Here is a 72,089-nt window from a genome sequence, read left to right as displayed (position 1 = left end):
TGTTTCTTGTTTCTTCTTTTCTTCTTCCCCACCCTTTCTTTCTTTCTTCTAGCCTTCCTCCTCTCTCTCTCTCTTCCCCTTTCCTTGCCCCTCTCCCCTCCCTCACTCATTCTCCCACTTTCTATCTTCTCTTTCTCCTTCAAGCTGGCCTTGAACTCACTTCATGTCCAGAATCACCTCCAAGTGTCAATCTTCTTCCCTCAGCCTCTAGAGTGCTGGGATGACAGGCAGATACCATCCTGCCTCCCCACAGCTTCTTTCTGTGACATGCTATTGGAAAAGACATTTCACTGAGCATAAGTGTCTCTCTGTAAAATGAAGGGAAAAGTCCACTATCAATGTGTTTGGTAACAAAATAGTAACAAAGATGGAATGTATGTCCCATGAAATATAAACTATATTGAACTCAGTTTTACCCCTGCCTGCATGAGTCATGAACGCTCAAATTTGTCTAAGGTAGATCAAGATTACTCTCTGCAATAAAATATCTTACTACTTCTATTAACATAAGGCATTGTAACTATAATGGAGCTGTGTGATATTTCTGCAGCAATATACAGTATATACTGATCAATGCCAACCATTCTTTCTTCATATGTGACTGGGGAGATACACCTTCCCGATATCTACCAGTCACTACTGATTCAGGTCAACATTTTAAATTTTCTAATGTAAAAAACAACATGCAAGTACTTGCTTTTATAATTAGTTATGTTGTTTAGCCTGATTCCCTCTAGTTATATCTATCTTTGTGGGAAAAAAAAATAGGATTTCAGTCTTCTTTGTGACAAAGTAACACTCCACTGCATTTTCATCACAGGTATGTCTTTTCATGTGTTGATGAACACTCTGGTGACTGCATAAGGCCCTTGTGACTAACTTTGTAATAAATGTGGGGTTTTGAGTTGTCTCTTGGCAAAGTGATTTCATTTCCTTTGGATATATATCCATAAGTGGAGTATTTGGGTAATGGCACATACCACTTGGTTTATGAAGAACCTTATCATGTTCTCTGTGGTGGACTTAATAATTTATATTCTCATTCTGTTGCATCAGTACTCAGGAGAAGAAAGCAAGAAGGGAGTCGATCCTGGCTGCAAAACCTCAAGCCAAATCCAGCTCCCATTGACTCAATTCCCCATCAGGATTCCACCTCATAAAGGTTCTGCTTCTAAGCAGCACCCAGGAGGGGTAAGTGTTCAAATGCAGGAGCCTCAGGAAGACATTTTACATTCAAAGCACAACAAACTCTCATCAGAATTAAAAGTTCTCTTGTGGCTATGGCAGAAGTAACTGAAGTTGGGAGATGTTAGAGGATGTAATATCCACATGACCCCACCTCTGCATTTAAAGGAGGAAGATATTTGCAGAAACACCGATGATTCACTATGTTCCCAAAAGGTGGCTCAGGTTGATTGTCTGCCAATGTACCTTTTGACTTCCTCATGACTAAATAGTAGAAGTATCAAAAAGGAAAACTAGTAAAATACTATCTTTGGGGCATGATATGGATATGGTCATTGCTCTCATAAATTCACTGTAGGTATGCTTATGGTCAAAAAATCAATTTGAAAGTGTCATGGATCATTCCAATAGGCAGCTCTAATTGGACCCAGTGGATTATTAATAAAATGAGAGATAATCTGAAGGAAGTAAAGAGCATAATGGAGGTGCCTAGAGAAGTAGACTGGGGAGTTGGGAGTTCTCAGGAGAGTTGGAGTGAGTGGGTGTACTTGCATCAAGGTGCATTGTTTGTATATCTGAAGTTATCCAATAATAAATAGAAGATATTCTATCTTTTTTAAAATGGAGAAAGATATCTGAGCACTAGCTAGCATTCCTGTCTCTACTTCCTGAATATGGATGCCATGTGACCAGCTGCTCATGCTTCTCCTGTCATGGTTTCCCCACTGTGATGGATTATACCCTCAAACTATAAGCCAAAATGAGCCCTCACTTCTTCCCTTAAAAAAACAGAAGAATAGTTTACTTTGCCTCTATAGATAAGTAGTTATAAGCATGGCTATATAGCACTAAAAATAAATAAAAAACATGGTGGTTATATTAGTATTGTGTTGAAGAACAAATGTTCAAATATTAAGAAAAGGAGAAGTGTGGGGGCCCACAGAGACTCCATAGTGTGGCCTTACTCCATCTTGACTCAAAGCCAGAGAGTCCAAGCTTGTTTTGCCCACAGGGCTGCGTAGTAGTAGGATGTTTTAGCCAAAGGCAAAGTTAGCAGGAGTCTTATACTTCAAGGCCTAATTACAAGATGTTTTGCCATAAGGCATGGCTACTAGATGTTTTGAGAATTAAGGAAGTGTTTACATCTGTCTGGACTCTGTACCTTGAACCATAGTGTCCTTGAGAAGGGGAGATCTTTACCTCTTCCCTTGCTAGTGTATAAAAAGCCCATGAGGAATAAACTTGGGGTGACAGTGGTATTGACCCAGAGCCCTTCTGATGCTATTCTGTGTCTCTGTCTTTTTCTTTTACATTGTATGTCTCTAATTTTGCATATGTTATTTCTTTTTTTATTTTTATTTTTTAAATTACACTCATGATACTCATTAATTACACTCATGATATTAATCACATTTGTGGTATTCATAGATTACATTCACAATATACATTCAATTATATGTGTATGTGTGTGTATATATATACACACACATACATATATTTTTAAAAAAAAATTTTAAATGCCGAATTTTATTTATTGAGGGAGGGAAGAGGTCTTAAATACAGGCTTACAGCACAATGGGAGAACCCCGGAGGGCAGACTGATTTTGCTACTGATGTTTTACAATCTTGCATCTAAGCTGTTAACACCCATTATTCATGATACACAGACAAGGAACTTTCTTTAAGCATTCAGGAGGGTGGAACCTGGCAGGGAATTAGCATAGGGAGGATATCAAGGTCAAGGTCCACAAGCAAGGCAACAGTTATCCAAAATGGGGGCCAGGACCCTGCAGGTCCCCCTTTTATTAAAAAATGAGCTTCTGACTTGGGTAGCGTGGAACATCAGCAGGTCACCTTACCCGTCATGGAGACACCTGCCCAGGCCACACAGGTGCTCTGTCTTAGGCTGGTGAGTGCCCCCCAGGCATTACCTGTCTCTGAATACTCATTATCATAAAGGCTCAATTGTGTGTGAGCTGTAGAGTTAACTGCTGCCAAAGATCTCAAAGTGGCACTGGGCTTGCAATCTGTGTGTTCGACACAGAAAAGACCAACAGAGGTCCTATCTTACCCATAGCCAGTAGGCTAAAGGCAACTGGGCCATTCCCTTCCTTAATGAGCCATACTGTACAATGGAGTCCTTGTAAGATAGTATCCCAAAAGCAACTGGAACTTGAGTTTATACATTTATAATTTTCAAAGCCAATTAAGATGTATATAATTGCTGAATTAAATTTATCATGCCCAATAGAATGGAAGATTAACTAACTGTGGTAGCTACTTTTGTTGCCAGGGTCTCCAACGTGGTAGCTGTAGTAAGCATTTATAAAATGGTAATCCCAGAAACAGTAGCAGCAGTGGTCACCATTGCTGTAACAGCAAAAGCGGCAGCATCAATGTCAAATTCTCTTCTGGAGTGTGTGGACATCCACTGGCATGGATACAACTCCAGTAACATGAACCATCAAGGCCCATTTTTCTTGATCCCAGCACGACTTTAGCTGGCAGCTCTTCTGGAGAATCCAATCTCATGGCTACAGATCCTAGGCTTACATTAATGCTTGCCAAAGCTGGCCATATTGGGCTCTCAATCTCCATTGGCATCAGCGGGGTAGATTTTTTCATGAAGACCCATGAGGTCTCTGTCATGTTGGGCTTCAGCAGAGGCCACATGGTACATTCCATGCTCAGGAATCCAAAGAGGAATCTCATTGTCCTGAGGAAAGACATAAACAGAACCCAGGGCACACCAACACTAGATCAGGTCTCCTCCATGTGCTAGTAGAAAGATCCTTCCATCGCTCCAGAGGGTGATTTGCAACAGAAGCCCTCCAGTGCTTATCTGCATCAGATGCTCCAGTAGAACCACCTATAAACTCCAGCAGAATCCACCGATAAAAAATTTTAAATATATAAAACAAGGGAAAGAATAGATTGTGGAGAGGAATGATGAGTCCCTAGTTCTCCCTTTTTTTACTTTAGTAAAATGTTTGTTTGTTTGTTTGTTTAATATTTCAAATTTCTCTTTTATTTTTATTTATTTTTTATTGTTTAAAATTAATTAATTTATTTTTGTATTATCAGCTCGATACAGTATGTATTCTTTCATTATTATTATTATTATTTTTATTTTATTTTACAATACAATTCAGTTCTACATATCAGTCACAGATTCCCTTGTTCTCCCCCTCCCGCGCCCTCCCTTCCCTCCATCCACCCCCCATTCCCACCTCCTCCAGGGCAAAACCTCCCCTGAGGACTGAGATCAACCTGGTAGACTCAGTCCAGGCAGGTGCAGTCCCCTCCTCCCAGGCCAAGCCAAGCGACCCTGCATAAGCCCCAGGTTTCAAACAGCTAACTCATGCAATGAGCACAGGACCCGGTACCACTGCCTGGATGCCTCCCAAGCAGATCAAGCAATCAACTGTCTCACACATTCAGAGGTCCTGATCCAGTTTGGGGCCCCTCAGCCATTGGTTCATAGTTCATATGTTTCCATTTGTTAGAATATTTGTCCCTGTGCTTTATCCAACCTTGGTCTCAACAATTATCGCTCATATAAACCCTCTTCTTTCTCGCTAATTGGACTCCAGGAGCTCCATCCGGGGGCCTAGCTGTGGATCTCTGTATCCAGTTCCCTCAGTCATTGGATGGGTTTCTAGTACGACAATTAGGGTGTTTGGCCATCCCATCACCAGAGTAGGTCACTTCGGGCTGTCTCTCGACTATTGTCAGCAGTCTATTGTGGGGGTATCTTTGTGATTTTGTGAACTCTCTAGCACTTTGTCTTCTTATTCTCATGTGGTCTTCATTTACCATGGTCTCCTATTCTTGTTCTCCTCTCTGTTCTTGATTCAGCTGGATCTCCACTCCCCAGCTCTCTTTCCTTGATCGCTTCATTACACTCAGGTCAGTGTTCATGTAGATCTCACCATTTTCTGTCATTGGGTGATCCTGTGTCTTTCTTGGGGTTCTGTTTTCCAGGTAGCCTCCCTGGTGATGTGAGTAGCAGTCCAGTCATCCTTGTTCCACATCTAGTATCCTCCTATGAGTGAATACATGCCATGTTTGTCTTTCTGAGTCTGGGTTACCTCACTCAGGATGGTTTGTTCTAGATCCATCCATTTGCCTGCAAACCTCATGATGTCATTGTTTTTCTCTGCTGGGTAGTATTCCATTGTGTATATGTACCACATTTTATTTATCCATTCTTCAGTTGAAGGGCATCTAGGTTGTTTCCAGGTTCTGACTATTACAAACAATGCTGATATGAACATAGCTGAGCAAGAACTCTTGTGGTATGATTGAACATTCCTTGGGTATATGCCCAAGAGTGGTATAGCTGGATCTTGGGGGAGATTGATTCCCAATTTTATAAGAAAGCACCATATTGATTTCCAAAGTGCTTGTACAAGTTTGCATTCCCACCAGCAGTGGAGAAGAGTTTCCCTAGCTTCACATCCTCTCCAGCATAAGGTGTCTTCAGTGTTTTTGGTCTTAGCTGTTCTGACAGGCATAAGGTGTTATCTCAGAGTTGTTTTGATTTGCATTTCCCTGATAATTAGGAATGTTGAGCAATTCCTTAAATGTCTTTCAGCCATTTGAGTTTCCTCTGTTGAGAATTCTCTGTTTAGTTCTAAAGCCCATTTCTTAATTGAACTGGGCATTTTGATGTCTAATTTCTTGAGTTCCTTATATATTCTGGATATCAGTCCTCTGTCAGATGTGGGTTGGTGAAGACCTTTTCCCATTCTGTAGGCTGTCACTTTGCCTTGTTGACCGTATCCTTTGCTCTACAAAAGCTTCTCAGTTTCCAGAGGTCCCATTGATTGATAGTTTCTCTCAGTGTCTGTGCTACTGGTGTTATATTTAGGAAGTGAGCTCCTATGCCAATGCGTTCAAGGCTGCTTCCTACTTTCTCTTCTAGCAGGTTTTATGTTGAGGTCCTTGATCCACTTGGACTTATGCATGGTGATAGATATGGATCTATTTGCAGCCTTCTACATGTTGATATCCAGTTATGCCAGCACCATTTGTTGAAGATGCTTTCTTTTTTCCATTGTACACTTTTGGCTTCTTTGTCAAAAATTATATGTTCATAGGTATGCAGATTAATGTCAGGGTCCTCAATTCGATTCCATTGGTCCACATGTCAGTTTTTATGCCAATACCAAGCTGTTTTTATTACTGTAGCTCTATAGTAGAGCTTGAAGTCAGGGATCATGATGCCTCCAGAGGTTGTTTTATTGTACAGGATTTTTTTTGGCTATCCTGGGTTTTTTGTTTTTTCATATGAAGTTGAATATTATTCTTTTCAGGTCTGTGAAGAATTGTGTTGGTATTTTGATGGGATTGCATTAATCTGTAGATTGCATTTGATAAAATTGCCATTTTTACTATGTTAGTCCTGCCTATCCTTGAGCATGGGAGATCTTTCCATTTTCTGACATCTTTTTCAATTTTTTTTTTCAAGGACTTAAAGTTCTTGTCATATAGGTACTTCACTTGCTTGGTTAGTGTTACCCCAAGGTGTTTTATGTCATTTGTGGCTATTGTAAAGGGTGATGTATCTCTGATTTCCTTCTCAGCTCTTTGTCATTGTATATAGGAGGGCTACTAATTTTTTTGAGTTGATCTTGTATCTTGCTATGTTTCTGAAGGTGTTTATAAGCTGTATCTGTTCCTTGGTTGAATCTTTGGGGTCACTCAAGTATACTATCGTGTCATCTGCAAATTGGGAAAGTTTGACTTCTTCCTTTCCAATTTGTATCGCCTTAATCTTTTTATGTTGTCTTATTGCTCTGGCTAGAACTTCAAGTACTATATTGAATAAGTATGGGGAGAGTGGACAGCCTTGCCTCGTTCCTGATTTTAGTGGAATTGCTTTGAATTTCTCTTCCATTTAATTTGATGTTGGCTGTTGGCTTGCTGTAAATTGATCTTTATTATGTTTAGGTATGTTCCCTGTATTCCTGATTGCTCCAAGACCTTTATCATGAAGGGGTGTTGGATTTTGTCAAATGCCTTTTCTGCATCTAGTGAGATAATCATGTGGTTTTTTTCTTTGAGTTTGTTTATATGGTGTATTACATTGACGAACTTTCATATGTTGGACCACCCTTGCATCCCTGGGATGAAGCCTAATTGATCATGGTTGATAATTGTTTTGATGTGTTCTTGGAGTCTGTTTGCCAGTATTTTATTGAATATTTTGCATCAATGTTCATTATTTTCTTTCAGTGCTTTATTGTTCTCTTCTAGGACTTTATTGTCTTCTTCTACTTTATTTGTCCTTTCCTCTAGTTTTATTTATAGCGTTCTTCCCATTTTTTTTTTGTCTTTTCCTCCATATAAGCCTCTAACTTCTTCATGATGTTATTCATAAGGCTGTTTTCTTCTGCTTCTTCCAATTTTTGATGTTTGGGTCTAGATGTTGGTGGGGGGCTAGGTTCTGGTAATGGTGTATTGCTCTTCATTTTGTTGTATGTACTTGTGCCTTGATGTCTGCCCATCTCCTTTGGGGTTTGTTCTTGGTCTTATCAGTGCACTTGGTCCAGACAGAGCTGACAGATTCAGCAAGTCTCTCTCTTTTCCAGATGGGAACTCTCTTGTCCAAATGGGAACTCTGGGGTAGGATGGGAGCTCTTATCCAGACTGGAAGTCCGGGGCAGGATGGATGCCCTTGTCTATAAAGGAAGTCCAGGGCAGGATGGGAGCTGGGGGCCGGACTCTAAGTCTCAGGAAGTGGCTGGGGTCTTGGGTAGATGGATGTGGGGGCAGGGTGTGGAGATTGCAGGGTCTGCCGGGGGTCTTGGAGAAGGGGAGCCTTCCTGGTAGGGCTAGAAGGGAACCTGCTGGGTGGCCAGAACCTGGGGCCAAGTTGGGCAGGTCTTTCCTGGAGTGGCTGGTGCCCAGGGATGGGGTCTAGGCTGAGCCCAGACACTCACCTCTGGTCCAGAAGGGAAGTCTGGGGCAGGATGGGAGCTGGGGGCCAGTCTCTAAGACTCAGGAAGTGGCTGGGGTCTCAGGCAGATGGCCGTGGGGGGCAGGGTGTGGACATTGCAGGGCCTGCTGTGGGTCTTGGAGAAGGGGAGCCTTCCTGGTAGGGCTAGAAGGGAACCTGCTCGGTGGCCAGACCTTGGAGCCAAGTTGGGCAGGTCTTTCCCGGAGTGGCTGGTGCCCAAGGATGTGATCTAGCCTGAGCCCAGACACTCACCTCTGGTCTACAGTGTGTATCTTAATAGTGAGATGTTTCATTGAGGCTTGCTCAATAATTGAGTAAAACCAAAATTTATTATAAGCCACAGTAGTCCTAGGGACCTCCATGCTATATATATATATCCTCCATTATTCTGTGGGTTGTAGTCTGACTGTTCTTTATTTATATCTATAATCCACTTATGAGTGAGTACATACCTGTTTGTCTTTCTGGTTTGGGTTACCTCACTCAGGATGATTTTTTCCCAGTTCTATCCATTTGCCTGCAAATTTCATGCTTTCTTTTTTTTCTCTGCTGAGTAGTACTCCATTGTGTATATGTACCACATTTTTTTCATCCATTCTTCAGTTGATGGGCATCTAGGTTTTTTCCAGGTTCTGGATATTACAAATAGTGCTGCTATGAACATAGTTGAGCATGTATCTTTATGGTATTAATCAGCATTCCTTGGGTATATGCCCAAGAGTGGTATGGCTGGGTCTTGAGGCAGTTCAATTCCTAATTTTCTGAGCAACCATCATACTGATTTCCACAGTGGTTGTACAAGCTTACATTCCCACCAACAGTGGAGGAGTGTTCCCTTTGTTCCACATCCTCTCCAACATTGACTGTTATTGGTGGTTTTGATCGTAGCCATTCTGACAGGTGTAACGTGGTATCTCAGAGTTGTTTTGATTCGCATTTCTCTGATGATTAAGGATGTTGAGCATTTCTTTAAATGTCTTTCAGCCATTTGTGATTCTTGTTTTGTGAATTCTCTGTTTAGCTCTTTAGCCCATTTTTAAATTGGATTGTTTAATATTTTGATGTCTAGTTTCTTGAGTTCTTTATATACTGTGGAGATCAATCCTCTGTCAGATGTGGGGTTGGTGAAGATCTTTTCCCATTCTGTTGGCTGTTTTTTGTCTTATTGACCATGTCTTTCACCCTGCAAAAGCTTCTCAATTTCAAGAGGTCCCATTTATTAATTGTTGTGCTCAGGATCTGTGCTGTTGGTGTTCTATTTAGGAAATGGTCTCTGGTGCCAATGCATTCAAGAGTACTTCCTACTTTATTTCCTATTAAGTGTAGTGTAACTGGATTTATGTTGAGGTCCTTGATCCACTTAGACTTAATTCTCACTGCTCCCTTCAAGGACTGTTCAATAGTTGGGTGGGACCAGGCAGAGAAGACATTGAAAACCCTGTTCCTCTTTAGATAGACAAAGTTTCCCATCTGGGAACCTACGATTCTTCCCTAAGCAACTTCCTAGACAAGAAACCCTTCCTGGGGTTCTGTAGTCCTCACAGTGAGGGTTTGAATTACCTTCACCGATTGCCTGTTGGAATGTTGCCTTCCTTTACAACCATTGAGAGATACACACTGAAACCTTAAGTTTTGAATAACTATTTCTTAAGTGCTGACCATGTACAAAAGTAGTGTGAATGAGGAATAGTATATTGAGAACCATCTGTACTGACTGAGACTCAACTCTGGTAAAGAGATCCATAGACTGAGTAGATAAACACATTGTTATTAGAAGTTGAGAATGAGGTGTGAAGGCCATGTGGTAGGACCATAGTAGAGCAAATAGAATGTATGTGAATGTAGGAGGCAGGCCTTCAGGGTTTCAAACAGAGTAAGGGAGATTTATCTACAGGACAATGATTTGAAGTGAAATTTTGAGGATGGAAAGGAGTTAGTCATTAGAGAGAAGCAAGGGGAGTAATACTTCAGGGAAGGGTGATTATTATGTGAATTGACCTAAATAAGGAATGTAGAGTTATTCCCAGACACTGAAACAAGGAAGGACGGCAACAGCTAAGATGAAACTGGTGGGTCCAACAAGAATACCAAAAATGTTCATACTACCCAAGATTGATCCTTTAGAACTTAGTGGAAGTAAAATGAAAATTATATGCAAATATTTTCCGCAAATAGCTTTATTAATATTGATTAACTCAGATAACTCTGGTGTTAAAGTATGATGTTTGAAAGTTTCAGCATTTACAAAATTTTGCAATCATCTTTGTCTTATTTTCTCTTCTTCTTGCTTTGATAAAATATCCTGACAAAAGCAACTTGAAGGAGAAAAGGTTTATTTGGTTCACAATCTCTTGTTATAACCATTGCAATATTATCAAAGCAGAATCTTCAAGCAATTGGTAACATCACATCCCAGTCAAGAGGGGTGGAAATTCGGGGGTGGGGGAAGAGGGGAGCTTGTGGGGAGGGAGGGGAAACTGTAATTGGGCTGAGAAAAGTTAATTAATTAATTATTTTTTTTAAAGAGCAAAGATCAATCAATGAGTTAATCTCCTCATGCTTGTGCTCACCTTGCTTTCTTTACTAAGATGATCCAAGCTGTCCTTTCCAGGGAATGGCACCACCCACAGTAGGGACACCTTCCCCCTACTCAAGATAACACCCACAGACACACATACAGGCCACACTGCTTAGGTGGTTCCTCATTGAGACTGTTCCCAGGTGATTATGCCTTGTGTTGTGTTACAATTCAAACCAACCATTACTATGCTGTAGTGTGCTTTTATTGTAGAGAAGTGTCCACAGAATACAATCTGTTTATAGTTTATAGTTCAGTAGCATCCAGAGAAACCACAGTACTGCACATCTGTCTCTACTTTGTGTTCCAGAACAGTCTATTCTAGAACTAACTGACTTAAATACTTTGCTTGAAAGCCTCAAGGTTATTAAGTAGTTATTCCTCCTCATCTGCCTTCTGTCTCTAGATTTGCCTATTCTGGCTATTCTTTTGAATGTAAGCCTGTACTTATTATGTGACCTTTCAGATTCTTGACTTAATGTGATTTACCCAAACATTAATAATAGCTTTATTCATAATCGCAGTCACTAGCAGGTGAAAATAATCTAAATGTTTGTCTATAAATGGAAAGAAGTACATTTCTGTTTTGTTTAATTTATATAATTAGACAGTAGAATGTTACTCAGCTATAAAAAGGAATGACCATCATAGAAATAAATCAATCTTTAAAACATTATAACATAGAACATTTTATGTGGAAGTTTGGCTTTGGCTTGTGTGTGTGTGTGTGTGTGTGTGTGTGTGTGTGTGTTGTGTGTGTGTGTGTGTGTGTGTGTGTGTGATATGTAACAGTGGGTATCTGCACGTATGGAGGTCAGAAGACAACCTTAGGTATTGGCCATTACCTTCCATCTTCTTTGATACAGGCTTCTCTTGTTCCCCATGTATATGGCAGGCTAGCTGCCTATGGACCTCTGCAGGTTCCAGCTGCCACCTCACTGTAGAAGCATTGGGATTTCAGCTGTGCACTACTGAATCTGTCCTTGGATTTGCAAGCATTCTGGTGACTCTAAATCAGGTCCTCATGCTTGAGTGGCAAGTGCTTTACCCACTGAGCCACCCCCAACCCCTGAAGAATTTTTAAATAAAGGTGTGAAAAAATGCACACCTTTTTTTTGAAAATTCTAATTGTCTGTTTAATGAAGGATTGGTTGAATGAAGAAAAGGAAGAGAAGATGAGATAAGAAATTGTCCTTGAGAAAAGTGGAGCATGGTGTTTGCTGAGATAGGAGACTGGCATCAGAGAGAGAGAGAGCCTGACACATTAGGAAGACGTGTGGAAGTAAAACCATCAGACTTTGCACCTCACTGAATTTAGAGACTGGAATGGAGAAAGAAATCAATGCTGACCACAGGTGAAGAACCCAGCTGTCACACTAGAAGCACTAGACTGTAGAAGACAAAGATTTCAGGAGGAAAGTCAGTTGCAAGGAAGTGGTTATATGCAATATGTGTCAGCAGGGGTATAGAAGAAGCAGGCCTTGTAAAGGAGTGATATATTTTTAGAAATGATATTCTCTGTAGAAATAGGTACAGCATATAAAGTTCCTTTGGAAAACATTTAAGTACTATTTTGAACATCCAAGTACACACACACACACACACACACACACACACACACAAATTCTATATATATGAAATATTTGTGTATATGTATGTATGAGATATTCTCAAATATTTTGGTTGCTAATATAAATGCAGTATAAATGGGTTCAGGGAATCATGGAATTGGGCTGGCTTTGAGAGGCATGCATCATAGCTCTTTCAGGTTAGAGTCCATGGCTCTAGGGACACAATGTGCCTTCCAGTTCCTGAGGATCAATGCACTCCCTCAGGCAGTGAAGTATTCAGGTCACTTTGTGTTTCTCTGTATGTTCCCTTAGAAGCCAAGGAAACATGGAAGCTTGACAGGACAATTGGTCTTGGACATTAATCTTGTGCATCCTGTATAGCTTGCAAACGTCATTGTATCCTGGCAACTACAATTGAATTGATCCTGGAAATTGCCATTATATTCTGTTTCTAATAAAGGTATAAAATATCTGATTGATTTCAATAGAATTGCCATAGCTTAAGTGTTGCTGTGGACCCTCCAACTAGCCTAGTTCCATTCCTTGAGGCCATATCATGTGACGTTGGCCTGGTAAGTAAGTGCAGGCACTTACAAATGGGCACACATGCTCTGAAAGAAAAGTGTATTTTATTGTAATAGTACCCCAAAATTGGAAAGTCTACAAATGCTCATTGATATCAGTGTGAATAAACCAACCAATCAACTGTGCCACTGTCATATGATGAAACAGTGTACAGTGATGGGAACAAGGATCAACCACAGGTGGCATGGCTGGTCCCCAAGTACACAGCATGAGGGACATTCATGAGTTCCTGTATTTTCTGCCTATCCTCACCGTAGTGGCTCAGTGGGATCTTGATTAAAGTTTGCTTACAGGAACTCTTTCTTCTCTGGCGGGTTTTCCTAGCTTTTCATGTGTGTGCCCACCTGCTTGACTGAAGAGAAAGGTTTGAGCTCCTTGAAGAAGCGGAGACAGAATCGAACGCAGCTAGAACCTGACACATAAAGAATTCACGGGTTGTGTTGAAAAATGAAAAAAAAATGAATAGTAGCATATTGGAAGATGAAAGGATGGGGATCATTGTACAAGACCACTACCTAGAAAAAAAAGCAGCTGAGGAAAGAGGGTCAGGGATAAGAAACCAAGTTTTATGGAACTTTTCAGAGCTTCCATCCCAGCTCTGAACTGTCTCCTAGGGCTTACTTGAGGAAAATGAATACATGACACCCTAATTTTAGAATTCTGTTCATAGTAATGTGAAAGAATGGATTTATATTTCTGCAGGCCACCCAGTCTGGTACAATTTGTTTAGCAATTCCCATAACAAATACCACATATCTTCTGCCCCGCCAACCAAGTTTCATAGAAAAGGGATAATGAAGAAGTCCCATTTTGTGATAAAATGGCTATTTTCATTTCTTTAACTGTCAAAACTTTAGGAAGAGTTAGGCATAAAATGTGGTGGATCTGAGAAACGTGGCTGGGGGAGAGGAGAAAGCCTGGCTCTGACAGAAGGGAAAATAAGGCCATGTAGGGATGGGCTGGAGGGGAATGATAACTTGAGGGAAATGAAGAAAATAGTGTGTACTTTGCTTTTTCTTTTCTGGCAGCAAATTATAGGTCTTCTCCATGCCCCCCCCCCCCCGTGTGTGTGTGTGTGTGTGTGTGTGTGTGTGTGTTTGGTAATCGAGTGTACAGGTGCATGTGGTGAGTGCTGGTATATATAACTATGTGTCAATGTATATAGATGTCAGAGGTCAACCTCAGATGTTGCTCTTTCGGCTCTCATCGTTTGGTTTTGTTGTTGTTGTTATTTGGGTTTTGTTGTTGTTTTGTTTTGTGAGACAATGTCTGTCACAAGGATGGGAGCACATCCATTCAGTTAAAAGGAAGGGAAGTATGCTCTGAGGATCTTCCTGTCTCCACCTCTGCAGCACTGGGATCATAAGTGCATGCCACCAAACCCAGTTTTTCTTTCTGGATTCTGAAGACTGAACTGGGTCCTCCTGCTTGCCTAGCAAGTCCCATACTAATTCTAACAGGGCAGACACAGAGAGCTGACTTCCAATGACTGTATCACTTTCCCAATATATTTTACCTTCTTCCTCCATAACACGAAACGTTTTCCCAGCTCCTTATGCTTCCCACTTCAGGCAGAAATCTCTATCCAAGCAGTGGTCAGAGGCCTCAGTGGAACAGGTGACAGTTCCAGAGAACTGAGAGCTCTGAGCCATTCTCAGTGACATTCTTCCCAAAACACGTCTACCTCAGCTTAACGGGAGGCTCTGAAAGGGACCATGTCAGAGACAGAAAACAGTTCTTACCTTCTGCTCAGTGGTCTATAAGCACTCAGTTTCCTGTAGCCTTATGGTTTTGTGTGTGCTCACGTGTTTGTGTGCTCATGTGTGTGGGTCCACTTGCATCTGTTCGGCCATATGTGTGGAGGTTCCTGTTTTTTTTTTGGAGGTTACAAGCCTGAACAGTCATGGCTGACTTTTGATGTAGAATCTAGGAATTGAATTGAGATCCTCTCACTGCCCACAAAAAACAAGAACTTTCTAGACTGAGCCATTGCTGCAGCCCTCCCAGATTAGCTGTGCCAAACCCTGAACTGCTCTCAGTGCTTGGAGACTGACAGGCAGTGGCTCAGTCAGGAAGCTACCACATACCTCTGTCCCTCCCTGTGTCCTTCCTCCGGAACCTATTATGCTTCCGGCAGGCATTTTTCCTCTGCCTAGGAAAGGCAGGCCCCCAGTGTATCTTCCTCCTCACCAGAGGGTCCTGCTGGTGTTGCTGTTTGTTTGTTTTCAGTAATAAAACAAGCCGAGTCAGAGATGATCTTTCCAGTTAGGTGCGGGCTTTGCGGGTCTGTGTAGACACTGTCCCCACATGGGCTTAGTCTCCCTTCTGTCAGAACCAGGCTTTGTCCCTTCCCTCTGGCATGCTTTCCAGATCCACCACATTTTACGCCTAACTCTTCCTAAAAATTTTGACAGTTAAAGAAATGAAAATAGCCATTTTATCACAAAATGTAACTTTCTCTTTATCCCTTTTCTATGAGACTTGGTTAGAGGGTAGATGGTATGTGGTATTTGTTATGGAATTGCTAAACAAATTATGCCAGATTGAGTGCCTGCACAAATAAAAATCCATTCTTTCACATTACTAAGAACAGAGTTCTAAAGTTAGGGTGTTAAGTCAGAGCCCCTCCCAAATTTTGAGGAGGAATTTCTCTGTTACTTTCTACAGTTACAGACAATGCTTAACATTCCTTGCCTTGTGGCTACAGCATTCAAATGTGTGCTGTATTTTCATATAATTATCTCAATTTCTGTCCCCATGTTTTCTTTAGTACAAGACTGTTGTGAGCTATCTGTACACTGTGGGAAGGTGTATTGCTGTGATTGATGTAATAAAGAGTTTAAAGGCTAATAGCTAGCCAAGGAGAGGTTAGGCCAGACTTCCGGAGACAGAGAGGACTTTGGGAAGAAAAAAGGCAAAGTCACCAGCCACAGAAAGGAGACAGGAGGTTAATGTGGTTGAATCACTAGCAATCCACAGAATCAGCTTAATGATCAAAAGAATTTATTTCGAGGTAAATTCACAACCACCGGAGATTTATTGTAGGGTCCAGGAAAGCTGAAAAGCCAAGCTATGTCTCATGCTGACTAGCTTGGTCCACAATCTTAGCATCCAAAACAGGAGGGAGCCAAGAGAGAGCTGTGTACATGCATCCCAGATCTTAAAGATCCCCAGCGGCCATGCCCCAGGGGCAGGTACCTCAAGGTCATAGGCAGGTGTAACAGTTACAGCTGCCTCACTAGGGGTGGTGCTTCAGGGCATGGCTCAAACAGCCACCCACTAGAGGAGATGAGAAACGGAAGAGAGGCAACACCTTGTGGCACAACATAGATTAAAACATATGGGTTAATTTAAGTTATGAGAGCTAGTTGAGACAAGCCTAAGCTAAAGGCCAAGCTTTCGTAGTTAATAATAAGTCTCCAGATCATTATTTTGGAGTTGGCAGGTGGGACAAAAAAGACTCTCTACAGAAGACACCTAGAGTTAAATTTAAGGAAGGCTCTCCTAGGTGATATAGGATGATCGTGTCTCAAGGTTTCAAACTGGTTGTACACAAGAACCTTTTCTTGGGTGTGTTACTACTCAGCATGGTCAGTAAATTAGATGTGAGCATTTTTTTTTTTTTTTTTTTTTTTTTTTAGAATTTACCCATTCTGCTTACTGTAGAGTAAGATCAAACGGGATATACGACAGAGATTAACTCCATTGCTTCCAGAAGAATTTTGTAATTGCCATCACCTAGTAACAGCTGGGGTACAATATTTCCTTATTTAGAAGCTAAAGCCCAAATGTACCCATAGCAAAAATCTATTCTAAAACATATTGGTTTTCTCCGAGATAAGCTTTTTATGGAAATATATATAATTATGAGGTTTATTTTATTAAATAAGCTCTTTAGAAAAATATGGAATACTAATTATGAGATCCATCTGCTTTTGTTGCTCCATATATCTCCAGGCATTTTTATCTGCTCATCAGCCTGCATATTGAAGATTTGATCCCAAGATTCGTCTAGATATATACACAATCACACTTACTTGTTTTGTTAAATCCTAAGAATAATCTATGACAGCCCTACTTTTAGGACTTGGATGAATGAGGTTAAAGTAACACACACACACACACACACACACACACACACACACACACACCAAGGAGGGAGAAGGAGGGGGCAAAATATTATCAAATGGGGCACTCGAAACACTTAGCAGAATCTGGCTGAGGAAGTCCCTTTAAGGCAGGCAGCTGGGGTTCCCTGTGGAGAAACTCAGGCAGAGTGGAATGTCCTCGGGTTATACTTCCAAGTGGAAAAAACAAACAGAACAGCTAGGGATGGCATCATCACATCTGACATCCAGCAGAAACCAATCAGGGAAGTCAGAGCAGTTGCCTGGAGTTCCAACTGAGCTTTTTCTCCATGGCTGAACTTCCCCACTCCTCTTGCTCTGCAGGTACATTTATATCAGAGGATGAACAGTAGCGCAGTCTTTAGATCCTGGAAGCGGATGTCTAGGGGTGATTTACCTCCTGGCTGTGCTCAAGGACGCAATGTTTTCACTCTAACAATTTAGCCTCTTGTCCTCAAGGACATGGTATTTTGAGTCTTGGGCTGTTTTACCCTCCTTGTCACAGAGTTAGGAGGCCCACCCCATGCCCAGACAAGGGGCCTTAGAGGACACTTGGAAATAAACATTCTTAGGTCTGTAGGGGACAGGGGGAGGGGAGAACAGCCTTGCTTCCAGATCCAGCTTCTCAGTGAGCTTAAACATGTGACAATTTACCAATACAGTGTACCTTACACTAATTATCTGACCCAGAATCTATTTATAAAAAAGGGGAGGAAGCTACTGCTCTCAACTCCACTGTAACCTTGATCTTTGGTTCTGCCTTCGGCAGGGAAGTATTTATGTGCTTTATTTAACTGTGCTTCTTCAGAAGGTGTTACCACTCTTAGAAATAGATCTCACCTTACTGTGAAAATCTTGACAAGAGAACAACACTGTTTTATTGTTTCAGCCACACTGACAAGGGTTCTCCAGCTTATCTGAAACTGCCGATTTGATTTCCTCTCAAAGCAAGCGACTGCAGAGCACAGCCCCCATGAAGTTAATTAATTATGGAAATGGTGCTGTGTGGGGCTTGAAAATGGGGATTTAGAGAAATTGCTTAGAGCAACCTTCGTGTGTTTGGGCAGGGTACATATTTGCACACTGAGTGTGCACTCTTGCATATCCTATCAAATGAGCAATCTGCCTTCTGAAGAAAGGCAACCATATAAGATCTGACATCCTTCAGGTCCTATGATGGTCCCTGCCTACCATTCACATATATTTGAGGGTCCCTCACTTGCCATAGTAGATGCTTATTTCTCACCTTCGGTTGATGCTGTCATTCTGCTCTCAGCAAAGGCAGTTTAAAGCAGGACAGGGAAGTATGGCACCAGGCAAACTTTATTAATGAATGAACTCAATAAGGCCCACTCATGACACTGAACAAGGCGGACACCACTCCTGATTCCTCCCTCCCTGCCCTGTTGTTCTGTCCAAGGCAGATGGGAAGCAAACTGCAAGCCATGCTTTTCCACCCATCACCAGCCACTCCAACCAGCCCAAGAGAGAGTACTCACCCCCCTCCATCAATTCTTAGAGGGTCACATATCTTCAGAGAAGACCACTCCCATTGGTTAAAACCACTCCAACTGGTCATTGCACTGCATGGCAGAATTCCCACAACAGAAGTTACTAGCCATTATTTTCTTTTGGAAATACGTCTTAGTGAAATCTCTGCCATTAGCACGATAAGCCAAACTGTAATAGTAAGGATTTCTATATAAATCCCTCAAAATGAGTACTTAGGATTTGACTAGAAATAATCCAAAATGGTCATTATATCTCACATTAAAGCATATTACTTGCTGTGTGGGATAGTTAGTGTTAATTGTAAACACAATCACCTGGGCTGTGGAAGCCAGCGCATGTCTATGGGGGATTATCTTGACTGTATGAATTGAGGAAGTAAGAACTGCCCACCGTGAGTGTCGGCATTTCCTGACTGTGATCTGGATTTTATGAATGGACAAAGGGAACTGAGTACCAGTGTGCAGAGTTATCACTCTCTCTGTCTAGTCAGTGTCATGATGCAGCCAGCTGCTTCAAGTTCTGCCACCTGGCCCTCTTCCTCAAGAATTATGGAACGCTGAACAGGGAACCTAGGGAGAAAACAAAACAAAACAAAACAAAAAACTTTCTCTCTGAAGTCCCTTTGTCAGAATATGTTATCACTGCCACAGAAAAAGGAACCAAGAGAAGAAACTGAGGCAAAATGAAAAGAAAATGAACTATTCTTTGGTTAGAAATACATTTTTTTTTAAATTTCTTCTTTAGATCTCTGTTTACTCCTTTTCCTTTTCTTTCTTCTTTTTCTCCTCCTCCTCTTCTTCTTTTCCTTCTCCTCCTCCTCTTTCTCCTCCTCCTCCTTTTTTTCTTCTTAGATGTAGACCAATAGTTAGGTCTAGCAGATTTCTCATCTGGTCTAGGAATGGATCAGTTGACATTGAAGACAATCTCCATGGAAATGGCCCCAGGGAATGTTACACAATGTCTTCTGTCCTCCATATTGAAGCAGAAGCAGAGATCATGTTGTTAATTTCTTTGTTATTTCTAGAAACTAATAGAACATGTAACAAATTGCAGGTATTCAAACATTTAATAACATTGAATCAAGTACAAAATATGTCAGTTTGAGTAAAAGAGAACTGAAATTGGGTCTTACTAGATATTTCTTGTGTTTATTTGCTAAACATGAAAGAAATTTTTTTCCTGGTGATGTTAAAAATATAATTCTGGGGTGGTTAATCAGCATGAAACCCCAATATATCTCATAAAACTTGGGCTACAGCATTACAGAACTTGGAAGATGCCACATTTTACATTGGTTATTACTTCAGAAGGAAAATTACCTAGTGGAATATAGAAGAAAAATAAATATGTGGAAACTATATATACCCAAGGATGACTTTGAACCTCTTATCCTTTCCTCCATGTCCTGAGTGTAGGAATTATACGGATGTGTCATGACATCTAATTTATGCTGCTGTGCTGGGGCTCAAACCTGAGACTTCCAGCATACCAGGCAAGCACTCTATGAACTAAACTCTATCCCTAGCCTGATACTGTTTTGGTAATATTTTCTCAAGTGGTAATTTTATGCTGGTCCAGTGAGTAAAGATGCCTGCCACAAAGCCTGACAACCCAGGTTTTAACTTAGTGACCCACACGGTAGAAGAGGATTCCTGAGAGTTTTCTCCTGAACTCTACCTATACACCATGGCACATGTGTGATTATATACATACTTGCATACATAACACATACACACAAATGGAGCACAATAAATATTTAAAGGTAATTTTATGCCTTTGGTGTAATTTAACTTTTCAACATGGTATTGATGTTATTTAATGTTATTAAGATTGTTTAAATGCCCAGTAACAGCCCTAAATTATTCATTTCCTTTATTCATCTCCTACTAACCCACGCAGTTAAAATAATAAAGTTCTGTTCTTAACTTTTTACTTAAATTTTCGACTACATATTCAGTTCCTCAGGGCATTCCCATTTCTGTTTCTTTTGCAAATATTGCAGTGGTAGGCATAATATTCACAGTCAGTGTCCATGCCTGTCTATTGCTGTAGCATGACTCAGCAACTCTCCATATTCTTTATTTTTATAGCTTTAAGTCAGTTTGTTCTTTAATAATTTCATATATGTAAAAAAGAGTGTTCTAACTATTGTGACACAAACCCTCTCTAAACTCTCTTCTGTCCTTATTTATCCTTCCTCCTACGGTTCCCTTTCACAAATTGTCTTCCTTCCCCCCTTCCTTCCTTCCTTCCCTCCCTCCCCCTTCCTTCCTCCCTTCCTTCCCCCTCCCCCTTCCTTCCCTCCCTCCCCCTTCTTTCCTTCCTTCCTTCCTTCCTTCCTTCCTTCCTTCCTTCCTTCCTTCCTTTCTTAGGTTGGTTTTAAGACTCACTGTATTTAACCAGGATCATCTGTGTGACTGGCCATGGGTTTGGAACTATCTAGTAGAGGCTGGTGGGCAAGAACCATTGTGGAAGATGAGTTAGAAAGCATGTAAGAGCTATGAGTTAGGGAGAAGGGCTGTGAAATACTGCATTCTGGGCATGGTACAGCCAATGCAGTCATGACCTTTCAGGCATCTGTGGCTACTTGCTGGGTGCAACAGAAGGCTAGAGGCAATAATAGTCAATTGGGGATCAGCAAGTGTCCCATGGGGCCTTACTCCTCCCTGCTGAAGTACTGATTATTGATGGATTCTAGAGGAGTAGTTTGTCTCCATCATCTTTGTTCTTAAAACCACCATTCTAAAAGATCATCAAGATTCAACCTTTATATGGTGTACTAAAAATTAAGTGCAGATATTATCTGTATCCCTATAAATTCTTAGAGTCACACAATCTTTACCCAAAGTCCCTGTTCAGAGTACATATCCATCAGGAATCATTTAGCCTTTTAGGTTTATGCAGACATTACTCAGCTTCCTAAGTTCTTCCTCCTCTTGTGTACTGAACTAGAGAGTTTTATCCTTATATCTTAAAATACTTTTCAAGTTTTGGTCCCACAACAGATTTATCAAAGCAATTTTCCCTATAAAGAATGTTTCATATAAATTATTTCAAAGATAGCAATCTTTCTAAGCATTGCAAATAGACAATGGGCAGTCTTTAAATATTTCTTTCTGATTAGTATGTGTATATGTGTGGCACACACATGTTTATGTGCATGCCACCATATGAGTATCGTGGTCAGAGAGCAATTTTGTGGAGTTAATTCTCTCCTTCCCTCTATACTTGAAGACTCAAACAGAAATCTACACACCTGTGGACACCTGATTATTTTCTTTATTAAGAAATATTTTTATTCATTTAACTACCAACCACAGATCCCTCTCTCTTCCCTCCTCCCACCCACCTCCCATCCTTCTTCCCCCCAACCACCCCTATTCCCTCCTCCAAAAAGGTAAGTGTTGTTTTTTCTCTGGGGGGGGGGAGGGCAACCACCCAGCTCTCTAATAAATCACACAGAGGCTTATTCTTAATTATAAACATCCAGCCTTAGCTTGGCTTGGTTTCTTGCAAGCTTTTCCTAACTTTAAGTTATCTCATCTACTTTTTGCCTCTGGACTTCTCTCATTCTCTTACTTCTGTAAATCTTACTCTTACTCTGTGGCTTGCTGTGTAGCTGGGTGGCTGAACCCTGGATCCTCATCCTTCTCTGTCTACTACTTTCTTCACTCCTCCATCTGTTTTCTTCTCCATCCTCCAGATTTACCCTTCTATATAGTTTTTCTGCCTGCCAGTCCTGCCTATCTCTCTCTCCTGCCTTGCTATTGGCCTTTCAGTTCTTTATTATACAAGTCAGGTTTTTTAGATAGGCACAGTAACACAGGTTCACAGAGTTAAACAAATGCAATGTAAACAAAAGTAACACACCTTAAAATAATATTCCCCAGTATGTGAAGCTTCCCATGGGGAGTCAGCAAAGCCTGGTACATTCAATTGAGGCAGGTCCAAGCCCCTCCCCCTGTGCAAGGATGGACACCTGATTTTTGATAAGGAATCAGAAATATGAAATGGAAAAAGAAAAGCATCTTCAACAAATGGTGCTGTTCTAACTAGATGTCTACATGTCTGTTTTGTTACCAGGATAGAACAGAGATCACTAGATTTGTATCACAAGCATGCTATCTGCTGAGCCAATGCTGTAGTCTAGGTTCTTTAGAACTGAGGGGTGAGGGGGAATATATACATACATACATATACATATATATATATATGTATATGTATATATAAATGAATGTGTGTCTACATCTGCACACTTGCACACACTTAGAATTTTTTCATTCTTTTTTCATATATTACATCCCAACTGATGTTTCCCATCCCTCTATTCTCCCTGCCAATGCCAAATAGTTTTTATTTCAATAGCTCTATAGTACAGCTTGGAATCAGGGAGGGTGATAGCTCAAGTTCTTTTATTGTTCAGAATTGTTTTAGCCATCTTGGGTTTTTTGTTTTTCCATATGGAGTTGAGTATTGTTCTTTCAAGAACTGTGTAAACTTGTGTTGGAATTTTGATGTGTATTGCATTGAATCTGTGAATTGCATTTTGAAGGATGGTCATTTTACTATGTTAATCCTACTGATCCATGAGCATGGGAGATCTTTCTATCTTCTGATCCTTTCTTCAAGGACTTGAAGTCCTTGTCATACAGGTCTTTCATTTGCTTGGTTAGAGTTACCCCAAAATATTTTCTGTTATTTGTGGCTATTGTGAAGGGTCTTGTTTCCATGAGCCCATTTGTTATTTGTATATAGGAGAGTTGTTGGTTTTGTTTGTTTGTTTTAAACTATTTTTGTATTTATTCAATTTTCTTTTATCAGCTCTAGGAGTTTCCTGACAGAATTTATGGGGTTGCTCATGTATGCTATCATATCATCTCCAAATGAAGATATTTTGACTTCCTCCTTTCTGATTTGTATCCCCTTGAAATCCTCCAGTTATCTTATTGCTCTATATAGAACTTCAAGTGCTATGTTGAGTAGATAGGGAGAGTACACAGCCTTGTCTTCTTCTTGATTTTGGTGGAACTGCTTTGAGTTTTTCTCTATTTGATTTGATGTTGGCTATATAGGCTTCCTGTAAATTGCCTTTATTATGTTTAGGTATGTCCCCTGTATCCATAATCTCCTCATGAATTTTATCATGAATGAGTGTTTTTTTTGTCTAAGAATTTTTCAGCATCTAATAAGATGATGATGGGGCTTTTATTTTGCTTTTTGTTTATGTGGTGTATACATTGAATTCCAGGAAGTCTTTAATTTCTTTCTTATTTCTGCCTTGACCCAGTAGTCATACAGTAGAGAGTTGTTCAGTTTCCATGAGTTTGTAAGCTTTCTGTTGTTTCTGTTGTTGTAATTCAGCCTCAATCTGTGGTGGTCTGACAGGACATAGCATTTTATTTTCAATTTTTTGAATCTGTTGAGACTTTCATTATGACCGAGCATGTGGGTAATTTTGGAGAAAGTTTCATAAGGTACTGAGAAGAAGGTATATTCTTTTATGTTTGGGTGAAATGCTCTGTAGATATTTGTTAGGCCAATTTGGATAATAATTTCTTTTGGCTCCAGTATTATTCTGTTTAGGTTTTATATGGAAAACCTGTCCATTGGTGAGAATGGGTTAATGAAGTCTTTCGCTACTAATGTGTGAAGTTCGATGTGTGATTTAAGCTTTAATAATGTTTCTTTTACAAATGTGGTTGACCTTGCTTTTGGGGCATAGACATTAAGAAGTAAAATGTCATCTTAGTGGATTCTTTCTTTGATAAGCATGAAGTGTCTTTCTCCATCTCTTTTGATTAATTTTGGTTTGAAGTCTATTTTATTAGATATTAAAGTATCTATACCAGCTAGCTTCTTAGGTCCATTTGCTTGGAATGGACCAACCCTTTACTTTGAGGTGATGTCCATCTTCATGTTGAAGTGTGTTTCTTGCATGCAGCAGAAGGATTGATCCTGTTTTCACATCCATTCAGTTAGCCTGGGTCTTTTGATTGGGGAATTGAGTCCATTGATATTGACAGATATTAATGACCAATGATTATTAATTCATGTTACTCTGCTGGTGGTGGTTGTGGTGGTGGTGTGTCTGTACTTCTGGTCTTTAGGTTTGCTGGTATAAGGTTATTTATTGTCTATAATTTTTAGTGTAATTAGTGTCCTTGGATTGGAGTTTTCCTTCTAGTATGTTTTGTAGGGCTTGGTTTATGGATAGACAGTGTTTAAATTGACTTTGTCATTAAATAGATTGTTTTCTCCATCTATGGTAATTGAAAGTTTTTCTGGGCATAGTAGCCTGGACTGGTATATATAGTCTCTTATTGTCTGCAGGTCATATGTCCAGGTGCTTCTGTCTTTTAGAGTCTTCATTGAGAAGTCAGGTGTAATTCTAATAGGTCTACCTTTATATGTTACTTGGTCTTTTTCCCTTACAGATTTTAATATTCTTTTTTGGTTCTGTATGTTTAATGTCTTAACTGTTAAGTGGTGAGGGAACTTTGTTTTTTGGTCCAATCTATTTGGTGTGCTGTAAGATTCTGTATGCCCTTCTTTTAGGTTAGGAAGTTTCTTCTGCAATTTTGTTGAAAATATTTTCTGGGTCTTTGAATTGGGATTCTTCTCCTTCCTTTATTTCTATAATTCTTAGGTTTGGTCTTTTCATGGTGGCCTATACTTCCTGGATGTTTGTGTCAGGAATTTTTTAGATTTAACATTTTCTTTGACTGATATATCTATTTCTCCGATCATTAATGACTAAGATTCTGTCCTCCATCTCTTGTATTCTGTCAGTGATTCTTGCATCTGTAGTTCCTATTTGCTTACCTAGATTTTCCATTTCCAGAATTCCTTCAGTTTGTATTTTTTTTAGTGCTTCTATTTCCATTTTGTGGTTTTGAGCAGTTTTATTTGCTTCCTTCTACTGTTTGAGTTTTTCTTGTCTTTCTTTAAGGGATTTAATCATTTCTCCAATTTTTTTGTTTGTCTTTTCCTTGATTCTTTAAAGGATTTATTCATTTTCTCTTTCAAGACCACTATCATCTTCCTAAAGTTGGGTTCAAGGTGGTTTTCTTCGTGTTGGCCTTTTAGGGCTTGCTGTGGTGGGATAGCTGGGCTCCAGTGCAGACATATTGTCCTGACTGTTGTTTTGTTCTTACACTGGTGTCTATGCATCTAGGTTTGGGGTCCCTATGGGTGTAGGTGACATTTCCTGTGTTGGTCTTTGTTAAATGGACAAGTGTTTTGTTTCTTGGTTTCTGTTTTTATCTTTAGTCTTCTGGTCTTTTTGACCTGGAGTTCTGGCAGCTGCTGGTCAGGCAGGGAATCTCCATCCTAATTGGAGGCTGGGTCTCTCACAGCTAATGTGCCCTTTGTTCCAGGATGGGATCGATGCCCGTGTTGGGAGTCGGAGATGGTGATGAGGAGGAGATGGGGGAGTAGGGATAGTGTCAGGGGTCACTGAGAGAGTGAGGTGAGTCTGAGAGTGTGCCACCTACCTGGAATTTTGGATGCCTGTGTGGCTTCAGGTCCAGCAGTGAGTCTCTGCCTGAGCTTCCTACTTCTTCTGGCTAGTGTGGTCTGAACCTCATAAAGTCAGGATTTATTAGGTGAGCTCTAAAATAATAACAAAGGTCAAAACACAGCTGACACACTGAAAATCCAGCACTCAGTCCTTGAAGCTGGGTGTCTTAACAGTCAGAGTAGTTCCAAACTAGCTGTCTTTCACAGGGAGGCAAACAATAGTCACTCAGTACACAAGTCATGGTACCTCAATAGTCTCAATATGACACTGGAGTTCCAAAAGGTTCCTGGAGAGCTGCCACCAATACCTATTCCAAAGTGAAAGCTTGGAAACACTGGTTCTACTGTCAGTTAAAGAATCAACTGAATGGTGAGAGGGAAGACAAAATGAGAAAAAGGTGAGGTGAACTTCCTTCTGAGATGTTCTTTGTTTGTTTGTTTGTTTGTTTGTTTAAATCTGGGATGCCCTTTTTATCTGGGCCACTGACAAAAGTTGCCACTTATGATTGATCAGAGTCAGCCTTCTCACATCTACCAGAACAATTCCTCAGGTGTTGCTCCCTGTAACTAGTTTGCATTGATACTGACCGTAATAGCCATCTTGCTAGCCTATGTATTGGTCATTTTGACTAAGGATGGAGAAATGTATATTCTAACAGATTTTCTAAAACCAGAGCTTTGTACACTTTCACTTTTATTACTTATATAAAATTTCATAAATTATTTACTCTGCCTAAGTCTTGGTTTCCTTATTTCATGTTTTATTAATATATTAGTGGGTTTCTTTTGTGTGTGTGTGTGTGTAATCACATGAATGTAGGTACACAAAGAGTCCAGAAGAGGGCATCAGAGCCCCTGGAGTTGCTGTTACAGGCGATTGTGATCATCATGTGATGGGAACAGAACTTGAGTCTTCTGCCAAAACAGTAATTGTTAATTGCTTTGCCATCTCTAATCTGTTTCCTCTGACAGCATTAAACACACCATGCTATGCTGGTTGTGGGATTTAACAACAATGTTTACTAAGTAGTGTGGATGCATTTTATGCTGTGTAAAATAAATGTCTGTATAGACTTAGAATATGTGAAACAATCCTTGTCCTTTTTAACAGCTATGGTTCAGGAAGGAAAGAGAGGACTCCTGTTCCCCAGTTGCAGTGATATGGAATATAAGTGATAATAGTCCTTAATATAGCATACTTCATACTTCATGAAGATTCAAACTCAAGACCTTCTCCAGGAACAAGCTTTGTGTGGGGCAGGGAAGCTATGCTGAGACAGGAGAGGGGATTGTGGTATACTTAAAAATAAAGATAAAATACTTGCAAATAAGAGCAGAAAGCAAAAAAGTATTCCAAGGGGAAATACTTAAGATCTTAAAAAATATACTTAAGATCCTTGAAGTTATCTCAGAATTTATTCAGTGTAACAAAATTCGGAGGATGGATAATGAAGTTGAAGTGTTTGTTCTGGGTAGCAAGATGTCAACTCTATCTTCTTATCTGATATTCTAACTTTACAAGGGAACACAAATTTCTGCTTATCATAAAGACAGATATTTTTTATTGTCACAATATAAACTTCTGAAAAACAGGGTAAATGTGTAGTTTGTATTGAACTTTATTTTATATAACAAGTGGTTAAATACTGGCTAAGTTCTTGGATTGTTATTTTTCTCTGTCAGTTAAAGTACTAAAAGACTGGAGAAAAATGCTTATATAGCAGAATGATATAGCAGAATGAAGTTTATTTTCAAGTGTTACAGACTCTTCAAGTACATGAAGAGGTGTGCTCAGAGCTGAGTGTTGTTATCTCTAAAGTTGTCTGGGGTCATTTGCCTGTAAAGTGCTCCCCTTGGTTATCCTCCCAACATCCCTCCTGTATTTGGTCTACGGATAGCCACGTAACCATTATAGAGTAGGGGTTGGATATAGTGTGTCTTTCTTATTAGCCTTTCTTTCCACCACCAGCCACCCCCCCAAATAATGACAGAGACTTATTAATTATAAAAGATTGGCCTCAGCTTAGGCTTGTTGCCAACTAGCTCTTATAACTTAAATTAACCCATTTATATTAATCTATGTTCTGCCATGTGGCTCTTTATCTCTCCTCCATACTATATGTCCAACTCCTCCATATCTTGCTGGCTTAATCCCTCATACCTTAGGTTCTTCCTGAATTCCTCTCTTTCCTCTTTCTCTAGAAGTCCCACCTATTCTCTCCTGCCTAGCTATTAGACAGGGAACTCTTTAAAAAAAAAAAAAAACAATCAGAAGGTTCCTTTAGAAAGAAACTTCTTCACAGAATACAAAATGAGTATCCCACAACAGCTGGGTCTCTGTTTCTATCAACTGACAGAGAAATAATTGTAATAGGACCCTTTGCATAGAGTCTTCCGAATTGTGGATCAGCGGAGATGAGATTGGGGATCCCAGCCTCCTGTTCACTGCAACATGGCAAGCACAGAGAATCTCACTGCATGTGAGGAGAAACAAGCCAAATTACAGAGAAGTAAAAACTTGGTGATGGAGGCAAAAGCCACAAAGAAATGGAAACTTACTACCTATTATTGAAAGCAAAAGCCATAAAGTCAAACTGGAACTTTTTCATGTTCCCCCTTTCTCCATCCTAGGAGACCATGGCCTCAGTTAATTTGGCAAACTATTGATAGGTTAGACAGCCAATTTTTAGTTTGTATAGAACCCTTTAGAGGACTAGTATGGAAGCTGAGTGAGTGATTCCCAGTATCTACATGATAAAAGGTAAGAATGGACTCCTGAAAGTTGTCCTCTGACCTACACACACACACACACACACACACACACACACACACACACACACATTCATACACAGTGTGACAGAGAGACATCTGTAATAAAATTTTAAAACAAAATAAAACTCTCTGTAAACTATATATAACTCCAATAAATATCTTTGAAAAGAGAGAGGGGAGGTTAATTTCACCTTTTGTATATGTACTTAAGTAAAAACCATAAGACAGAAAGGGTCTGAGTACAATGAAATGACTGTCATCACACAGCCATCTTGTACGATTTTCTGTAGTGCACATGCTGCCTGGTGAGGGAGAAGAGATGAGAGAGTGTTTCGTGGCTGCAGGAAACAGAATGGAGATTCTAGCCATGAGATCTTGGTTAAAGAAAACCATCTTTTTTTTTCTTTTCTTTTCTTTTTTTTTTTTTTGGTTTTTCGAGACAAGGTTTCTCTGTGTAGCTTTGCGCCTTTCCTGGAACTCACTTGGTAGCCCAGGCTGGCCTTGAACTCACAGAGATCCGCCTGGCTCTGCCTCCCGAGTGCTGGGATTAAAGGCGTGCACCACCACCGCCTGGCAAGTGTTGGTTCACTGTAGATGTGTTGTCAGCTTTTTGTCTTTAATGTGTTTTTGTTTTCTCTCTTAGCTCAGTTTTCTTCAGAAGTATAAGTGGATGTATGAGGACATGTGTTGTTTGAGACATTTCCTGAGAAGATCACACACACACACACACACACACACACACACACACACACACACCTCCCTACTCATGACAGAAAGGGAACCATCACAGACCAAAGTCACAATTGATCTGAAGCCCAACTTTTGATCAATGAATCTTTTTGCTGTGGTTACTAACAGGGGGGTGGCTGAAGGGTTATTCCTATGATCAGAGCAAACTCAAAAGCAGCTACATCAGCAGAAAGACCATTCCAACATGATGACTCAGGAAGCCACCATCAGGGTGAAGGGCTCTCGCAGGCCAGAACGTGGCAAACATGCTGCCGACACTTTTGCCTTACCCTTTTCCCATTCCCTCTTCCTGTCTCAATGATTAGATTACACTCCTGAAGCTAGCCACAGGCTCTGTTCCCTTATTTGGTCACTTTCTTCTCCTGACACTGACTACCAAGTCCCAGCTCTCTAGGCATTGACGTCCAACAATCAAAAGCCCCCTTTTGGCTGCCCTAATTAACATGTCCAATCAAAATTAAACACCTCATCCTAACATAGGGTTTCCCCTTTTACCTTTATGAACTGCCATTTGCCTATGGGCCATGTCTGTCCCGTCTCTATCCAGAGACAGTCCTTTGTCCCTCTGGGACAAAAAGCCATTTCCTCCCTCCCTTGTTCCTTTTGCCTTCTCTCTTGTCCTCTATCTCCTGTCTTTGTCTCTTGTTCCCTGCTCTTTGTCCCCTGGGACAAATAAATTTTCTTCATGATGAGAACTTCATCTCGGGGTGTCTTATGCCAACTTCCAGGTCCTCTCACAAGGAACCCTGCACAATTTGCAGGTATCTAGAAAAGTCCAGGACTCTACTGTTGGCAACTCAGTAGCTCAAAGTCAGCTCCCTTCTGTAGGTACTTATTGGGTTTGTGTGCTGGCTAGTTTTATGTCAACTTGACACAAGCTAGCTTCATCAGAGAGGAGGCTCAATTGAGAAAATGTTGCCATGAGATCCAGCTATGAGCCATTTTCTTAGTGACCCCTGGGGGAGGGCCCAGCCCATTGTGGATGGAGCCATCCCTGGGCTTCTGGTCCTGGGTTTTATAAGAAAGCAGGCTGAGCAAGTCATTGAGGAGCAAGCCAGTAAGCAAGCTTGCTCCTTACTGTGGCCTCTGCATCAGTTCCTGCCTCCAGGTTTTAGCTCTGTTTTGAGTGTCTGCCCTGGCTTCTTTCAATGATGTATAAGTCAAAGTCAAATAAGCCACACTTTCCACCAGCTTGCTTTTGGTCAGAGTGTTTTGTTGCAGAAACAAACCCTAAGTCAGTCTGTAACCCAGGGGAGGAACCCTATTGGATCTTTTAAGTTTCACTTCCCGGGATGTGTAAGTGCGTTTACTTCATGAGCCTCCCCCTCTTTCCTGAACGTAATGTTTCAATAGGGAGGAAATTGGCTACACAGCAACAAGCAGCTTGAACATTAAGGGGTCTTACTCCTCTATCAAAAGTTCCATTTCAAATGATCATAAGATAGCCCTCAGATCTGAAGTCTCACCACTCAATAATGTGAAATCTTAAAGGATCCAAGAATTGGCTTTTGACATTGAATTTAGCTTAGTATCACACTTTTATTTTCCATGACCTTCTAAATAAAGGTATAATTTTAGCAGGATGTAGAGGTGAGTTACTGTAATTCTTACACCTGGAAGAAGTTCCAAGCCAGCCTGGGCATTACAGTGTGAATCTGTCTCAGAAAAACAAAGCACACCGACCAGTTAAACAAGACCAAATGAAACACAGTGAAAAGGCTGCAAGTGTACTGGCTCCTCCTAACCTCTTATCCTTACATTCTTCCTGGCCCCTCTTCCACAGTATTCCCTGAGCCTGGGAGTGGTGTTATAGATACTATGTTCAGAACCAAGCATTACAGAGTCCCTCATTCTCTGTACTTTGGCTAGCAGTGAGCCAAATGAAAAAAAAAAAAATATCAAAGCATTTTTAAGATGTGGGTGTTTTATTAAGTCAATGATGTATTTATCTCCCTGTTCCTTCCCAAAATTAAAGCCCACTCTACATTTTTCTCGTTTCTCAGCTGTCGTACAGTACAACTTGCCCCCTGCTTGTTTGTCCCCTGTACCTGGCAGCAGTCTCTTTTTACTTTCCTGATTTCTGAGTTACCCCAGGCTATGTACTCACATCTGAAGATTGGGAGCTAGGAGCCTCTGATGAAAGGGATATGTGACATTTGTCTTTCTGGATCTGGCTTACCTGACTCAACATCATCTTTTCTATTTCCATTCATTTACCAGCAAAATTCAGGGTTTTGTTTTTCTGAAAGAACTAAATTTAAAGGAAAAAAAAAACCCAAAACCTTGCCTTATTAAATTTTGTCTTACTCCAGGTTCTTTGAAGCCCTTCCCCTAATTCTCATAATGTTAGTCACATGGCTGACCGGGAGCTCTGGTTTCTCACCATAGGTTGACATCAATTTCTGTTTTAGATGAAGCTTCTCAGTATTCACTCTCTCCGAGGGTTCCATCCCTCCCTTTGAAGTCAACAGTAATTTATTCCTGAAAGTCTTGACATATCACTTTGTCTAGCTATGGCTTAGTTCATCTCAGGTGCCATAAGAAATTGTCTTAGCATTCCATCCAATCAGATGGATATTTTCACCAACATACCCAGAAAACCAATCAGAAAGAGCCCCAGGGTCAGAGCAAGCCTGAGAGGTTTCTGCACTAACTGTGGGTGGGAATTCAGTAAAGAACAATATAATCAAACACTTTCATAGCCTAGTTTACTCCACACTCTGTTAATTACTCATTCACAATCTACCATTCAATGAAAGACTTGAAGGGACAGAGTTAGGTTAATCTTTAATCACTGAGAACTGTCAGTTTCTTACAGATAAATTCTGACAGATCCTTAAATAATGAGACAATCAGATTTAATGTAGCCTTGAATATAGAGCTCTCCCACAAACAAGGACTCCCCACAGCCAGCAAATTACCAAAACCAAACAGCTTCAAGGCCATGGCACTATCTAGGCTGGAACAAACTTCACTCTAGCAGGAAACACCTGACCTTGTTTTGTTCCCATCTGCCTTTAAATCTTTATCATCAACAGAACTTGTGCTATGCTTGCTCCGGGTCCTTAAATAATTTACCAAAAGATCAAGTAACTCAGAAGCCATAAACCAAAGTACCAGGAGAAAGAGCCTGATATTAAAATATAGAGGATTGAGAGTGTCATGTGTTCTAGAGATCACATGTGTCTATGGTGTCTATTCTTAGGCTGTAGAAAATTCCCTCTCCAAGTTATTGTACTAATGTATCATTAATTAAAAAGGAAAAACAAAGTTATACATTTATTGTTTTAAAGAAGGTCTTTTTGTTATTTGTGAGGAGGATTTTTGTAACATAATGTTGTAGAGAAATTCCTAAAAGTAGCTTATTGGTCTGTGTAAAATAACTAATATAAAACAGAGCTAAAGAGGAACCCACATTTATTAGGAGTAAGCATGGATGGTTAGTAGTCAGGAGTTGAAAGACGATTATGAGAGTGCTGAATGCCAAGTTCACAATCATGGCTGACCATGATTGCTTTTTTTGTTCACCTCAGTGAATGGTTATAGGTGGCAATGCTCTGTCTGGGTGCCTGAAACACATTTGTAAGAAACCTGTAAAGGTGTCTCCTTGGTAGAACTCACACTTCTATGGGAGTAGATATTTCCCAACCACATATGATGTTATGGTTTGAATATTCAATGTCTCCTGCAGACTCCTAGGTTTGAACAAATCACCAAGCTTCTAGTGGCATTGCTTTGGAGGGTTCTAGACCCTGAGGATGTGGGACATAGCTGGAAGATGTGGGTTATGGGAGAGTGAGCCCTGCTTCCTGTCCTTTCTGCCTCCTGATCCTCAGAAAAATGAGCAAATGACCTACATTCCTGCTGGTACAGGCATAGGATGCTTCTGCCACCATGCTTTTCCTACCACTATGGGCCATTCCTCCAAATCCTGGGCCCAAATAAGCCCTTTCTCCCTTAAGTTGTCTTAGGTCAGGTATTTTGTCACAGCAATGGGAGAGAAAAAACTAAGGTTCTAAGTTTTCCATCTACATGTAGCATCGGGGATAACAAAGGATACATGTAGGCACAACACTAAGGCCCTTTGCACTTGCTATTCACTAATTAGAAAATTTCCACCTCTTCTCTATATCCTCTGCCAAAATCTGCTGGTGATACAGAGACGTGTTGTACATACAGGCTGCTGATGGCCTTGGAGGTCAGGGGCATCTGCATGAGTAAGTGAAGACTGAAGGGACTCTTGGGTACCACTGGCTTTGAGGATGTATTGTTTCTGTATAGGGAAGGAGTAGCCAATGGCTGCTTCTGCTTCTATAAATAAAGTGTGCTGTGTGACCCTTGAATGATAGTCCCCTTTGTGCAGACATGAGCCATCTCATACATGAAAACAGCAGTGTAAAAAACATAGAGAATTGGAATTTGGAAATAAAAGACACTATGGATTTTTATATCTAAGAGAGTTAGTCAAGTTTCTTCTCTTGCCATTGGCAATATTTCTGTACAGTCTCAGAAATGATGCCATCAGACTGATATGTTTTTATCCTGTGGACAGAGAAAGAAATGTTTTTATAGTCAGTAACATATCTCATTTCTGTGACAAACATTTGACTGAAGACACTTAAGGAAGGAGCCTGAAGCAGTTGGTCAGTCAGGAAGCAGAGAGAGATGGATGCTGATGCTCAGTCCACTTTCTCCTTTGTATTCAGCCCAGGACTCCAGCCCAGGGGATGGTTCTGCCCACATTTAGGATGAGCCTTCTATCCTCAATTTATCCAAACCTAGAACCTCCCTCCCAGACATGTCCAAAGTTAAGTTTCTTTATGTGGTTGTAGATTGACAACTTTCATCATCACATTCTTTTATTTACATATTAAACTGAGGTTGACTGTATTACCACATTTAAGTTAAGCTTATGTTTTTCCTCTTCTGTATTTTTACCTTTTCATTTGTCTGTTAATCTTTGTTCTCTTTTCTTGTAACAATATTTTAAAATACAAATTTCAAATATCTATAACTTCTACAATTTTATCCATAGTTGGAAAGATTTGATCTTTAAGAAGATACAAGAACTCTAGAGAGACAGCTCAGAGGTTAAGAGCACTGGCAGCTCTTTCCAAGATCCTAAGTTCAATTCCCAACAACCACATGGTGGCTCACTATCTGTATGTAATGAGACCTGGTGCTCTCTTCTGGTGTGCAGGTATACATGCAGGCAGAACATGGTAAACATAATAAATAAATAAATAAATAAATAAATCTTTGGGGGTTGGGGATGTAGTTCAGTGGTCAAGTGCTTGCCTAGCAAGCGCAAGGCCCTGGGTTCCGTCCTCAGCTCCAAAAAAAAAAAAAAAAAAAAAAAAGACAAAAATTAAGATCTATGCTTTCTATCTTTTAGCTGGGCAGTGGTGGCACCACACGCCTTTAATCCCAGCACTCGGGAGGCAGAGCCTGGTGGATCTCTGTGAGTTCAAAGGTCAGCCTGGTCTACAGAGCGAGATCCAGGACAGGCACCAAAAAACCCTGTCTCAAAAGAAACAAACAAAAAAAGAAGATACAAAATAACTATTCAATAATTTCTTTATTAATTCTCATCATATATTATTTTTACATCTAAGATTTTATATGCTTAAAATTTATTGTGATATTCACTACCAAACTATGAACATAACTGCATGTCTTCCAAATTCCCTCTAGTATTTTGAATAGAACAACTGATTAACTCATCTAATTATCTCCAACTTGAGATGACCCATGTAAAACCCATTAAATTTCCATGTACCCCTGAGCTCAATTCTGAACTTTCTATTCTACTTATTGATCTTTTTATATGACTATAATATTGTATTATTGTGTATCAGTGATTATTACTTATAATTATCAGCCTTTCAGTATGGTTGTCTGTTTTCTTGTTTTGTGTTTGAGTGTCTGTACATGTCAGTAGATCTTTCTAAGTGACCTAAAAAGGCTCTGTACCCAATCCCATCCTTATTCAAAGGAATATGAGAACACCTGTAGTGATTTTTATTTGAAGTATGCTATATTTAAACCAGTGAAAAGAGTTATATTTTCTATTTTTCTGTTGGGCACTTTAAAAAGAACTGACTTTGAAGTAAAAGATAAATCTAAAGAAGTGAGTAATGTGGTCCAGAGAGATGACTCAACATCTAAGAGCAACACTGTAGAGGATGTGAGTTTGGTTTCCAAAACCACAACTGTTTTTAACTACAGATCCAAGGGCTATGATGCCCTCTTCTGGCCTCTGTGGATACTGCACACACACACACACACACACACACACACACACACACACACACATACACACACACACACAGAGTCACACACGTACATACTGATACACCCATACACATGTATATAATTAAAACTAAATTTTAAAATGTCTTTGAAAAGAATCAGTTTGTCTTTACACTACAGTGGACATCCAGTTAGGTCTATCTTTACAGTTCCTCTCCTATTCTTCACATAGGCATTAATGATTCCACTCCCATATCACCCCAATCCTATGTTAATGTAGGTCCAGTGTTCTTTCCTGTCCACATCTATGAACACGGGTATGTCTTAGAGAGCCTCGGGCTGGACTCCCTTCCTCCAGCCATGATGAGCTTTGCAGTGCTATGGATCATGCCCTCCTTGACTTGAGTTCAGGCTCTTTTCAGTGCAGCTCTCTATCCCTTTCATAACACACATGGCAGTTCCAAGTCCATCCTCTTCTTCATAATAACTACAGTTTTCAGGATAAATAGGATATTTTCTTTGAATTTGCCAAATACAAATAGACTGGATATTGTAACTGTAATTCTTTCTTGATAACTATTATTATATATAATTTTACTATGTTAAAATTAAAACTTTCCTTTTTATTTTTTTATTTATTATTATTATTATTATTATTATTATTATTATTTTTGGCTTTTTGAGACAGGGTTTCTCTGTGTAGCTTTGCGCCTTTTCCTGGAACTCACTTGGTAGCCCAGGCTGGCCTCGAACTCACAGAGATCCGCCTGGCTCTGCCTCCCGAGTGCTAGGATTAAAGGTGTGTGCCACCACCGTCGGCAAACTTTCCTTTTTAATTAAACAGAAAATGGGAAATGCTATGGAATAATGCTTTTGTACACTGGTTTAATAAAATGCTGATTGGCCAGTAGCCAGGCAGGAAGTATAGGTGGGATAAGCCATTAGCTCAGCCTTCCTACTGACTAGTTCTTACACTTAAACTCAGCCCATTTTTGTTAATCTACATGTCGCCTCCATGGCTTTACCTGTGTGCCATTACATGCTGCTCCCTGGATGGTGGGCTGGCATCTCCTGACTCAGCCTTCCTCTCCCCAGAATTCTCTTTGCTCCAATAGTGATCCCTGTCTTTTGGTGTATAGAAGCTATTTAGTTTAATGTGGTCCTATTTATTAATTGTTGGTCTTAATGCTTTTCCTGTCAAGACCTGCTCAAAAATCCTTTCCTTTTTATCTTATATAATATTCAGGATGTCATGTCATATATCAATGTTTTTGGTCTATTTAGAGTTAATTTTGTGCAGGGTGAGAAGTAAGGTTCCACTTTCATTCTTCTACAGATAGCCATCCAGTTTAACCAGCACTATCTGTTGAAGATGATCTTTTCTCTAGTGTGTATGTTTGCTTCTTCTTTTTTTTTTTTTTTTTCTTTTTTTTTTTTTTTTAACAATAATCAGGTTGCCATAGGTATGTAGACTTATATTTGGGTCCTCAATTCTATTACATTGGTTGGTGCATCCATTTTTATGCTAATACAAGGATGTTTTCATTACTATACCTCTGTAGTGTAACTTAAAATTAGGTATGGTGATACTTTCAGCAGTTATTTTATTGTTCAGAACTGTTTTGCTTGTTTCCAAATGAAATGTAAGATTGTTTTATTCAATGTCTATGGATAATTGTGTTGGAATTTTGAGGGGAATTCCATTGAATCTCTAAAATGCTTTTGGTAGGATGGTCATTTTCACAGTATTAATCCTCTCAAGCTATGATCACAGTGAGCCTTCCATTTTCTGATATCTTTTCCTATTTCCTTCAGTGTCTTAAAGTGTTTATCATACAAATCTTTCACTTCCTTATTTAGATTTTCTCCAAGATGATTTTTGAGGCTATTGAAACTGGGATTGTTTACCTGAGTTATTTTAAAATTTGTATGTAGGAAGAAGACTGAGTTTTATATATCAATTTTGTATCCTGTTGCTTTACTCAAAGTTTTTATCAGCTGTAGAAATTTCCTTGTGGAGTCTTTAGAGTCTTTTGTGAATAAAACCATACAGTTTTGAAATAAAAATAATTTACATTCCTTCCCTATCTCTTCCCCCTTTATCTCTTTCAGGTGCCTATTGCTCTAAGACTTTAAGCACTAGACTATATTGAATTATTATATTTTTAGTAATATGTGTGTCTGTGTGAAAATTTGTGCATGTGAGGACAGGCATCCATGGAATCCAGGGGAGGGTATCAAATTACTCAAAGAGTTACAGGTGATTGTGTAGTAGCTGAAACATATGCTGGGAAATAAACAGTTCTTCTGGAAGAGTAGCAGCCCCTCTTAGTAGTGAGAGAGCCCTCCAGCCCCAAACCTCTCCTAAAGTATATATGTCTAAGCACATATCAGATGATTGTTGAGCTTTCTATAAATAATCTCTTACTTACATTATTGAAAATTGTCTTCATTTTATATATGTGACCTGAGTATTAATAAGTTTCTAGATCTAAGGCAGAGTTTAAACATCTCAAAATTTCTAAGAGATGTTGACTGATGAATGCTTATGAAAACAATGTATCAAAAATCTGTAGTGACAAGATGAAAATTATCTGATAATTTTTGTTCTATATGGAACAAGCCTGAGTTTCTTCATAAGTATTCTTTATATACTACAAGATGCATGTTAGGGCATGAATCCCAGAAATCAATATTTCTGTGTTGTTTGCAGTTCAGGTTGCATTTCCTACCTTGTGTAACATTTAGACATTGTAAGAAGTTTGTCAGAAAGTTGGAGAACAATGTGGAATTTCCAACGTAGTCAATGGAGAAGATTTGACAGAATGAACAATTGGAGAAAATGGGAGAATATGAGAGGTACACGTAGCCATGTTCATGTTGTTGAGTGGCTGCCACCCAGATGGCACTGAGCTGTTGTATGTAATTTTAAAGCACAAAATTAAAGCAGTATCTAGGTGAAAGTGAACAAGCCATTTTCCATGTTCAACAGAAAAAGCCTTCTTTATATAATCTTCCCCAATGTGGACACGATTACTTCCCTGAAAGTGAAAGCATCATGGATATGTATGGATAATTTGGGGGACCTTAGAAGTAATTTCTGTGAGAAATCAGTTTCATCTTCAAAAATTAAAACACACAAAGTAGGAAATAATTGTTCAAAGGAAAATTCTGGTTCATATACACTTTCTAGGAAGAAGTTATGTGTATAGAAAATATATTATAAAGGAATGACATTTCTGATATCTATCAGGATACCATGTCTTATTTATTTATTTTTAATTATATATGTATGTATGTGTGAGTGAGTGTGAGTGTGTGTGAGTGTGAGTGTGTGTGTGTGTGTGTGTGTGTGTGGTGTGTAGGTGTGTGTAGGTGTACACACGTGAGTACGGGTACCTGTGGAGGTCAGAAGATGGCATTAGATCAACTCAAGCTATAGTTACACGTGTTTGTGTGCTGCCTGACAAGGGTACTGGGAACTGAGCTGTGGTTCTCCGCAAGGGCAGTGTGTAACTCTATGGTGGTTTGAATAGGAATGGCCCCCAGAGGCTCATATATTTCAATGTTTGGTCTTTAGGGAGTGGCACTAAATGACTGGGTTTAGGCGGTGTGGCTTTATTGAAGTAGGTGTGGCCTTTTGGAGGAAATATGTCACTGGGGGTGGGCTTTGGGCTTTCAAATGCTTAAGCCAGTCCCATTGGTCTCTGTCTTTCTGCTGCCTGTGGATCTGGATGTAGAACTTTAAAAAAACTTCTCCAGCACCCTGTCTGCCTGCATGCCACCATACTTCCTGTCATGATGATAATGGACTAAACCTCTGAACTATAAGCCAGCCTCAATTAAATGTTTTCCTTTATAAGTGTTGCTATGGTCATGATGTCTCTTCACAGCAATACAACTTTGACTAAGATATACTCTTAACTATCAAGCCATCTCTCCAGTTCCTAGAGTTCCTTTTTTAAGACCTTTAAGGAATGAAAGAGGTAAAACAGGGAGATGGCTGAATGAGTAAATTGATTGCTGTGTAGCTATTCCAACCTGAAATTCCTGAAATTGAATCTTTAGTATGTACGTTAAAATCCAGTGCAGTGATGTGCACCTGTAATTTCAGAGCTATAGAGATAGAGACATCAGCATTCCCAGAACTTGATGGACAGACAGTCTAGCTCATTGGTGAGCTTTAGTTTCACTAAGAGACATAGTCTCTGTCTCAAATACTAGGTCAGAAAATGATAGATGAAGACATCAGATGTTGATTTCTGTCCTCCACATGTAGTTGTGCCTATGCACACCTTTATCAGCATGAAACATATAGAAAATAAAAAGGCGAAGGGCTGGAGAGGTGGCTAAGTGATTAAGAGCATCCTGTGCTCTTGTAGAGAGCCTGAGTTTGGTTCACAGCAACCAGGTGGAGCACCTTGCAACCATGTAAAGCTCTAGCTTCAGGTATCCTCTGTTTCTGGCCTCTACATATACCTCACATACTCATAGTACAACACCTCACACCATGGACACAGTTTACAAATTCTAAAACACTGCACATAATGTTTCAAGGAATTAGGGATCTGAATATGAATAATGGTGATAATGGCAGATGAGAAACAAAGAAAGAGATCTCGTTGCTTGGCTTCCCTACCTGAGGGTGTCCTTATCATAAGGCGCACTAATGGGGAAATGAGGCACAGACGATCATCTCAGTGAGCCTCTAGACTTTTCTGAAAGCTCACAAAGGCCAGAATGAAAAGAAAAAAAGAGAGTGTGACAGATAAAGTTCTCGCAGAAGGCAGCCTTCATGTCTTAAACGGACATTCACATGCACACACATAAAGACACTAGTCACAAGGGAAGAAAGAGATATCTCAGTGAGTTTAAAGAAAAATTACCTAGTGTTGGTGTAGGGCAGGGAGATAGCGTAGAGAATAAGGACACTTGTAGAGGAGCTGGGATGGTTGCATAGGCTCTTGTAACCACAGCATTCTCTGAGATGGATCTAATTTTTAAGTTTTGTCCTCACTGGACAATGAGAAACCTGCCTAAGTCTCAATCAATGCATTGCTGTGGCTCTGACTGATAAATGGATTAAGAGCAAGATAAGATCAAAGGGCTTCCTACCAACAAACTACATTATAGGAGGAATCCCGGAGATGCTCACAGGAACAAAAGCATTCAGATACCAAGGAGATGAAATGTAGAGTCCACGCTACTGGATGCAGATACTTTCTACTTATTTTATTCTAGTCTACTTCTAGAATTGCATACTTCTGGTTTGATTTTAGCATTGAATCTTATACTGAGTATCTTATTGTTCAGAATGCCTGGAATTGCTATACCAGGCTCTCAATTTGCAATTTCAGAGAATAAGTGAACTTATTTTTCTCTTTCCAAAATAATGTTCATGCATTTTTGAAATGCTATTCATTCAAAGCTCTGTCTTACTGAGGTACTTTTCTACCTAAGATCCTAGAGAATTGAGATATTTCAATGTCATTTTCTTTACCTTGAACTTATAGATGTGATTATATGTCATTTATATGGTGAATCTATTCAAAATCTCATGGTCAGCTTCTTTCTTTCTTTCTTCCTTTCTCCACACCCCCCCCCGCCCCCGCCCGCCTGCCAACATTTTACTTAAGTTCTGAGCATCATTTTATTGGGCACTACTGTATTTTGAAGCTTCTAACCAGAGCTCTGTAATGAATAGAATTTTAGTGTTTTTATAGATTTGTAGTTGTATAGCTTTTATGAAATATCCTTTTGGCCACAGAGTGGCTCAGTGACTCAGAGCATGGACTGCTCCTGCAGAAGACCTGAGTTCATTTCTCAGTACCTGAAAATCCAGCTCCAAAGTGTGTAGTGCTGTCTTTTCTGGTCTCCATTGACCCTGCACTCACGTATACAGCTGCCCCACTGAGGCTCTTCCCCAGAGTCTCACATAATTTAAATAATGGAGAAAAATAAACCTTTTAAATCATGAGGTAATAGTATGATTTAAGAAGTGCTAGAAAATGACAAGTGTCTACTCATAGAAATAAGACAGGGTTCTTGAATATGTACAAGATTCTGGTCACAACTTGACATCCTAAAATATAGAATATATATTGTATCCAATCCCTTGGAAGCATTGTCAAGACACACAAAATAATTTCATTCAAATGAAAAAGAACATATCAAGAAAAATAATAAATTCAGGGCTCAAGGGATGGTCCAGCAGTTAAGGGCTCTTGTCACTTGTGTAGAGAACCCATGTTTGGCTTCCAACACCCATGTAGGGTGACTCAGAACTGTCTGTAACTTCAGCTCAGGGAGATTGATTCAATGCCTTCTGGCCTTCCCCAGCACCTGCGTTCAAGTGCATACACAGAGATACACAAACATATTTACAAATAACTAAAAATTTCAAAAAAAATATATAATCATCTTTATGGAACCTTATATGGCATACAAAGACAATAACAAAGTTAACTTGTAGACAAGGTAAAGATGACTTTGTTCCCTAATCCATTCAGCTAATCTATATCTTGACTTGGGGGGTTGAGGCCATTAATATTTAAAGTTATCATTGCTCAAACTTAAGAGCAGAATAAAATATTGTGAATGTCAACATGTTAGCAGTATTTTGTCATAATTGGTCATATTTAGAATTCCTTTGCTATTCTGACCATTTAATTATGTGAATGCTACTAGTAAAATTTAACTTGGATTCATGTTAACTGGTAAGAATTTTGTTCATAATAAGTACCTATTTTCAGTTTAGAGTCAAAGTAAAGCAGAGAATCTTTTGCTCAGTTTTTCTATTTGCCAATTACTTGTAAATTACTTAACATGTTTTGTCACTAATTTTTCCTCTCTCTCTCTCTCTCTCTCTCTCTCTCTCTCTCTCTCTCTCTCTCTCTCTCTCTCTTTCTGTGTGTGTGTATGTGTGTTATGTGTGTGCTGTACTTGATCATGTGGGTATGTACACTTGTATTTGCAGGTATACCTGCCATTAGAGACCAGAGGTCATCTCTGGGTATCTTCCTTGTGCATTATTGACCTTGTTATTTTAGACAGAGTCTCTTACTAAACTTGGCACTCATGGATTTGGCAGAACTGGCTGATCAATGAATTCTGGGGATACTCCATTTTTCATCTATCCCTAGCACAAGTATTGCAGGTGCACACCTCTGTACCCAGCATTTTTGTGTGTGTCAGGGATCCAATTCACATCTTCATTGTTCCATAGCAAGCACTTTATCCAATGAACCATGTTCCTAGCATTATTTTCTTTGATTTGCAATATATCTGTGTCCCAATGCAGCCTACTTCATTCTTGTTTATGTTGTGTATGTGGCCATGACTCAAGTCCATATTCTTAAACTGAATCAATGGACTAATGATGGACGCTCCCCAGCATAAGCCATCTTAGTGACCTGTATTCACATAGAAATGAGGCTCATTGAACCTGTGATTGATGACACCTTCTGTATCCATTTCACATTCAGAAGGAGAATGGCAAATCTATAATTACCCTAGTCAATAGCATGCTGCTTCTGAAACACGCCAGGGTAGAGAGAGCTACACTTATTGACATATTGTTTCTGTGCACAATTAGGCTTCCTTTTAAGTCCCCAGTAGCCACAGCAAGAAGAGAATACATGAAAAACCGATGGTGCCAGAGAGTTTGGACACTGGCTTGTCCCATTAATAAAGCAGCTGGCTTCTGCAGGACTACAGCTCTTTGTTGGCTGCTTTTGCTATTGTCAAGGTTGATCTAGAATTAATACAGTAGTCACAGCGAGAACTGCTGCAAGAGTGCCCTGAAATGGAGAGTTGTTAGCTTTCTCTGCTGTTGGAGAGACTCAACTATCTCAAGAAATGTAACTGAAGTAATTTTGATGATTCCTCTGCTCCTTTAATTTAAAAAGGTATGAGTTAGGGCCCATCTTATTTAGATAAGTTTCCAATTGTCTCTAACTATAAGAAGTGAGCACACTGAAAGAAATGTCTTAATTGTGTAGGTGTTGTTTGGATTACACAGATACATTTCCTTTTCACAGTGATTAATTTGTGTGTATGTGTGAGTACATGCATGTCATGGAATAAAGATGGGGGATCAGAAGACAACTTGTAGGCATCTGTTTCTTCTTTCTACCGTGGGGATCCGATTCAGATCCTCAGAGTTGGTAGCAAGTGCCTTTAACTACTGAGCCACTTCACTGGCTGTACATGGATAAATTTTAGTAAGTATTACAAATACTACTTATCATATCAATAACAAATGTAAAAATTAACTGTATCTCAATTCAAAGCGGAAGTGAAGGTGAAAAGGTTTAAAGCAATTCAAAGTTACATAGTTAGAAATATTAGTCATTCAGTTGAATGTGACCTCTTATGAATCTTGGTATCTCTCTGATCTTGAATAGGTATTATGTAGTCATGGAGATGATTGCCTAATTGATGAAGTTATCTGCCATGACATAACAAGCCTGTTCTTTATAGCCCCAAGAAAACAGTATAATTATACTTGCCTTTACTGAATATAAGATCATGGTAGTGTGTTAAAACCACTGACTTTATTCAAGAAAATCACTACAGCTCATGGTTAGCTGATCAAGGTAGATTTACTATGTGCATCCACAAATCAGAGTAAGTGGGCTAGAAACATACAACTGTGGTTTTTTTTTTTTTTTTTTTTTTTTTTGCCTGAATAAAACATCTGTAGAAAACAGGAAAACAGCATAAATTTAGTTATGAAATGGTTTATACAACATTAATTAGCCAGATATGGTCAGAAGTCTGAATTTGAAATGTTACTATGAAAAATAATTTAATTCTAGTTTTATTTGAGCCCCAAGTTTGCTTATATCTTTTGGAGTGGTCTGCCAAAACAAATATAATCTCTACAAGATAATTATAAAAATTCTTAATATACCATAGAGGATTATGGGGATTGCAGGGCTACCAGAACATATTTGTCTTTTTACCATCAAAAGGAAACTGGTTTCACTTGAGTTCCATCAGGTCAGGCCTAAGGATCACACAACACACTGCATATGAGCTACTTTTTTGTGAGTGAAGCAAAAGATAGTGGTTAGATGATAAACATTTCCTGTCTGCCACTTTCCTTCTCTGGTCTCAAAGGGAAGAATTCTTTAATCATTGAACAACATCTGTTACCTTTGTTCCTGATGAGAGACAGGGAGAAGAGCAGTAGATGAAAGCCAGCCAAACTCCTCCGTGTGAGAATAGATACTGGGGGAATAAATGCTGGCTGCTTGTGATGCAGGCATAACAGCAAATGAATCCAGGATCTGTGACACAGAGTGAGGTGATTATCTGATCCATTATGTCAACTTAGAAACTGCAGGGAGAAACATACATACATAAGACCTTTAAGGGGTCTTTTTTTTGTTTGTTTTTGTTTTTTGGTTTTTGTTTGTTTGTTTTTCGAGACAGGGTTTCTCTGTATAGCTTTGTACCTTTCCTGGATCTTGCTTTGTAAACCAGGCTGGCCTCAAACTCACAAAGATCCATCTGGCTCTGCCTCACAAGTGCTGGCATTAAAGGCCTGTGACACCACCGACCGGGACAGACCTTTGAGTATTTTAATCTACCTTTTCAAGTGTGTGTGTGTGTGTGTGTGTGTGTGTGTGTGTGTTGTGTGATAGTGAAGGTACAGGAAGAAGCTCGAAGAGGGCATTGGATCTCCTGGAGCTGGAGGTAGTTGTTAACTGCCAGAAGGAAGTATGGATATCAGGTCCTCTATAACAGCAGCATACATCCCTACCCCTTGAACCATCTCTCTAACTCCAAGAATCCTTTCAGTATACTTTGATATAACATTTTCCCATTTAGATTTTATGTTTTCAATTAGTCTATATATCTTTTCAAATTTTACTCTGACTTGTATCTGTGTTACACTCTGTGCTGCATTAACAGACCATTGGAAATCCTAAATGTTACCCACTTTTGTTCCTTCTATCTTTAAATGTCTGACAAACTGGATTTTGGATTCAGAGTTTAGTCTATAGCTGTACTTAACCAAAAAAAACATCTTTACAACATACGAACAAAATTGTTGAGCTTAAGTGGTAAGGAAATAGAGATCAATTCAGAGTAACTCAATGTTTCTTTGAAGACACTTTAAAGTGAGTATAAATTTCTCAAATCACTCCACCAATTAAAATTGAACCATGGGTTAAATAAGTAGAAGTGTACAGTTTCGCTTTGGAGCCATGCACAGCACAGGGCTAAATCTCTACCTGAGAAAGTTTACAAAACTACTTGACATTTCAGCAGGAACCCAGTGTTAGGTCTCAAACCCAGGACAAATGGCTCTCTGCGGTGCCTATTTAGCATGTCAAAGCAGATCTGGCCTCCAGGTTCTCCCAGCATGCCTCAGTCCCTACTGTTAGCATATTCCACCCCCTACCTGAGCTCTGGAGCCCAGGGACTGCCCTCCCCACAATGGTTCTTCCATTTTGGCTACACTGGGCCTTTTTACCCTTTACCTTCCCGGCCTCTTGGTCTCCCGGACTCCTTGCTCCCACCTGTCCCCACTGACAGGATAAAAATGAAAGCCTTTCAGTGGACTCTGCCAAAGTATGCCACTAAACAAGCCCTCTGTGCAACCGAGTTAGAACAAGAGGTTTATTGGGGGAGGTGAGGAGGGGGATTATTCCACAGCATTTACCCCTTTTTGTCTAATTAAAAAGGAAGGCTTTAACTTTAACATAGTAAGATTACATACAACAAAAACGATTATTAAGTAAGAATTACAGTAACACTATATAATCCATTTGTAATTGGCAAAATAAGAGAAAATACTTATCTATCTTATCTTTTTAAATTTAAAGTTTCATACCTAATTTCCATTTTTATCATAACTAAGGAAAACTTTAATTCTAATAATTTAGTCTTTAACTCCATCAAAGTCCCGAAGGTTGAAATGTTACCTAATGACAGGGCCCTCAAGCCGCTTGGACAATCAGCCAAAGTGCCTCTGTAACACAAGGGCATCCAAGTCTGGCCTACAGGCCTAGAATATCTGACAGACTTTACTGTGAAGCAGAGAGTTTTGAAGAAGTGCCCTACCTTTGTCTTGGCAAAGCTCAGCAGTTGCCTTCCTTGTGTCCTACTGGTCCACTTTGGACAGTAACTATCACCAACTGAGGCAAGGGCAGTTTCATTGCCCACATGGCTAGCTTTTGCTATAAAAAAACAACCTCAAAATGGAGTTTCTTCTATGCCCATCATTCTATTTGAAATAATTGGTGCTGCCAGGAGAAGGCACGTATCATAGTTGAGAAAAGGCTAAGTTCTTAAAACATTTTAAATGCAATATTCTGTAGGTCTTTGAAGTGTTTGAAGATTGCCTATCTATCTAAAATATATCTCTGTATAACCTTGAAAAGATACCTCACATGACTATAAGTTTGCTATTATAGAAGACTATTAACCTATTTCTTAATTATATATTACATTTTTAAATGAGTTGTGTGGGGGACTGTGGGAGTCCAGCTCCTACCTTTCCAATCTTTTCTAGGATTCTTAGGAGGAGGAGGGAGGGATAAGAAAATATCAGATAGACTGACCTTAGCAGCTGTTGCTCCTTCCTCAGCAGTCAAACAATTCAGACAAGACAATAACATGCAGTATCCAGACTCTCTGTGTCTTTTCCATCTTTACTCAGCTTTTTAAAAAATCTTGCTTTACTGCCTTTTTTAAAGACTTTACTTTATCATTTTAATACTATTTGTCTCTTATTATGACTGTCTATACCTTCTCTTTTCTCTCCCAAGCCTGTCTATACTTTTTAAACATACTGTGACCCATTTAGAGGTTTGTTTTGTCTGAATCTGTCCTTATTGTGCATCTGTAACCTTTCCTATCTGTATGAGCAAAAAAAAACAAAAACAAAAACAAACAAACAAAAAAAAAAACTGCTGTGTAATTTATATCATCATAGTGTGTTGGTGCTGGCTTCTCCCCATTGGTTCCCTGAGACTCTAGTCTCCTTGGTAGAGGGATGTTTACGACCAGCTCTGGGAGCCATGTTTACAGTTCCAAACCTGCGAAGTTTCTAGGTCAATGCTGCCACTGAGTAGCATGCCTCTAGATTCTCATAAACATCATATAAGTCTTTGGTAGCAGGGCCTCTTAAAAGAGCCACCTTTTTTTTTTTTTTTTTTTTTTTTTGCTGTTAATGCATATTCAAGAAGCCATCTCTTAAAGAAGCCATGTCTCTGCTTGCACCTAGCAAACAGAGCCTACCTCCCAAAAAGTGGTGAGCAAGAAGCTGGATCCTTTTTAAATCTTTTTCAGGCTTTATGTGGAAATTCTTGCCCAATGTTTCAGCACCGTATGCAACCGGAGGTTTCTGCCCTGCCAGCAACTCCCAAATACCAAGCAACTGCTTCCCAAATAATTGACTCTGAGGCTTAGTATAAATTATAAATGCTCAGCCAGTAGCTCGGTCTTATTACTAACAATTAAATTAACCCATAATTCTTATCTATGTTTAGCCACATGATTTGGTATCTTTTCTTAGTACAACATTCTCATCTTGCTTCCTCTGCATCTGGCTGGGGAATCCTGACTCCACCCTTTCTCTTCCCAGCATTCTTAGTTTGGTCACCCTGCCTATTCTTCCTGCCTGGCTACTGGCCAATCAGCATTTTATTAAACCAATTTGAGTGAGTACAAGAGGATTACTCCATGACAAAACTACTTCCTAGTTGAAACTATACAGAATTTTAAAAAATCATTAATTGTGCTAGTCACCTTTTATTGACAAGTTGACACAACCTAAAGTCACTTGGGAAGAGGGAACCTCAGTAGGAAATTATATAAATCAAGTGGGTCTATGGGCATGTGTGTGAGGAATTGTGTTGACTGTTGCTTTGTGTGGGGAGACCCAACCCATTGTGGGGAAAATCATTCCTTGGGGTGGTAGATCTCGACTATATAATTGAAGAAAGCTAAATGAACATAGCTACCTAGGAAGAAGGTAGAATGGATGCACTGGTTTCTCTTCTGCTTTTGACTATGAATACAATGTGCCCAGCCACTTGAGTTCCTGCTTTGACTTCTTCAAAGTATGGATTACAATCTGGAATCATAAGCCCTTCCCTCCTCTCTAAGTTGCTTTTGATCAGGATGTTCTTTTACAACAACAGAAATTAAACCAGGGCATCAATCAAGACCGGATGTTCAGGGCTGGATACTGACTTGAGATATTTCTCTTGGGAAGACAGCAAGGATGACTGAGAATACTGTTGTATATGTAGCACTTGAATTTTTCTATTCATCAGAGGATAGAGTGGGCTGAATTCTTGCATCTGATGGCATAATTGATAAAGAACAGAAATGGGTTACTGAGGAAGCTTGGAAAAGTAAGAAGTTTAAGAAGTAAGAAAGACTTAATGGATTTTCTATAGAAAAAGAATCTCTCTCCTGAGAATTTAGCCCAGGGCCTCATATATGCCAGGCAAATGCTCAGCAGTTGAGTGAGCCATACTCCATCCAAACAAAGGTCTTAGGTGGTTAACACCTGAAAGATGACATAAAATTCTTCATATCTGGTATTCCAGAAGTCTTACTTCAACAGTATATGAGTCTTTCATGGTGTGAATACATACTCCTGGGTTTTAATCCTGGTTCAGTTTATCTGGGAGCTCAAATTCTTCATTCCTAATAGGTGGCCATAAGCATAAACAATTAACTTTTATGGACCAACTAAAGCGTTTACAGTAGTGTCCAGCAACTCATGGGGAGTTGCTGATCCTTCTTCTTTATTCTTCAAATTTAAAAAACTATTGTTATCATTTTATTGCTGTTTGGTTATAAATTTTTTAATCTAGCACAGTGGTTTTCAACCTATGGGTTGGGACCCCTCTGGGGATCAAATGACACTTTCACAGGGATCACCTCGGACCATTGGAAAACCCAGATATTTACATTATGATTCAGAACAGTGGCAAAATTGCAGTTATGAAGTAGCAACAAAAATAATTTGATTAGGGGTTACCACAAAATGAGGAACTGTATTAAAGTGTTGCAGTGTTAGGAAGGTTGAGAACCACTGATCTGGCACATAGAGTGATGGGCTTATCCTAGCATCTTCATGTACATCTGTCACTACATGTTTTTCTTATGTATTCCCCTCCTGCCCCCACTGACTTCTTCCTTGCAGCTTTTCTTCTTCCCCCTGGTCCCCTTTCTTCTCTCAGTTAGTCCCATTACCCTCTTATTTACCACATTCCTTAAAATGTCTTCCTACCTTCTCATGATCCTCTTTCTAGCTTTGTGGCTTCCCTATATATAATACACAACCATACACACACACACACACACACACACACACACACACACACACACACACACACACACACACAATTTTAAATTTAGGTAACATATATGAGAGAAAGCCTGGTATTTGTATCTCTATGTCTGATTCATTTTTCTTAATATGATGATTTCCATTTGCATCTATTTTCCTGCAAACTTCCTGGTTTCACTTCTCCTTATGACTGCATAACATTCCACTGTGCATATGTACATTTTTTCCTCCATTCATGTTTCAATGTCCATCTATCCTAGTTCCACTTACTGAACAGTGTGTCAGGAAATGGGTTTGCCCATTTCTCTGGGGGTATGTTGGTTTAGAGTACCTTGTGTATGTACCTCAATGTGGTGTAGCTAGGTCATGATATATTTTTATATTCAAATTTTGAGGAATCTGTTATTGAGTCTCATAATGGCTGTAACAGTTTCTCAACCTTACAAGCAATGAACAAGAATTCTTCTTCCTCCACATTCCTCACTGTGTTTGTTGCCATGTGCTTCCATAGTGTGACTCTTCTATCTGGGGTGCTAAGGAATTTTAAAGAAGCTTTAATTTGCTCTTCCATGAAAAAGTGTTGAATGCTTTTTTGAGTATTTATTGGCATTCAGCATTTTTTTCTTCTGGGAGACTTTGTTCAGTTCATTAGCTCCTCTAATTGAGTGGATGATTGGGAGGGTGTTGCTTTAATTTTACAGCTCTTAATACATCTTTGGTATTAGTCTTGTGTCCTAGGTATATTTGACAAAGGTTTTCTCCATTCTTTAGACTGCTTTTCCCCTCTGGTGAGAGTCTTTTTTTTCTGTTTGAAGCTTTGTAATTTCATGTAATTCCATTTCTCAATTCTTGATCTTCTTTCTGGGCTGGACTTTTAGAGTAGTTTCAGAACATCTTTGACTATGCCTGTATATTCAAGTGTTTTCCCCATATTTTCCTCTTGCAATTTCAGAGTTTTAGGTCTTACATTATAATTTCTGATCTGTTTAAAGTAGTTTTCTATCCAGGGTAGAGAAATTAATATAATATCTTTCATAATGTGGAAATCAGTTTTCTGTTCAAGAAGTAGTCTTTTTCCCAATGTATGCTTTTGATAAGCTTTTCAAAAATAAGTGGCTCTCACTGAATGGGGTTATCTGGATCTCTATTGCATTCTACTAGAATTTATATGTTTCTGAGATAGCACCAAGATGGTACTGTCACTATGGCTCTGTAACACACTTTGAGATCATGTGATGAGATACCTTCAGCATCGTTCTTCTGTTGAAGATTGTTTGACTCTTCAGGGTTTTGGCACTTTTGTGTAGATTTTTGCTTTGTCTGCTTTTGTGAAAAATGCCATTGGCATTTTGATGGAGATTGCAAAGGATCTGTGAAATGCTTTCTGTAATATATCTGTTTTTTACAACATTAACTGCACATCCAATGGGCACTGAGGACCTTTTCATCTCTGATTGCCTTCTTCAATTTTTTCAACACTGTCTTGAGATATTGTTTGTATAGATATTTCTCTTTTTTGATTAGGTTATCCGTAAGTATTGCACTGCTTTATGAAGCTATGGTTAAGAGGATTATTTTCCCTGTTTTCATTCTTGGTAAATTAATTATTGGCATGCAAAAGTTACACAAGTTACTTTTCAGTAGTGGAAAAATTAAAATTGTAATGTGGAAGTGGAAACAAAATATAAAACCTAAATATGCTGAAAATGAGATAGAGTGAAAATATTGCTAAATATACAGAGTGTAAAAAGAAGAGCAAATAGAGGGGGCTGGAGAGATGGCTCAGGGGTTAAGAGCATTGGCTGCTCTTCCAGAAATCCTGAGTTCAATTCCCAACAACCACATGGTGACTCACAACTATCTATAAGAGGATCAAATGCTCTCTTCTGGCCTACAGGCATACACACAGAACATTCATCCATAAAATATGAATAGAATTTTAAAAATTGAAAAAAAAGAAGAGCAAATAAAAATCAGAAATAAAAAGAAAAGAAAGGAAAGAAAAATTTAACCCTCAGGTGGGGATAACAAATACAAAAAAAAATTTAAATATAGTCTGGTAAAAATTCTTGCAAATATGTGGGGAATAAAAAGAAATCATACACACATGCACACACGTGTATGCACATACAGCATGCACACATACACATTAAAAAACAAACATATAAAAGATTACATGCTGGAACAATTTCATTCTGAGCCCTCAGAAACTGGGGTCAGGTGGGTTTTAGAGGTGGGAAGGATGGGTTGAACTTATGGACTCTTGTCAATGGCTTATTCTCTTGTTGAGACAACATACTCTTGTATTGGATAACTTTCTGCTATCCACCAGAGCTGTCTTCACAGTGGCAATTTCCTTCCTTTGTGTACCAGTGGTTTCACTGGCCACTACTGTTAACTTGCTGTTCTGTGGTAATATAGATACTGTCACCCTCCTGTCATGTATTAACTCTGGTAGGAGTCTGTTTATCTATACATATATGTACAGGAAAATGTAGAATGGATGTCATTGCTAAGTAGTTACCTATCTACTGGTTGAGTAAAGTTGCTGTATGCATTTTTAGCAAATTATAATTGTCTTTCAAACTAACTGTTCCCCTCTGAGTAGAGGCTGTATAAATTGAGTAAGTTCTTTATGAGCTCCAGTTTCTGGAGTTTTACTGCATTAACTCCTGTCATAAATAGCTGCTAAAATAGGATGGAGCGGTGTAGTTAACAAACATGCCTTTGTGCACCTGTGCTTTTCCGGCTTCACGTACATCAATAAAGATCCCTTACCTGCCATAACCACGGCTTTAGTAAGGTGTAATTCAGGCTCTGTGTAGCATACCTTGCTGTCAGAGTGTAGCAAGTCCAAATAATCCCCTAATCTTTTCTTTTTGCTCCTGATCATTTATCAATCAACACAGGTCAGTAGGTTGACTATAATGGAGTGCTCTGAGAATAGACACCTCTGTTGACATAGAGAAGGTACTTCTAGGAGCTTGCCAGTAACTAGGGTGTTTTTGTTGGTCCTGCTGTTGCTGCTGCTTTTTATTATTTTAAAAGGGGAAATAGCATATCACTTGGAGAATATTCATCCTTTATTCAAATCACATTTTGGTGTGTTCCTTGTTTATATACCTGTTTATGTGAGTGTGAACAAGTGTCCAGTTCTGTGTGCATGTGCATTCATGTGCATGTGGAGGCCAGAAGACAATGTTAGAAGTCTTCCTAAATTCCTCTCTACACCATTTCTTCGAGATGAGTGTTTCCTGAACCCAAACTTGACCAGTTTAGTGAGGCTGCCTGCCCAGTGAGTCCTAGGCATCACCTTATCTCTGGGATTACAGATGTGTGCTACCATGCAGGATTTTAGGAGGTTCTGTCAATCAAACTCCTCCTCTTCCATGGGAAGCACCTACCCATTCTACCCATGGGGCCACTTTCCCAGGCCCTTCAGAACAAATATTTTCATTTGGTACTTAGTTTTAAAAATAGGAACAAAATGGTATGATGAGGAATTGATAAACTATAAAAAAAAAAAAAAAAAAAAAAACTTCTGTTCACAATAGTATGTCGATTCCTATCCAGAGAGCAGGTATATTCTGTTAATAAACCAGTAAGAAGACCATTAGCCTAGGATAAATGAATAATTGAAGGAAGTAACTTCTCTGTCCCAGTCTCAAAGAAGACTGCAGAGCTTATAGTCTGTGTAGGGAAAGAATCATGTGTCTCAGCTGAGCACAGGGCAAGCTGGGACATGTAAAGTGGAAGACATTGCGGGCTGGAGGGAGACATATTAGTTATTTTTCTGTTGTTGCGGTGAAATGCCCTACTAAGCCAAATGTTTATTTTGGCTCATGGTTCTTGAGCAGGGAGGCATTGCGGCAGTTGGCAGAAACAGGAAGCTGGATGCTCACATTCTGTCTGCGCATAAGAAGAGTGAGTAAGAAGACAACAGGGTGGAGCTATTTATTAATACTCAAATGCCTCCCTCAGTGATGCACTTCCTCAAGAAAGGCTCTTCCTCCTAAAGTTCTAATATCTTCCCAAACTCCCCACCAATGGAAGACTAAGTGTTCAAATACATGAGCCCATTGGGACATTTCTTGTTCAAACCACACCAGGAGCTAAATTGTTGCCCCTTTACAAATAAAACTAGACATTGATAATTATGCTCAGTTGATTGTAAATATTGATTTTAATGTGGTGAGAATGGAAAGTGATGTGGTAATTCACAGCAAAATTACAGAAAGAGCTACTAAAGGCCAAAATTGAGCCACCACTGAGAAGGGTCCATGAGAAGAAAATCTTGTTAGATATTCAACCTGGTCTGTTCAGTTTATTTCATGGTTGATATATTATTGACATTTACTCAAATGTAAGAAGTTAGAGATACACTAATATTTTAGTGTCTTTAATAATTTATCAGGCAGTTTCTCTAAACATAATTTTAATTTCTTAAACCTCCTCAGTTCACATTTATTTATTTCTTAGTATTTTTACTGATTATTTGGGAATTTCATATCATGAACCCTCAGCACACTCACTTTCCAGTCCTCCCAGGTCTGACCTCACCATCATTGTGACCTCCTCCTGAAAAAAAAAAAAAAAAAAAAAAAAAAAAAAAAAAAAAAAGAAAGAGAAAGAAAAGAAAAAAGAAAAGAGGAAAAAAGTCCAATTTGTGATGCACATACACTCACTGGAACAGGTATGGTCAAACTCCCAGTGACCAGCTCCTTAAAGAAAACTGAGTCCTTCCTCACTGATACCTCCACTCTACCCGACTCCAGAAACTATCAGTTGTGGAGAGCTACACTTCTTCATTCTTATCACAATTTTTAAGATTTCTCTTTGGTGGCTTTCTGTCTAGGCTGTTACTTTAGGAGATGGGGAGATTAGTCATTATCACAGAAGGCTTCTATGTCCTCTTTCTCCATTGTGAGTCTTCACTCATCAATATCATGGCAATAGTAGCTTCCTTGTTCTTTACAGTTATCTGGAACACGGAGCATGGACTTACACATGGTTTCTGGAGACAACATGAACCACGGACATCCACATGGTCTCAGCACTTGCCACAGATACCATCATAGCCCTCAGCCAGCAGCACAGGCCAAGGACATCAACGTGGCCTCAAGTGGCAGTGTTGGTCAGTCACATCAACATGGCCCTCTGCAGCAGCAGAACCCACAGACATCAATATGGCTTCATCCCAAACCAAGGACATCTGTATGGCTTTTGGTAGTAACTCCAGCCAGGAATATCAACATTGCTCCTGGCTGCTGTAGGATCACAAACATCTACATGAACCTTGGGCTTTAACAAGGCCTGAGACAGCATACCATGGATACCAAAGTGGCCTCCAGGGGCAGCACAGACCATAGAGGTCTTTCAAGGAGATCCAATCCAGAAAATAAACCAACCATTCTTCATCTTGAACATCTTGTCATTGCTTAGAACCAGGGCTATCATGTGGCTGGGCAGTGTGTCAATTTTGCATGAAAATATTCATTGCAATGCGTCATTGGTCTGCTTCAAAGTTTTTGGTTTCTGAAGTGCCATAAATACTGGACCATTGCTGAGACTAATCTCAAATAGCCTGCTATTGCCAGAGTCATGGAGATTCTGCAGCTCTGGTTCTGCAGGATTGGCTCCAGCAGCTCTTAGATGGGGTAGATGTTGGGTTAGACTGACTCAGAGTGCTGGTTCTGAGCCTGAATGATAGCTGAGTTGGTCAGCTGGGCCTGGTTTCTGCTTCCTTGATATTAATAATTAATTGGAAATATTCTCACTACCCCTTGTCTACTCATTGATAACCCTATGCTTATTCTTTTTGAATATAAAAAAATAATTTACCTAAGAGTCTGTGTCAATGGGAATAGCTTTGTAATAGTTCCTTAGTGTTTTAAGAATCATGCAATAATGACACCAGTCAATATGCACTTGATTTTCTTCCATGTCATGAGACAATAAGGTTTGTGTGGGAAGTATTGACATGGTACAATCAAAAGTTAAATGTGTGTGTGTGTGTGTGTGTGTGTGTGTGTGTGTGTGTACATGTATACGGAAGACAGAGACCAACTTCAGAAATTGTCCCTCAAGCACTATCCACATTTTATTTTATTTTTTTTAAACAGGAGTGCTCATTGACCTGGAACTCACCTTTTGTCTCTTCTTTCTCACCCTTAGCACTGTACTCTCAAGTGTGATTGAAAACATTCTTGTGCTTGCAAAGTAAGCACTTTATCAACTGAAGAATCCCTCCATCTTCCTAGAAGTTAGGTATTTCAGGGTTAATGTAGAAGTTCCTTTTATCATGTACATAAGTGCATTTGTGTGCATTCACCTGCATACACATTCAGCTATTTTCTGGGATGATGATTTAGTCAGATTGGTAACTTAAAGATGAATAAATTAATGTTGGATTTAATTCTTTGAGGCTACAACCCATCATTTCTTGGAGAAAATGTACTGGAGTATTTTAGTACTGTGGAAGGTCACAACAAAGGCTAGATAGGATGTAGAATGTATAGGATTCTAGTGCTTTGGACTGATCTTTCCAGATTTTACAAAGAAATGTATTTACCCTCTACCAAGTTATTATTTTATTTATTTTAAGGTTCTGGGATCCATCAGTCTTGGCCTTATCTAGATGCTGACTCCACTGATAAAGCAAAACTGAGGAACTGCTCTTGGATGTGAAAACTCCACAAAGTACCTGTTCCTACACAGGTATGGAGTGGCATCAAACAGGATCTTCTGGGTAGGAAAATATATACCAAACAAAACTATATGTGTGTGTTTCAGGTTCAAATCAATAAAGGTAGGTCATTAATCAGTTTTCTGCTTGAACATAAGAAAGGAAACAAGGCACCAAAACCTGATGTTTCCAAAAATATAAGAGGGACTCAGAGGGCAAGGAGGGAGGCGGGATTGGAAAGAACCAGGATGAGGCAGAAGCAGCAGTTTTCAAGGTCTTATTCCTGCAGATAACTCTTCCAATTTAGATGACATCAGAGGATCAGAGATTCCCTGTAAATCAGCAGAGATTGGAATGTGGTTATCATATAGACCATACCCCACACTGCACATACCCATGTTTTCACATGTCAGAACACTAATGTTATCTTTCTATTGCAGATGGAAATGTCCAAATGGTTAAATCTTTACTTCCTACCAATGTATTTCTTGCATTTTACCTGGTGTTATAAGGGATAAGCTTAGCCTATGATAATGCCATCAGGTAATCTATTTCTCTCAAGCCTTGTGCATACTCTGATGTGGGGTTTTTTATTGGTGCATATAATCTGATAGACTTTGAATTAAAAATAATGAAAATCACATTAGTCTGCTTAGAGATGATGTATATAATGGAATTGTGCTATAAGAGCTTTGTTTCTTAGTGTCTAGTTCTTAGAACTCTGGGTTTCAGATAAAGATGATCATGACTTATGGCTCATTGTCTTCCATGAATACTGACATATTTATCACCGTCAGTTAAGGAACCACTATAACAGTGATATCAGTTACCCAAAGGAAAATATGTAATACATGAAATTATTGTTCCTGGGAATCCATATTAGCAAACCTGGGATTTAGTTCTTCTAATTTCTGTTTTCACCATTATATTTTACTTATTTTTTATGGGGGTTAATGTATCTCAGCCATAATGCATGTGGGAAGGTCAGAGGACAACCTATTGACCTGACATTGAAACTCAGGACATCAGGATTGGTGGCAACCAACTTAACCTACTGAGCCATCTCATTAAGCCGGCTCTCCTATTTCTTAAATAAGGGATCTTTCTATTGCAAGATTCTTGCTTTTCAGGAAATCCCATGTTCCTGAAAAATCAAGTGGCATTTTATCACTTCAGTTTACCTGGTAACATATTCATTTACTCATTTTTCTCATTTATATTTCAAACTATGACTAAATAAAAATAATTTGCATCGTTAGCTGTACATATATCTTCCTCCACAAATACCACCCAATCATTTTCAGATGTACAGTCTCTGTGAATATTTGATACAAAAGCAAATAGAAACAATGAGAATTTACTATAAACTATTCACATAAGCACAAGATTCTTGTGTGTGTGAGAGTGAGTCATATGTATACCTATGTATGTCTATGAATGGGCACACGTGTGTGAGTATGCAGGACCAGTGATCAGCATCAGATATCTTCCTCAATTGTTCTCCACCTTTCTTTATGAGAAGTCAGTCTCTCACTGAACCTGGAGTCACCAACTTGTCCAGACTGATTGTCCAGCAAGAAGACCCAGGGATTGTCCTGTCTCCAGACTCAGCCCTCATATTGCAGGTGAGCACCACCACTGTACTTACGTGATTTCTGGGGACTGAACTTAGGTACTGAAGCTGGTATGGCAAGCACTTCACTGACTGAACCATTTCCACACTCCAAGATTTAAAACTTTGCCAGAATGTTTTACTTCTATAAGTTGAATGAAAACTATGACCCAGGAGTTAGATCATTCAGAGACTAAGAGTGTGCACCACTCTTGCAGAAGAATTAAGTTTGGTTTCAGCACTCACCTCTAGTGGTAAAAAAAAAAAAAACTACCTGTAATTCCAGCTCCAGGGGACTTGATGATCCTTTCTGACCGCTAAAGACACTGCTTTCAGTGAACAGACCCCTCCCCTACCTTGCATACACATGAATAAAACAACAAATGATGATACATAGAAAATATATTTTTTGACATAAGACACTGTACACCACTTGGGTGTTGGTGGTTTTGTCTGATTTGATAAGATATCAAAGGAAGTTTGAACGGGAAATGTTCTCCATAGCCTTACATGTCTGGTCATGTGGTTTCAGTTGGTGTGTTGTTTGGGGAGGTTGTGGAACCTTTGGGAAACGGAGGTATTTATTATGTCATTGGGCATTTGAGTGTTTCTAGCCTTGTTCCACTTCTAGTTTGCTCTCTCTGCTTCCTATTTATGGAGAAGTATGCTATCTCCCAGCTTTCTTCTTCAGCCACCTGCCACCATCCGTCCCCCACCATATGCATTCTCTATCTGCAAACTTGAGCCAAAATAAACTCTTCCTTCTGCAAGTTGTTTTTGGTCATAGTATTTTTACCATGGCATAAAAAAAGCAACCACTACAAATTTTGAAGGATAAGTGATGAGTTTGTGAAGAGAGGGGCACTATAACAAACAGTCAGGAAGGCTCTATGTATTAATTCTAGCCTGTGTATTTTTTTTAGCCTGGATGTGCTTCAATAGTTGCTTAACATTTGACTGATTTTAGACTCATAATTTCCAGTATCTCTTCATTTAGAGAAAGATGAAAAGAGAAAGACACTAGGGAAATGGACAGAAGACCCCCACAAGAGAAATATAGAATATTCCCAAGCCCTTTACCTTCTTTATTTATATTGAAAATGTGCCTGGAGGCTATCTGAGCTCACAAAGAATAACTTACATCCACAGTACATATACACACTGGCATTTTCTCATTTTAGGGCACATGGTTCTTTTTTCCCTTTGTAATATTTCTACTAGTTAAAAATATATGCCGGCAAGTTGGTGAGATAGCTCAGCTAGAAAAGGCACACGAGTTAATGTCCCAGAACACACACGGTGGAAAGAGAGAACCAACTCCTTCAAGTTGTCTTCTGACCTCCACACGTGTGCTGTAGCAGGAGTAAACCTCCATACGTACACAATAAATACCTATGCTACCATGTTTTGCAGCAGCCAGCATTGGTAAAGGCTATGAAATATAAAAGAAAAGAGCAGAAAATAATGAACTGAGACTGAATGCAGGAAGACAGAAGAACAACAGAAAGAAACCCCATGACAGCACTATCAGAAGGAGTCGGTATGTTGTAATGATGCTCAGCAAGAGTGTTAGGAGCAATGAATCTTTAGGACTGAAGTGTGACTGAGGCAATCCATTCCTAACAAGTTGCTAGGTGAGGATGATGCTGTTGGTTCCTGGACCACACTTTGAAAGGTATAGACAGACACACGGTTGCTGGTGGCCATGTCAGAGGAGCAGCAGGTGGCAATTGAAGATCAGGCGTCAGCCCACCAGACAAAAATCACTGATGGATAAATATCAGATAGGCAAGGCCCCAAGACCACGGATTCCAGAATGTCTTTTGCTTCTGCTGTGCCTTTACATGTTTGGGGCTGCTATCTTCCTCTGGTATCTGGCATGGTGTGAATGATTGTGGGGAGATCCTCACTACCTAAATTAGTGTGTTTATTTCATGGAAATATCCCACTCCATTGGGCATTTTTACCTGTGGATTACTATGAAGATCATTTCTTCCTCAGCTGTACTGTCTAACTGATGATAATAATGTTAGTTTAAATAGAGTTTTGATGATAAAAAATAAAACAAGATAGTGTCACACAGCTAGAAAACATGAGTTTCTACTGAGCTGTATAGACTGTGGCTTAGGTCAATGATTAAGATAAACAATTGAATCCCAGGAGCCCAGCTAGTTTAAATTTTTCTACTCTTAATGTTGAGAGATGTGTTTTGGAGTGCATCATAGGTGAAACAATGCTTTGAAAATAACTTAAAATTAGACTAAGATGTCTTTGTCAAATAGATTTGAGGTGAAAAACTTAAGAAGACAATCTAAAGTTTCAGAAAGGCATACAGCTGAATGAGGAAGTCTTAGGTCAGGGAACAAGAACAAAACAGCCCAATTATAATGAGCTGATGTGCTTTTCTTGTTAGGATTGGTTGGTGATAAAAGGTGCTGATTAATTCCTTATACCCATTTCTGCCCTCAATCTCCTGATAGAAAAAAAAAAAAAACCTGTTGATGAGTGGGTATGTAGATTTAAAGTAGAGCTTACTGGTTGTTTTTCATGTATAAAAGTTTAGGTTTGTGATTCCTTTAAGATTCCTTATAAGACTGCCTTTCAAGGTAGGCAATAAAGTGATTGGTTCTTTCTTTGTAACTGCAATATGCAGCCTGCTAGCAAAAGAACTGGCTGAGAAGAATAGCTTGCTTGCTTACTCTGTCAATCTATAACAAGTTGTTTGGGTATGGATGTACATGGGTTATTGAGACAACTTGTTTTTCACCTGAAAAATTATGTAAAATGTTTAATCATGTAAGGGATACAGAAAACATGCTGTTTTTACTTGTATTCACTATAATCATTCACTTGAGAAATAGAATGTAGCTACACTGTGATTTTAATATTGCCTGAAAGATTTTCTGGGGTATGTAAGCTGTAAGGAAAAGAATAAAGATAGAGTTAGATAGAGTTAGAAGGAAAACATCAAGGATTGGAGAGTTAGAAGGAAAATATCAAAAATAAAGATAGAGTTAGAAGGAAAACTGTGGTGGTATTGTGTTCCCCAAAATATTGTGTACCTTAATAAACTTATCTGGGGTCAGAGAACAGAAAAGCCACTAGTTAGGCAGTGATAGCACACGCCTTTAATCCTAGCATTCCAGAGGGCAGAAATCTCTCTGGATCTCTGTGAGTTCAAGGCCACATTGGAAATAGCCAAGCATGGTGACACACGCCTTTAATCCCAGAAAGCCAGCCTTTAATCCCAGAGAGTGGTGGTAGAAAGCAGAAAGATATATAAGGCGTGAGGACCAGAAACAAGAAGCATTTGGCTGGTTAAGCATGTGGCTGGTTAAGCTTTCAGGCTTTGGAGCAACACAGTTCAGCTGAGATTCATTCTGGATGAGGACTCGGAGGCTTCCAGTCTGAGGAAACAGGACCAGCTGAGGAACTGGCAAGGTGAGATAGCTGTGGCTTGTTCTGTCTCTCTGACCTTCCAGTATTCACCCCAATAACTGGCCTCAGGTTTGATTTTATTAGTAAGAACCTTTAAGATTTATGCTACAGAAAACATCAAGAGAGACAGAGGAGACATGTAGTGGATAGCTGTTCCAGCTTTGACCTGGAAGAACTACCCCTAGAGGCTTCTGATAACTGCTGCACCTACCTATGACATGCCCCAGGGTGGGGCCACGACAGGAACCCTTAAGATCCAAGATCCAGATGTGCTGGGTGTCTTGGTTCCTGGTGACCCCCAATGCTGGATGGTAGACAAGTGGAGTTCTTCAGAAAACCCAGCTGGACTGTACCTCACCTCTCTCGGATCCTGTAACCAACCCTTTTACTGGCTGTAAGTTACCCCAAAATAAGCCTCCTTTTTAACTACATGGAGTGGCCTTAATAATTTCATCAATAGGATCATTTCTGGATAGAGATAAGAAAAGAGAATATAGATCACAGAATATAGAATACAGAGTGAGAATACAGAAGGAAAATGAAGACAGGTCTGAAGGAAACCATCAAGAGAGTGTGTGAGTGACTTTTCCCCTTGCCCCTCAGATAAAAAGTTATAGTATGCTAACTCCATGAGTTCTCTTTGAGTCCTGTGCTGCCAGAGGCTGGTCCCCCAGGCTGTGAAACATGGTTATTGAGGCCACTGCAGTCCTGAAGGCTGGTGTGATGCTGTAAAATAAACTAATCCATTTGGAGTAGATAGCTAAAAGGGCTCACACTTGTTACCCTTGTGCTGTGCTCAGAAGCAGAAGGGAATAATTGACATGAGGCCAGTATGAGCTACACGGTGAGGCCCCATGGACTGGAAAGTAGTACAGTGACAGAGTGCTTACTTATCACCTAGAGGGTCCAGGGTTCAAACCTCAGAACCAACATCCAAACAAAAACACAAACACAGTGAGGCCCCATCGAAATGTAACCTCATGGATGGATGGATGAATTGCATCTACATGGGATGAAAAATTACGGGAAAGGAATAAAAATTTGAAATCATTATTATAAATTGGGTATCTGCTAAAAATCCAGAGCTGGGGAGATGGCTCAGTCTACATAGCATTTGTATTATAAGCATGAGGACCTGAATTTGATCCCCCAGAACTTACATTACAAACAGTAATAAAAAAAGCTAGGAATGGTGATGCATGCTTATAATCCCAGCAATGGAGAGGTGAACACAGGCAGATCCTTGGGGCTCTCTGGCCAACCAGAGCTCCAGGCCAGTCAAAAACCAAGGGTGATGGCACCAAAGGAATAACAGTAGAAGTTGACTCCCAAGCTCCACACGAATGTGTAGATATACACACAGACAACCATATACATGCATGCATAAATATGAACTACAAGTATTACCAAACACATGATAATTTAAAACATTTCATGCTGTGGATGTCATTCTGTATAAATAAAACACTGATTGAACAGTGGCCAGGCGGGACAAGAAGAGAGGAGAATTCTGGGAAGTGGAAGGATGAGGAGGGAGACACTGCCAGCCGCCGCCATGACAAGCAGCATGTGACGATGCCGGTAAGCCACGTGGCAAGGTATAGATTTATAGAAATGGATTAATTTAGGGTGTAAGAACTAGATAGCTAGAAGTCTGAGCCATTAGGCCAAACAGTTTAAATAATATAAGTCTCTGTGTTTACTTGGTTGGGTCTGAGCGGCTGTGAAACTGGCGGGTGACAGATTTGTCCTGACTGTGGACAAGGCAGGAAAACTCTAGCTACAATTTCTAACATTGGAGCTGATGAGATAGTTCAGTGGATAAAGGCAACTGATAACAGTCTCCAGAACTTACATTGTGAAAGGGGACAACCAGCCTGAAAGTTGTTGTCTGTACTCTACAGGTGTGCTGTGGCACACACAAGCCCATGCACATACACACAAATGAACTTTAAACAATTAAATTTTGTGACCTGAGGTAACAATAGCATATGTATACACCAGTAAATCAATAGCCTTATTTTTGCCAGTTTTCTGTCAACCAACACACAGTGAAAATTTACCACGTTTCCTGGGGCTGGCATTATGGAAATGCAGAAGCCAATGTTCCTGTCTTGTCTTATGTCTCCCAGATTTCCAGGACTTTAGAACTTTAGATGGGGAAGGTGGAAATGTGTAAATGGATGCAGATGTGGGATAGGTAATTGGCATTGTACCACCTTTTTCAATCCTGTTAGAAAACATTTTTATAAAATTTGTTCTTTGGCAATACTGTGCATGTACATAATGTACATTCACCTTTCTCATCAACCCCATCTCTCTAATTAGGTCCAACACCTTCCTTCCCTTCTGCCAATTTTACTCAATCCAAGAGTTTTCAAGGAAGGGATATCTCAGTCTATCCAGCAGAGGGTGCCCCTCACACATCTCAGATATGGGAAGGGAGCTTCCACCATTTTGAGAATCTTGGGCATCTTTCCTGCCAGGTAGCGGTCACAATCACTTTTTGGAATAGGAGGGCAAGAAGAGCACCAGTGCTCAAGGGTTAACATTTAATCATGGAACCGGGATCTCTAACTGCTTTGTTATTTGAAATACTTTGAGGACACAGCTTTTGGATCTCTCAAGGATTCACCAATAATGAAGTCTAGTGGTTCCAGCCCCAGGGTAGCTGGTATAAGTTCTTTCTGTGCTCTCATCACTGTAGCAGGGCTGTGGAAATAGCTGAATTCGGTTCTGTGGGACAGGCAAAGAATTCACTGTCTGCTAGAGACAACAACAACAACGACAACAACAACAAAATATTGGGCAAGATAATGGCCAAAAGAGAGCTCAAATTAATAAAAGCTAATTGAGGAAGGTTGTCATATTTGGAAACCCAGAGTCGAGAGTTTGCCCAGTGACCTCTGGGTTCTGTTTTTTTTCTTAGAGTCAGTCCTGCTCAGGTAGGCCTTTTCCTTCTCCTAGACTTTCTCCTGAGGAAGGATACAGCCGCCTTAGGAAGCAGTTCTCTTTTCCCTATCTGACTTTACCCTTCCTTTTAATATTCCCCGACATGGTAACTTTGAACAGGGCTCTGACAACAGTCTCTTCTCCCCTCCCTCTTCTCCTCTCTCTCTCCCCTCCAGGTGATCTCTTGTGATTGGAATATACTGGACACATCCTTTCATTTGTGCTTCGAACCTTCTCTTCCCTTGTCTGCTGGAATTTCTGAAAGATAAATGGAGTTGCTTGGTGGCATGCTGGTTATGAGCAGAAAAGTCACCGGATGGCCACGACTCCCAGAGTTACAGAGAGCTTTACTAGGAGGGAAAAGGGTGGGGGAGAAAGGGGATCCAGGTCTGAGTGGAGGGAGCAGAGCAGGGTACACAGCAGAGAGGGAACAGAGAGAGAGGTGGGTTCCGCATCTGGCTTTTTAAGGTGCATATTGTGTGACAACATTGAGCATATGCAGTTGGCAGTGCTCACTGATGACGTAAGACACAAGACCCTAAGACCCTCACAATATCTGCCCAGATAGTGATCTACATGACTCTCACTCTGAGTCAGATCTCATTCACTGGTCACCTCTGCTGCAAACATTGCCTCACTGTTTTATTTAAAATCAGTCTAACTTCTTCCACTTCCATAATTTATTTTTTTTCCAATGTTTTCTTTTTGTCCACTAACATCTAACATTTTTTGTTTTATTGAAACATTTTATTTTGATTTACTCATTGCCTGTTGTAGTTGTCATTTGATGGGTTGCTCTACTGCTTGAGTTAAGGCAGCATGCAGGTCAGCCACTTGACTGCTATGATGAGAAAGGGAGCTTTAAAGAAAGAGCAGGACAGTCCACAACATTAGGAAGGGAGTTTAAAAAAAAAATCTTGGACTTTGGACAGCACCTAAAAGAAAATGTCAGAAGAGAAAGGAACAAACACTTTCCTGAATCAGGCCTCAGCAAGTCTGGCAGACCTAGCTAATCATTGTGATGGATAGATGTCTTGATTTGTAGGGACTGCACTGGGGGGCAAGACTCCTGAGAAGGAAAAATACACGATCTTAAAGTGAGCCTGCTTACCTAGGGATTGTCCCCTTGCCAGATCCTTGACCTGCTCCATAGAATTAACTATTAAAGGAAGAAAAGAGAGCCTCTCTTCACACATCCCTTACATTACTCCTAATGAAGAGATAGCCCTAAATTTCTTAGGGGATGACTCTTCCTACTCCAGCTCCTCAGAAGGGAGTGGGGGTTTGGAGTGCCCCCCCCATGCCTCCTGTCAGAATGTAGACTATATTGGTCTTGTGTGGGTGCTTTAGTGATTATCACTACTGCCATTATTAGTAAATAACATTTGTTGTATTTAATTGTATTTTTATACATAGTATGATATTTAGGTGGTGAGAGGTTGTAGTCCCTTTATTGAGAACCACAGGCAAGTGATTGTTGAGGACATCAAGTGAAGGAAACCTGGCTTACATTTCCAAATAATGACAGGGGAGCACATCACTTGAGTTTTAATCTTCAATTAATTGTGTAGCGTAGTGTTGACAATTAAGACAATAAATCATGTACTTCATAGAAACAGCAAATGGTACTGTTGGAAGAAAACATAATGTTCATTTAAATGCTGCATAATGAGCAAGGCAGAACATGAGAGATGCTGAGATTTACATGCAGTCCTGGATTCTGCTTCATTTCAATTGACTGTCTGTGGAGAGGCCTTTTGATGATGGGTAAATGGGCAGTAGAAAGCTGTTATTTCAATTCAACAGAATTCACAGAGTTATTTTAAAGATCAAAACTATGGCTTTGAATAAACAATGCTGAAATAAAACACTAGACAGAAAAGTACCTGTATTTATATGCATTGAAGAAAAATACTTAGTGATATTGTTACTGAGTGACAGAATCCCTCTTGCCAATTCTTGGTTCCATTGATTAAAAAGAATTTTAAAACAAACTCAGAAGGAAACTGAGGAACAATTTATTCCAGTTAGAGACAAAAAGGTATCAGAATAGGCAAGCAGATCTTTTCCAGTTTCATTTCTATTGCTGTGATAAAATATCCAGGTCAAAAGCAGCAAGAGAAGAAAAGGTTCATCTGACTCTCAATTCCAGGTTCCAGTCTATCTCTGTGGCTCAGACACAGAGGTAGAAGCCTGACACAGCTTGTTCTACCATCCATAGTCAAGGGCAGAGAGAAAGGGTAACAGCTAAGGTTATATTTTATATTTAAATTACCATGCTTAAGAGATCTATAAAACAAAATTGCCTCTAACCTGTAAGCCCTACTTGCCTAAGGAGAGATAACTTCCTGAAATGCTGGAGGCCATTATTCATATAAGATAACAAGCCACGTATGTGGTGATATTGTGTTCCCCAAAATATTGTACACCCTAATAAACTTATCTGGAGTCAGAGAACAGAACAGCCACAATATTAAACATAGAGGTTAGGCAGTGGTAGCACAGGCCTTTAATCCTAGCATTCCAGAGGCAGAGATCCACCTGGATCTCTGTGAGATTAAAGCCACACTGGACACAGTCAGACATGGCAACATGAGCCTTTAATCCCAGGAAGTGATGTCAGGAAGCAGAAATGTATTTAAGACATGAGGACGAGGAACTAGAGCTAGTTAAGCTTTTAGGCTTTTGAGCAGACCAGTTCAGCTGAGATCCATTTGGATGAGAACTCAGAAGCTTCCAGTCTAAGGAAACAGGATCAGCTGAGGAACTGGCAAGATGAGGTGGCTGTAGCTTGTTCTGCTTCTCTGATCTTCCAGCATTCATCCTAATAACTGGCTTCTGGGTTTGTTTTTATTGATAAGATACTTTAAGATTCATGCTGCACATGTATTTTCACTTCTGTAAACAATGTTGGTTGCCCCAACTGCACAGGATGTGATTGATCACACATAAATGGGAGTCACAGAGTCAGGAAGTATATTAGGGTGTATGCTTGCTCCCAATTGGATGAAGGCATGAAATACACAGCCTTGTGGGTTTTGCCTTTATAAGCATCTGACTGATGTAATTCTCAAGGAATCTTGGGTATGGACCTGGCCAGTAACCATCATCCTGGCCAGTATTTAATAGAGATTGCTTCAAATTTGGCTCAAAAATTGTGGTAGTGGCTTTATTCTCACCCAGTGGGGTTAACAAAAGAAATATGCATTTCCTGCCTGCTTGCTTGCTGCTTAACTACTATTCTTCATTCTTAGATAGTTCAAAGCCTCCTTGCCAAGGGAATGGAGCTCTTCCCACTAAAATTTGTAATTCTGTATCTATCAGAATATGACCATCCAGACTATCTATTCCCACATGGCCACATGTTGGCACACGCCTGGAAGTAGACACCTGAAAGTAAACTTTTCATTCCATTTCTTGCTTCCCAGAATTCCCTACCAGCCGCCAGTCTCTAGATTTTCAATCATGAGAGAGCTTTTTGTTACCTATATCATTTTCTAATTGTCTTCCTATGATATACAAAAATGTTAGCTTTGCCAAATAAGGTAAGACCATCTTTAAGGGACAGAGATGGATCCACAGTTAATAGTTCATACTGTTCTTGCAGAGGACCTGAGCTCATGTCCCAGCCACACATGGTGGCTCACAATCCCCTGTAATTCTAGCTCCAGGGGATCAGATACCTTCTTCTATCCTCAGCAGACATTCACATACACATAAACACTGTGCCCTGAGGCTGTTCATCTTTCCCTAAATACCCTCCTACTTTCATAAATCAGGCATGATTTATCAGGAAACTCTTCTACTCTCCAGATAGCTCCTCCTATCTTGCTGTTATAATCCTCATGACTCTTTTCCAGTACAGAACTTGTCAGTTTTCAAAGATACAATTTTGTGATTATCTGATTAAGGCTTTCTCAGCCTTAAGAATCCATATGCATTTGAATGATAGACTATAAATTTTGTAATTGTTATGAGACCTACCCAGTGACTAAGATGACACTTTCCTGTGCTCTGTCAGACTGTTAAAGTGTGCATGGTGCTGAGGCCAGCAGAGAGTACAGGATGCTGCTATAAATCCCACTACATTTTTCCAGTGTCAGGAGCCAGGGCTTCGGGAAGCATCCTTGGTTCCAGTATATTTCTCATCAAAAGCCAGAACTGAAAATACACTTTCTTTTTTAATTCCTCATCATCAAGGACTTAGTACGTGACTACAAATTAAGAGGTCCTTGGAGAGATGTATTGTATAAAAGGAGCATTTGGGTTTTTCTTTAAGATTTATTTATTTTTATTTTTATTTGTGTGTATGTGCGTCTGCATGTATGTATGCCATATATGCATGGGAGCCCAACAAGGCCAAAGAGGGCATCAGATCCCCTGGGACTGGAGATACAGGGTAATGTGAGCCTCCCAGTATGAGTGCTGAGAACCAAACTCCAGTTTTCTGGAATTGCAACAAGTGCTTTTAACCTCTGAAGCTTTGGCCATAAATTGTTTATGGTTATCACATGAACCTTTAAATGTATTTTCTACACTGAATAGTAAGTATGTTATCACTGGGAATATTGGATAGATTAAATGTGGTCATAATGGAACTGTGTATTAGCTATACATAAAATTAAACTCTGTATTGATAGAGTATACTGGCTGTTAAACAGGACTCCTATGAGATAATAGAGAACTTTGCTCAACCTTATCAGTCAGCCCAGAAACAAATGTCTACAGAAATAGTCCATCTCCCAAGAGAGTCTGTCTTGACTTGGACTCACAGTATCAGGAAGGAGGGACCACAGACTGGAATGCATGTGGTCTCTATGACTGCAACAGTTCCTTCATTCACAAACCTGGCTCCCTTTTCCCCTTGGCAGAACTCTCCATTTAATGTGGGAGAGAGGTTGCCCCTCACTGTGTGTGCTAAGAAATATGTATGTATGTGTGTAAGTATGTATGGGTGTGTATATGTACACATACAGCCTCATCTGTTGAAGATCAGACTCTGTTCTCTTTTTCCCTTCTGTCTCTATGCTGCCTTAGAAATCTAACACATATGAAAATTGGAACACGGGGACAAGTATCTGACCATCTCAACAGTTAGATAACTAACCATTTAAACATTATCTTTAGCACACACACACATATGACTGGCTTAGCAAGTAAACGTGCTTGTCACCCTGCAGTCCTTAGTTTTATCTCAGGAACCCACAGGATGGAAGAGAACAGACTCCTGCAAGTAGGCCTCTGATTCCCACATACATAGGAACATGTTCAAATACACACACATACACACACACACACACACACACACACACACACACACACACACACACACACACACACACACTACATAAAGTCTAAATCCAATACATACATTGTACATTTTCCTAACTTTATGTTTCCAATGACATGATACAGACAAAGAAACTCTGAGAACACAATATTAAAGTCAGTGAGGTTTGTCACAGTGTCCAACAGGAATTACACTCAGAAAATCTTCATTGCTTTTGTTTTATGTATTAGTTTCTGATCCATGAACTGCTTGCACACAATATTAGTATCTGAACCCCTCACACAAAAATATACATAAACACGTAAGGGTTCGTTGATCTGCTGGCAATAACAATTAATTCACTTTTTTAAAAAAAAACCTGAAACTGAATAAAGCAACTGAGGACCCTGAATGCTGGGGAGATGACTCATTGAGGACCTGAGTTTGATCTCCAGAACTCAGGTTTTAATTTTCATTATTTTTAAAGCTGATCTAACAACCGCAGCACTGGAGAGGCAGAGGCAGGAAGACTGCTGGGGCTCTGTAGCCAGTTGGACTGACCAGACTGGTAATTCTAGGTACAGTGAGAGACTGTCTCAGGAAAATGAAGTGGAAAGCGCAAACACAAAAGAACCGCAGACACCAGCCCCTGGCATCATACAAACGGGCACATGCACCCAACTACACAATCATGAACACCTATATGAGCACAGAAAAATAATAGCCTCCTATGACTTCAGTCGTCTCTAAACACTTGTCTTCTGGCTTGTCTCTTTTGAACTTGACTTCTCTGGGATTACCTCTTTATTATTTTCTTAAATTAAATGTATTCCGTTTGCTGATTTTGTACATGCACATCTATGTACATTCTATTACATCACCTTCATGCTCTCTTATCTCCCTCCCACTCCCCCTCTGTGAGTCCCTTTCCCACATTCACATCTTAATTTTGCCTTATGACCTACCTAGTTGAGAGCTGTTCTGTTTTTAAAGACAGATTTCCTCATTTCAAAGGACTCTCTTTCCTCAGTTTCTGTCCTCTAATTGTTCCAAAAGAGACATGCTAATACCAAAAGTGTATTGGTAAATATATAATTTTATAATAGAGACAATGACAAATTAACAAAATAATGCAGCTACCTTCAACAAATCTGAATTTGTTCCACATGCATCTAGTTGTTTATATTTCAAGCACAATCCCAAAAGAGATCCACAGCTAGGCTAAAGAAAAATGTTTAGTGAGGATGTTATTTCCTTAGGGAATAGTTAGTTATAATTTTTCTCCCGAAATTTAGAGTCATTTATCTAGCACCACAACAGACTAAAAAAAAAAAAATCAAATATTTTGTCTTTGTATTTTGCATACTTAAGGCAATATATATATATATATCTGGGATATTTGGAGCAAAATGTCATAGAATTGATGTGTGGGTGTGAGCTGTTTACATAAAATCCTATGAGAAAAGATCAGGAAGTTTATTTTCAGCAAAAATGTGTCCATTAGGTGATGGGAATCACTTTTAAAAAAACACAGGACACTAGGCAAATTCAGCTTTTTACTAATCTGAATCCTTTCAAATTCTATAAACTTCATACTTATTTTTCTCTTTAATGTATGTATCACATTTTAACTTGTAAATCAAGTCTATAGGAAGAAAGTGCCCATTTTCGCAGCCAATTTTGTAGCCATTTCACTGGCCAATTCAGCAGCCATTTCATCTCTTGTTACTAGCATACTTCATCTGGCTGTCCTGTACAGGGATGCAGCTCCTGTTCTCAAGCCATTCCTAGCCATGTGACTATGGTACAACTTTGTTTTGACACTGTGGAGTCAGTAATCTAAGTCACTGGCCCTTACACTACTGCAGGAGAGTGAGTGCTGATCATGATCACGGCTGAGAAGACGAAAGAACATTGCTTAATATCCTAGCGTGGTGTTTTTTATTTATTTATTTATTTCTATTACATTTTAACCATGTGGATGGGTGGCAGAGGG

This window comes from Peromyscus leucopus, chromosome 15 (assembly GCF_004664715.2).
Source record: "Peromyscus leucopus breed LL Stock chromosome 15, UCI_PerLeu_2.1, whole genome shotgun sequence".
Classification (NCBI taxonomy): domain Eukaryota; kingdom Metazoa; phylum Chordata; class Mammalia; order Rodentia; family Cricetidae; genus Peromyscus; species Peromyscus leucopus.
Note: the sequence above shows the minus strand (reverse complement) of the source record.